Below are 72,089 nucleotides of genomic sequence, written 5' to 3' on the forward strand. Positions count from 1 at the left end.
CTGGGGCCTGTTACATATTCTCCTCCCACCCTACTTCTCCCTCCTAATGACTCTTTTCTAGTTTCCTGACCTTCTAGACATGCCAGGTTAGACACACAAATCTGAAAATTGAGAGCCAGGATCCATATGTGAGAGAATAGGCAGCATTTGTTCTTCTAGGCTTGGCCACTTCACTCAGTGTAGTATTTTCCAGTTCCAACCATTTTTTCCTACAAATTTCACGACTCTGTTTCCTTTAGAGTTGGAGAGAATTCCATTGTGTAAACGTACCATATTTCCACTATGTGTTGACGAACACGGAGGTTTATCCCATCTCCTGGCTGCAGGGAACAAAGCAGCAATGGATATTGATATGCAAATAGATCTATATGTACAGTGTGGAATTCATTCGGTATGTGTCCAGAGGTCTAGGTAGGTCATATGGCAGCTCTACTTGTAGCTTTTTAAGAAGCCTCTGCACTGGTGTACATAGTAACTGTTTGCACACTCACTGAGTAAATCAAGTTCCTCCTTCCCACACCCACACCAGTGCTCGTCATTTGTTTGCTTGGTAGCCAATCTGATTGAGGAGAGATGGAATTGCAAGGTGGTTCTACTCATATTTCTCTAATGGCTAAGGCTGTTGAACGCAGTTAGATATATTTGATTAGCCATTTTAACTTCTTCTTTTGAGTACTTTGTTCAGTTCCATACCCCACTTTTTGATTGGGTTACTTTCTTGATGTTTAGTTTTTGCACTATTTGTATTTTTTCTGGATATTAATCTTCCATTATATGTATAGCTGGCAAAGACTTTTGTCCCATTCTTTCGACTATTTCTTCACTTGATTGCTGTGGAATATTACTACAACTATATAAAGTTGTTACGTTTGTTTATGTCGAGGAATATTATATTAACTATGTAAAGATGTGTTGCATTTGTTTAACTATGTAAGGGTGTGTTACTGTTTCACCTTGCTTCCCTAAAGCACCTGATTGGTCTAATAAAAAGCTGAATAGCCAATAGCTAGACAGTAGAGGTGCGGCTGGCAGGCAGAGAGAATAAGTAGGAGGAGAAATCTAGACGAAGGAGAGAGAAGAGAATTAGGAAGAGAGACAGAGAGAGAGAGAGAGAGAGAGAGAGAGAGAGAGAGAGAGAGAGAGAGAGAGAGAGAGAGAGAGAGAGAGATGTCTGGGGTCAGTCAGCCAGACACAGCAGAAAAGGCAGGACATACAGAATGAAAGAAAGGTTAAAAAGCCCTGAAGCAAAACATAGACGAAGAGAAACAGGTTAATATAAGTTATAAGAACTAGTGGAACAAGCCTAAACTAAGGCCAAGCACTCATAATTAATAATATATCTCTGTATCATAATTTGGAAACTCATTGGTGGTCCAAGAGACACCTGCTACATTTGGAATTCAGGGCCCAAATTTCCACACAGGGACTGGGGGAAAAAAACAATATGGCTCCTTTAAGAGACTCTGCTGTACAGCTAGCATTTGAGTAGCTAGCATGTTAAGAAGAAACAAAAAGCTAAGTTAAAATGCCTGCTAGTGTGGGCATCTGCTTCCTAAAGCTAGGGCAGTTAAATGCAGCTCCCTGTTAAACACTTGAATGGGCTTGAGGCTCATCTCTCACCAACCCAAGGAGGAGAACTAACTGGGAATAACATAGCTCTTACAATCCCAGAGTCCACTCCCAGTGACATAGCTCTTCCTAATCCTTCCCAAACAGTTCCACCAACTGAGGACCAAGAATTCAAACATGTGAGCCTGTGGGAGCCATTCTCATTTGTACCACCACGTAGACTCAGTGGCACTTGCTAGTTAATGTCAGTGGTACCCTTTCTGCTGACTGGTGCTTCTGGTAGTTGGTGAGCAGGTCATTTTAGATTAAAAATGCAGAGTTAAACAGGATGAGAATTTGTAAAAGCCCAAGACATATGTTTCATACCAGCCAGATATTCTCTGACTCTTTGGCCATCTCTTCACTCAACCATGGGCAGTAGATCACCCTACCATTCCAGGTGATCTCTGGAGGTCTCCAGGGCTCTCATTCTTCCATTCTATGGTAACCTTCCAACATGGAATTTCTGCTCCTCAACAGTGAGAAACTCTTCTGTACCTAGACTTCTATCAGCCCATCTCAGTATGCACGGTTTTTAGGTGTCCTGGACAGGGTCCAGTCATGCCTTGCACAGCCTTCTACAACCTCTGGGCTCCTCCTCATTCTTGAAGAAAAAACCCGGATTCCTTCTTGTGCATGGAACTTTGTCATTTACCTTTAAAAATATTTTTTACACTTATTTTGTGTATTTAAACATTTTGTCTTCAGGTATGTCAGTATACCACGTTCGGGAAGTACTCAAGGAGGCCAAAAGACAGCAGCAGATCCCCTGGAACCGAAGTTACAGATAGCTGAGAGCCACCATGTGGGTGCTGGGAACTGAACTAGGGTCCTCTACCAGAGCAGACCATGTTCTTAAGCACTAAGCTGTCTCTTCTAACCCTGTTACTTATGTCTCTTATAGCTGGAGCTCCTTCTGGTATGGACCTTCATTCTAAATCCACGTCAAGACATTTTTCTTAGCAACTCCACTCCCAAGAGCTATTTTATTGTCAGATTAGGATTCCCTCCTTTTGTACACACACTGCAGCACCTGGACTGGTGCTGAAGGAGGGGTAGGGAAGGGCGTCTCTTCTGGCTCTATGGTTACCACTCGGCCAGTTGTGTGTGGAGATGGAGTGGCATCGCTGTGGACTCAGAGCAACCCCACTACAGAATCAGAGGTGCCTAAGACTGTGGGGGAGCAATGGCTTCCTGCCCAGCAGATGCTAAAAATGAAAGCCACCTTTGGGCTTCTCAAATACTCACATTTTAGTTTTTCTGAAATTCAGGTACATCTTTTTTTCTTTTATTTAAAGCAAGCATTTATGTTAGGTTTACTCTCTTGCCCTAAACCTGCTACTTCAGGGCTGTCCTTTCCTTATGATTTAGGGGAAATTTGTTTTTAAGTGTGACCAGGGAGTCTCATGAGTGGGATAATCCATCCACAGTGGATGGTGGAGGGACAGAGATACATCAGAGAGCTTTGCTTATTTGAGTCTGCCCAATGATTATATAATTTACATTTCAACCTTTAAATTCAGGACTATGGTGTTCATTTAAAAGCATATGGGACAGGAACTCAGAGCTCTTTTTGTACCCCTGGCCCCTGTCCAGCCCCACTGTTTGGCCTGCTCACACTTACCACTTCTGCCTCTGTAGTACTGAAACAACAAGCACAGGTTTCAGTTTTCAGGTTGGCAGCTTTTCAAATTATGCATGCTTTTGATGACCTGAGTTTGTTGGGTGTTCTTAAAGTGAACACAAAGATTCAAGCCTCTGGATTTGCAGCATCTTTATGGATTTTCTGGCTCAGGAGAATAGAGGAAAATTTGTGCACAGTGCCACTGACCACTCACTTTGCAGCCTCACTATTAAACTGGAGATTTAATATTTAATGGGGTGCTCAATTCTTACTCCCAAATGCTCCTTCGGGTCTCACACAATTCAGTGTTTTAGAAGAAAGGTTCTGGATTTGGGGACAATATAGTCTTTGCTTTACAGTCAAAGCTACAAGCGAGCGTGTGAAGGGAGTGTCCTGTCTCTTTGAAGTTCCAAGAAGATAGAAACCATCTCTGGGTCCTTCCAAGTGTTAAGTACACATGGGACAATACACCACGTCACCACAAGGGGGCGAACAAACCCCGTCCTTAAGAACACTGTGTCTGAGATGTACACTTCCAGGGGTCAGGTCCTTTCTGTGTAATGGTTAGAGGAACAGCCCCGCACATTGTGGGGGGCTGGCTGAGTCTGGTGAGAAGGGACTTTGTGAAACGGAGGATGTGTGGGTGTGGAGTTGTGGGGGCGGGAGGATGGTTGCAAAACATGAATGGAGAGAGAAGTCAGGGTTCATTCACAAAAGTAACGACGTCTATTGAATGAATGCCTACAGCCGACATAGACAATACAGATCAGAATACCATGGCAGTGGGAGGCTGTTTAAGAACCATATTCATTGAGTTGGGATTTAATGCCATTCTAGAAATTATTGCAGTGACGAGCACATAATAGATTTTTATTAATCTGTTTAGTTCAACATTTTGTCTCCTTGATGTCATAGTCACACATATAAGCATAAAGGCTTCCAAAGACTGGGACTGGATCCCTCTTTAGAGGGTGGCATGTGAGGGTTGGGTGAGCGCTGAGTGAGATTGTACCTGGTTAGTTGCTGTCTCGAGGTGACCTGACCCCTGACATCTGTTTCCCTTCGTGGTTCAGTGTGTTAACTTGCTGCCCTGTCCCTCGGCAGACAGGCTTGCTGTCTGTAATGCAGAGTCCACAGGACTGCCAGGAACAGGCTCATTCATCCCAGATCTCCTCTCCCTGTTCCGCCCATGCTCCAATGCAGCCTCGCCAGTGCCTTCATTATGGGCATCCCGTGCCCTGAACACACACCGTGCACCCATCCCTTCAGCTCTCATTTTTCCCAGTTATCTCTGGACCTGCCTTCACTTCTCTACCCGCTGTTCTCTATTACTTTCTTCTTATCAAATAAAATAAACCAGACGGCCTCTAGATTTCTACCCCTTTATCTGCATTCCATCTTCTCTTTCTTTCCCAGATAAACATCTCCTAAGTTTTGGCACCCAGATTTTAAACCATCTTTTCATGAGTTCTAGATTCTCAGTTAAACTTGGGCATAATCTGAATTTTTACTGCGTCATGCTGACCTTTCTCTGTCCCGTTGTCACCTACCACAGCATGCTGCTGCAGATTCTACGATCTTTAAACAGGTAATTGAGCAAGCCTTTCTTAGTTATTTTTCCCAAGATGTGCCAGACTATTCTTGCCTATATACTCTTCCCCCCAACGATATTCAGAATTATTTAATATGGTTCCCAAAGCTGTGTGATTTCTATAATTCTCTTTCCAAATAACATACAGCTTCATATGAGGAGCTTTTCTTTTCCTCCTCTCCATCCTTCTTCCCCTTTTGTTCCTCCCTTTGAGACAGGGTTTCACTCTGCAGCCCAGGCTACCCTGAAACTCATTATAAGCTCAGGCTGCCCTCGAACTCATGATGATCCTCTTGACCCAGTTTCCCAAGTGCTGGGATTACAGACAGGAGCCACCACAATAATCTCTGTAATGCTCTTTGGGCCGATTGTGTATTATAGGCAAATCTTGCCACCAGCTGGGTGGGTGTTTCTCTTGTTCAGGATAAAAACCAGTATTAAGTAGTTCTTAAGCTGAAGTGAAATTCTATTACAGAAAAGAAGGTCAACGGGCTATTCCCTAGGCAGAGCCTATAGCAACAAGGACTCTTCATTTGATGGAGAAGGCTCTGAAAACTCATGCCCTTTCCAGGAAAGAGACTCAGTGCAAGAGCATCACTCTGCGCATGGCTCAAGTGTGTTCCACCTGAACCACAGAACCCCTGGAGTGAAGATCTTTGCTAATGTGCTGCAGTGCAGGTATAAGGAGACTCACAGTCCTCCATTAAATCGGTTGCCACTAGGTGGCTGCTGGTCTTAACCTGTTTGTCTAGGGCTACTTGTTTTTCTGTCCTCTTATCATCAGTAGTTTAACTGTCCACTTGTCATAGGACGCCTGGCAGCCTGATGGTGCACTGGTTCCCTAATCAGTTTCAAATCCATCACTCCTAAGCATGCTGCTGTGGTATTATTGCTGTAAATGGGATCATTTCCCCTAATATACACATGCATTATATGTATGCATCAGGCTCTGTGGGTATGTAAAAAAGGTTACCGTTTTAGCTGTGGGGATATTTTTATTCAATATCTACCTGTTATCACTTCTTAGACTTTGGCTTAAATCAAGTGTAATAGCTACATATTTCTAATTTTTTAATAAGATGTGTTTATTTTGCATACAGTTTTCTGCCTGCATGACTGTCTGCACACCAGAAGAGGGCACCAGATCTCATTATAGATATTTGTGAGTCATCTTGTGATTGCTGGAAAATGAACTCAGGATCTCTGGAAGAGCCTTTTTTACAAACCATATTACTAAGCTTTTGATACCTTTTGAGACAGTTCTTCAGCTGTCCTAGATAGCAATATGTATCTTTTTGCCTCTCTTTCAAATTTGTATATCTAATATCTTTGCTTTCCCATTCTTTCTGCCTTCCGCAAAATCTCGTGGCCTTGAGACCTTCCCGTGGACTTCCTGCAGCAGGCTTTTACCTGGCCTACTTCTGATGGGCATTGCATTCTTGTTTTTTGTGGCTTGGGTGGTGCTGTGTGAACAGGAGTGTAATACTAGGCTCTGCACTGAGCCATGTCCCTGCCTGCTCCTCGGGAGGAGCTCTGTAAACATCGGTGGAATGCTGTTTTACTGCTAAACACGATGTTATTGATTTTAGACAAATTTGCCTTTTCAAAGTTTTGAATTAAAAAAAAATTGAAACATGCTTTTAAGAAATTCCACAACTCCACAGAGCTGGTCCCCCAGGCTTTCTCTTCTACAGAGTTCAGGATGAGCTGGGTAAAGGGTCTCCTTTACAAAATAGGGAACTTCCAGAAACTGTTTGAGTAGCAGCAAAGGCCCCTTCAGAGAACCCGTCCCATCAACAGTACAGACAGAATCTCTGGCCTGGGCACAGACCTAACATTCCATCTGGACCAGACCGATCGCCTGTCCACGGTGTCACCCCTAGGAAGGCAGGCTGAGCTCACTCATAGTAAGTCACTCTAAAGAGACAGGCAAAATAATTTTTCCTTTAATGAGATTCGTACTTCTCCTTTCTAATTTCTGCTCCCCAGTGCTCTTCTCACAAGCTACCATGAGGCTCAGCTGGGGGATCACCTCTCTGGGGCTTGAGTCAGAAAGGCCACTTTCTCATTCTTGTTTCTCTGTCTCTTTCTTTAGGATGCTGGTCAGAACCCAAGTATGCCTTCCCTGGTACTATGAATATCTTTCCTCCTCTAAAGGGTCTGGCCACTATGCCAGCTTAAATGGCATAGCTGTCACCTTGTCCCCTCCGCTCTCCTCTTCCGGGAACTGCTGATGGTTGCAGTTAACTGCTCCGTTTCCCTTTTAAAATCTAGTAAAACTGTCCTTGAGATTCTGTTTGAGTTTATACTTGCTTTGTTTTACAAATGAGACTAAGAACCTTGAGAGGGTACCCAAATCTCTCCTATATTATCTCTTGACCAAGATGGGAACCCCCAAATTACAGTAACTAAATGACCCATGTGCATTGCATTGGAACGGTCTTTCATAGCACCCCAGAAAAAAAGAGAAGAAGAAATGTTTGTGGCTACTGTTTAGCTATCTGCTCAGCCTGTGGAACATTCCTCATTGTCTCTGGCTGGTTTAAATAGCAAATTAGCAATTTGCCTTCTTTATGTTTGTGCATGCTCACCTATGAAACATCCTTATCTAAAGCTTTTCTTTACTGTTTTTTACTTGTTTGCTTACTTGCTTGGGGACAGTGAGTCACTATGTAGCCCAGGCTAGCCTGGAACTCCTGTTCCTCCTGCTCGTGATACCTGGTCTTGAGATGTTTGATATCATTTTCAGTTTTATCTATGGTTATGATTATGGCCAGTCATCCTTGGAATTAATTTTCTAGAAAAATCTTTTGTTTCTACCCTTTCTTTTCTTTAAAGGACAAAATTATTATAACCTGATTTTTCTGTAGCTAAATGTTTATGGTCTTTGATCCCTTTACCCGTTTTGTTGTTCTTATTTTAATTATCTATCAAATATCTTGATTATTTTTGTTTGTTAGTCTCATAATTATTTAGCTTGGTCAGCCTTGAACTTGTCATCTGTCTGAGAACAGCCTTGAACTTCTGATCTTCCTAATTCTACCTGAGATTACAAGTCTGCACCACCACTCCCTGTTTTCATGATACTAGAGATTGAATCTAAGGCTTCATGTGTGCTAGACATTCCTCTACCAAGTGAACTGCATCTGTATCCCAGACCCTCTACTTATGAAACTGTGCACATTTAGTGTGCACACCTGGGTGAGTTTGGACACCCGTGCGGCCTGTGACACATCACCACAAACAGGCGCTGAACAGATCCATCACCTCCAGATTTTCCTTGTGTTATTTTGTGATTTAGTTTTGGCATGAACATGTCACATTCACGTTCAGTTTATCTTTTAGGGTGTTCTAAAGTGCACACCACCACATTGTTAGATATTGATACTGTGCGCCCTCGTGTCTCTAGAATACATAACAGTTCTGCATAACAGTAACTTCAGGGATATTTGAAAGCAATTCCCTGAGTTCTCTGCTCCTCAGAGTTTGATTATTTTCCTCATGGGCCTGGGGCTGTGCAGATGGCCTCCTGTGAAGGGTTTTCTTGCTTTGTTCTCTGTCCTCCAACCAGATTGTTTGGCTCAACTTGCCCTGGCAGCGTGGCTTTGTTTCAGAGTTGAGTAAATTTTCACCTTTCTGCTTCTTATAGGTTTGTTACTTTTCTTCCTTTTTGCATATTTAGTTTAGTTCATATTTTTGCTTTCCTGTTTAGTTTAAAGCTGCCCCTAGAAATTTAATATTTTAGTTACTGTCAATGTTATTTAAAATGTTGTCATAATTGCATTTTGTTTCTTTTTGGTATGTTTTTAAAAGATATCTCTTTGAGTTTTCAAGTGGTTTTGATGCCTTTATCTCTTATTAATTGTTAGGTTGGGAGCACAGGCCCCAGCCCCCACGTCTGGTCTGGACTTCAAATCCCAGCAGGCCAAGTCCTGACCCCTCCCTGGGGGTGGGGTCAGGACCCCTCCCCAGGGTACTTAAGTGACTCCCCCCCCCAGGAGAAACACATGGTCTCCCTTTCTCCCTCCCGGGGTGGTGTTCCTGCGGCTTCCCATTTCCCCCTCGGGGCCACCCGAGAGCGCAGATCTCCCATTAAACCTGGATATTTCTTAATTTGGCTTGACTGGGAATTTTTGCGTTGTCAGAGAGCTCGCTGAGTAAATATTCCTAATATTACTTTGGTTCCATTATCCCTGAAAATATGGCCTGTATTATTCATGTTTTTTGTGATTTACTGAAGTTTTCATTATATTCTGATTAGTTTTCTTCTGTAACTCATTCATGTTGCTTAAAGATAGGTATCTTCTAAAGCATAGAGAGCTCATGTTTATATTTATATCAAAAATACTAGAAAAAACTATATATGTATTTGTTATATGTTTTACATGCCTACTACTGTATGAAGCTTCTTTATAAAATTAATTAATCCATTTTTATGTATGTGCTTGATGTATGTATGTGGTCAGTTGTGTCCCGTGTATGCGGAGGTCAGAGGACAACTTGCAGGAGCTGGTTGTCTCCTTCCCTCAGGTGCCATCTGGGAGTGGAGATCAAACCTAACCTGCCGAGCTATCTCTCTGACCTTGTATGATCCTACATAGTAAAACATTTTATCGTTTTCATTTTACAGATGGGTAAGTTAAGATCTGAAGAAATTTTTGTGCTAACATCACAACGACAAGTTATCATCTTTATTATTTCAGACATACTGTTCATGAACTTATGAACTTACTGGCATTCTATTTTTCTGCTTGTACTTTGATGTCATATTGGGGTCATCTGATATTTGACTTTCTCCACTATCTGAACTCTCCATAGTTGGAGACCGAACCCCTCATCTTCAGCATCTAAGATATTACCAAGAACCTAGTGAGTATTCAATAAATATTCATGGAATTGTTAAATGGCAGTTGTGTCTTCACAGCTACCAAATGGACTTACTGTCTGTATATTGAGCTGTAGTGGATGATCTCACCACTAAAACCTCTGTTAGTTTCCACGGGCAGTATATTCCCTCTCCATTTTTATTTTTTAAAGAGCTTGAACTTTTTTTCTCTACTCATGTATATGTGTTTGTCTCTGTGTGTACATGCCTCATGTGTGCAGGTGTCCACAGAGAGCAGGGGACAGGACTCCCTAGGATGTATATAACATATATTATGTATAATCATGTATATAAGTGTTTGTCACAGAGAACAGGGAACAGGACTCCCTAGAATGGAGTGACTGGTGGTTGGGTGGTTGTGAGTTGGGTACCAGAACTTAACTGTTTTCTTCTGGGAGAGCAACATTGCATATTATTAGCTGAGCCCCTCCACTGCTCACTTTTAAATGGAAAGATTTTGTTTTAGAGTTATTTTTCACAGCGTCATACAACATGACTTGTTTTTGCTTTTTAAGGGGACTAGGTGAAGAAGCAGAACTTCAACACAAGATTGTATGTGGATGCTGCTGATTCAGTAGGGAGAGGCATGTTAATTTTATTAGTAAAAGCAATCGTGCTTTAGAGGCTTGTGACCATGATGCTCCATCCTAGCTTTGAGTCTGAGTAGGGAGCACACTGCGAGACACAAGCACAGGCAAGGACTTTCTGAAAAAGAGTTCCAGTGATTTGGAAACAGACCAATAGCCAGCAAGTGGGATCTCATGAAATTAAATGTTTTAGTACATCAAGGAATATCAACCAAGTGTGAAGGCGGCCAACAGAATGGAGAGAAGTCTAAGAGAAGGTTAGTAGATAGACTGAAGTCTAAGAGAAGGTTAGTAGATAGACTGAAGTCTAAGAGAAGGTTAGTAGATAGACTGAAGGAAACCCATCCCAAACACGGGTTATGGAACTAAACAGAGAGGTCTTAAAAGCAGAACTGCAAATGGTAAATAAACATTTTAATTTAAAAATATTTATTTTATTCATATTATGTGTGTGTTTGACTTGCACGTATGTATATGCATTATGGGTGTGCCTGGTGCCTGTAGACATTAAAGGGAGGCATTGGATCCCTTGTTACCTGAGTTATAGATGGTTGTGAGCCATACCTTGGGTGCTAGTAAACAAACCTAGGGCCTCTGCAGGAGCAACACATATTTTGGTTTTGTTTTGTTTTGTTTTGTTTTGTTTTTTGAGACAAGGTTTCTCTGTAGCTTTGGAGCCTGCCCTGGAACTAGCTCTTGTAGACCAGGCTGGCTTCGAACTCACAGAGATCCACCTGCCTCTGCCTCCTGAGTGCTGGGATCAAAGACATGCACCACCACCACCCAGCAACAACACATATTTTTAATAGTTGAGCCATATTTCCAGCTTACCGCTCTGCCCCAATTAACATTTTAAAAACTGTTCAACATCATTTGCCTTCAGAGGAATGCAAACTAAAACTACTCTGAGCTTTTACTTCACCTCATTCAGAAGGGTTATCATCAAGAACAAAGATGGCAGCGACCCTGGCCAGAGTGTGATACCTTAAACACTGCTGGTGGAGATGCGAGCAGTGTGGAGGGGTCTAGAGGTTCTGCGGACAGAACTCCCATGGGACCCAGCTCTACCACCACCTGTCATACCCGAAAGACTCCAGGTCCTACCGTGGAGACACTTGGTAGTCATGTTCACTGCTACTCTATTGGCAGTATCTCAGACCTGGAGCCAGCCTAGACATTTGACAGATGATGAATGAGTAATAAAAACATGGTGCCTACGTGCAACTGAGTTTTACTCAGTGGGACGAAAAAATGAAATTTTTTTCATTAGGGAAGAAAAGCCATCAATTGACTTAGCCATATGTGAAATCTGCATGCTAAGGTACTGATCTACTGCTAAAATACACTCTCTGATGTAATAGTGGCATGGCTAGTATGTGGGTAACCAACTGCTTTCTGACTGGATTTGAGGCCTGTTATACAGTAGAGAACTTATGTCTGGTTCTATAAGCCCAGTTTTTACCCATTAGCTGGAGAGATTGTAGGCCATAGTGGGGGAACCTACCACTACTGTTTTGCTAAATGGACATGTTATCAAATTGCCTTCTAAATATTTATGTGTATATTCATAGTCTCTCAGTCTTGTTTGAAGAATCTGCTTTTTGCATTGGGAAGGAACGAATGCCAAGACTCATAATTGGTCAAAGTATTATGAATAAGTGGCTATAAATGTTCAACCCTAAATGAGATATCTATATTAACAAACCCATGGGTAAGAAGTAGGAGAAATCACAGAAGAACGGGCAGAAAGAGACAGACTGTGTTCAGGATATGACTTGATATGGTGGGCATATTCTGTACTCCTTGTAGCTATGGTTACCTACACAAGAACTGCAGGAGATCAAGCCAGCCATTAATCCCATCATGAATAGGGAGGAGCTTGAAGGGTTCTACCTGTAGATAAGGAACTATTGGCAATTGACAGTTCCCAGGCAAGGAGGAATAAATTTTCTTTGGGAGTGTGGTTACTGATGGGTTATCCATGCTCTTTCAGGCAGTGTTACTTGAACCCAGTGTGTTACACATTTTAAAAAGTGTATGGAGGCTAGAGGGGCACGTTATACATTGCACATACGTATAAAATTGGCAAAGAATTTTTAAAAATTTATAAAAGGTAAAGAAAATGAATTCCAGAACACAAACAGATTCAGCTTTAGTAGGAGCTGGTGATCATCCTCTATTACCTCAGAAAGGAAGGTTTGTTCCTTTGCTTGGGCGAATGAGCTCTAGTTAGTCTGGTGGCAAATGCGTGAAACGGTTATCAGTGAGAGCTGGGAAAGAAAAGGGATGCTAATGATTGACGGTTGACGGAGTAATTCTATATTTTAGTAATAAGTGTTAGGAACAATGCCGTGATTTCAAAGTATAAACATGAACATAATGAGGAATGCTTTGTCTATAGCCTGGACAGTTCCATTTGTCCTCCTTAGCAACAGTTGGGAGAGTTAGGAGAAGTTTCCTTTTGGGTGCTGAGAAATAACAGTCAAGACTCAGTGTGTCTCATCGAGGAGACACAGAACATGTGGATTCAAATTTTGCTTAATGTGGTGGAGCAGGGGTTGATATAGGCTATTCAGTCCATAGGGGAAAAGTACACAGAAAACAATAGACCCAAGGACACAGGTGTCTTCCGGAGCCACAAAAAAACGTTTCTGAGCTTTGAAATGCGGCTCTTGGCAAGGCAGGTAATTGATGGATTTCTCCACCATGGTATCCGGGGAACTAAAGGCCAGACCTTGGATCCTGGATGCTTTGCCGCTGGCTTCCTGGGTGGTCCATTAACCTGCTCTCCAGCTCCAGGCTGGCAGAGTTCCCTGAGTGTGGGGGAAGGAAGTGAGGGGTTCAAGGACTCACAGTCTCAAGCTAATCTGACTACATTTGATCCTTCATGAATCTGAAGAGAGAGACAGGTAAAAAATACTCAAAATATTATCCAATGAAATAACAAATAAAAAACCCAAACCTGGAGCTAGAAAAGAGAACATAGATGTCAATTTAGTCTAGGGGGAAGACACAAATGAACGAAAAGTAAACACCGATTAAAGGGTTATTTTCTTTCTTATTTTCCCTCATAAAATGTAAATAATTCTGGAAGAACTGAGGAAAATCCTTCAAGAACTGCATCACAAAGGGGAGGAAGTGAGTCAGTCATTCCAGGGTCATTCCAGCTAGCTCTTTCTGCTGGTGTAACGAATAACAAAGCCCTAGTATGCAGGTATAAAGTCTTTCTCGGCCCGAATGAAAGGAATATAGGTTCAATTCGCCAATCCTGAGGTTCAACACAATTGCTGTCCTTGCACCCAGTCTTGGGTCAGAGTTTTCTGGCAGCAGTCTCCAGGAGAAGCACCATCAGTGTTAAATAGAGAGCATAACCCCAGCCCCTGGCATCCATCCCAGCCCCCTGGCCTGGGAGTTGCACTGGTCTGGACTCCAAATCCTTAACCTGCCAGGTCCTGACCCCTCCCTGGGGGAGGTTCAGGACCACTCCCACAGGGTAGTTAAGTGGGTTCCCAGAGGATGAACAGGTAGTTCCAGGCTTGCATGTGCTCCCCGCTTTCCTGTCTCCCCGCCAAGCGCTCTGCCACCCGAGAGTGCTAAAACATGGCCATTCTATTTGGTTTAATCTGACTTAATTGGATTTCTTTGTGTCAGTGGAGCCGCCTATTTTAGGATTTTTTTTCTAACAATCAGTCCTTTGCTCACAGAATTGGAAAGTAATAGACCTTCCAGGCTTTTTGTTGAGAAAGAGAGATTTTTTTAAATTTTGAAGTCTGAAAAAGAATATCTTGTATGTAAGTGTGACTCTTATGCTAAAATAGATGGGCAAAGTTTTCTACAATGTTTTGCCAGCCAAGACAGTGACTATGTCATGTGTCCTGAATATTTATGGTGTGATTGAGTTTTATTCAATGAGCGTAAAACCTGAGGATGCGACTTTAATATGTAGCACAGGGAAGGCAGTTCTGAAACATGCAGATCAATACAATTCCTCTTCTAGCTGCTTTAACATTAAAAATGCCAAACCAGCTTGGTGACATCCACACCCACCTTTAATCCCATCACTTGAGAAGACTTGGAGCCAGCCATGATAAACTGAATATGAACAGATCACTCAAAGGAAGTTCTTTACTTCCAACCATTGTCACCTGCCAGAGTAAGACTCAGCCAAGGATAAATTTAAGAGAGGCCTGAGTCTCAGTAGTTTACCCTGAAGCAATACCTGGTTGCAGGAAGAACCACAAGCTGAGATTACCTGAGCACCACCCAAAAACAGACCATCCAAAGGAAAGGAAACCTTTGTAGATAGGATCACCTGCCAGCACACACTCACCAGGACACCCCTAGACAAATGTCAGCCAATCAGGGGTCCTAAACCTCAGAAACCCCTCACCCCCACCTTTACTACTATAAAACCCTATTCTAACTGAGCTCAGGGCTCTCCGTTTATTCCAATACGTTGGATGTGCAGAGAGACCGAGTTTGCAAACTTGATTAAAATAAAGGCTCTTTGCTTTTACATATGGGACTTGGTCTCCTTGTTGGCTTTTGGGGGACTTCACAGATTTGGGCATAACAAAGACAAGGAGGCAGGATTGCAAGTCTAGTCTACTCAGGCTAGAGTGAGTTCAGGGCCAGCCTAGACTACATAACAATTCATTATCTCACAAAATAAGACAGTTTCAACTCCGGATAAAATTTAGGATATTTGAGGAATAATGGATTTATACTTTACATGTAGATGCCTCTAAAGATGGTTCTCCCAGGAGAAGAGTCACGTTATGGTCTTTGATGAGAACAGGGTGTGCTGTTTCTCTAGGTGTTGGGGGTGGGGTGATTTTTATTTTCCTCAATCCAGAAAATCAGGTAAAAGACAAGATGACCTGAAATGAAGATGCTAAAGCAGTCTTCTTTCCTGGACAGGCGGCAGTCACGTTTCTGCAGGGAAATGCACAAGGTCAAAGTTCCGTCCACCAGAATCCCCCACTTCCTGCGTTCTGTGAGTAAGAGCATCAGGAATGATACAAGTGGCGTGACCTTTCCTGTGGATCAGCGGGCACGCAGAACGGGTCTTAGGTGTAATTATCAGGTGGTTCTGATTGGCTCTGGGAATCTGGCCTCCACCTGCCCTCTTGGAAGCCTTTGATCAGGGGGTATTCAGGACATTGGCATCTTCAATGGGCTTGTCAAAATCCCAGGAGTCATCAGTGCTGTCTCTGACTCAGCAGGAAGTCTCCTGGGTGAAGCTGGGATGGAAGGAAAGGTAGATTTTAAGCCTGTTTCCTTGAAAAACCCTTTGCGATTTGGGTTGTCTTCCATTAGGATGTATGGACTCCGAAACTGGATGTTCTACAGCAATGGAGCAATGAAGGAATATGCCGGGGTATCCCCTGCCTAAGGATGCAAATCTAAGTAATAAAAGGAGATGGATTGGCGGTTAGGCAGCCTGAGGACAAGCCTTGGCCCTGCCTGCCAAGTCCTAAGTGACCATGAGAAGTTACCTAACTTCTCTAGAATTCATGTAGCTTTTCTGCAGTAAGTTCCTTCACCATCTAAGGTTTAGGGATTCCTACGAACAGTAGCATTCAGGGTTACTTGATGGACGTTAGCTTTTTTGCACTTTTTTTACATTTATTTGATTTTATATGTATGACTGCTTTGCCTGCAGGTATGCATGTGCACAGTGTGTGTGCCTGGCACCTGTGGAAATCAGAAGAGGGCTGCTTTGGAGCCCCTGGAATTGAAGTTACAGATGGTGTGAGTCACCACTTGGGTGCTGGGAACTGAACTCTGGTCCTCTGCAAAAATAAAAGCTCTTAACTGTTGGGAAGCTCCCCCCAGCCCAGATCCTCCAATCCCAGAACTCACCCCTGAGAAAGGCCACCAGCGGCTCCTTCCTTGGAACTGCTCAAGACAGCCCCCCAGGTTATTTAAGACCAGGCCTATAGATCAGCCACGTGTTCTCTCTCCTGCCTTCCTGAGAGTCACCCTGCTTTGCGTCGCTCTGTTTATTAAATCCAGATTTATTAATTTGGTTTGATTTGGCTTATTTCATCAGCAGTGGAGGAACCCAATAACCAGAGATCGGATACTTAGCATTAACCTCTGTGCTATCTCTCCAATCCATTTATGCAACATATTTTTTAAAACAGATGCACAAAATGAAGCACAGACAGGCTAAAGGAGTAGTCCAAGGACGCACTGCTTCTGGCCAGACCTACAGCTTAGTCTACTCTGAGCACAGTCTGGAACCAGAGCCCATGTTCCTTATCACAACTGTTTCCCTCAGTTACTCTGTTCTCTTTATTTATTAATTTTATTTTCTTTAAACAATCTTTTTTTATTTTACATAATAATCCCAGTTCCCCCTCCCTCCCATCCTCTCTGTCCCCTACCTCCTCCCTACCCCAGGCCTCATCCGCTCCTGAGTTACCCTTAGATCTCCCATAGGGAGTCAACAAAATCTGTTATATCACCTTGAGGCAGTACCAAGGTCTCCTGCCCCTTATGTAGGCTGAGCAAGGTATCCCTCCACGGGGAATGGGCTCCAAAAAGCCAGTTCACGCCCTAGGAATAAGGCCTGATCCCACTGCCAGTGGCCCCACGAACTGCCCAACCCACACAACTGTCGCCCACATTCAGAGGGCCTAGTTCAGTCGCACGCAGGCTCCCAGCTCCACTCTGTTCTTAGACAAATGCATCCTCACGTTTGGAGGAGCAGCTCTGAGTTTTCATTCAGCCTTTTTGATAGTCACTGGGAATCGTGTACTTTAAATGCCCTAGAAATGCCACGTGGTTTGCTGGGCAACCTCATATATATCATTTATTTAAGCAAATGTTCTTGTAATAAATTATCACGAGGTGGGCAGCAATGAGATCAACATACAGAATGTCAGTTAATGCTGGTACTGCACACTCTCAACTTCCTCCCTCCTTCCTAGTGATGGCGCTCTCCTGATTTCTGATACTACAGCTTGGATTTTCCCTCACTGTCAACTTTGTGTAAATATAGTCTTTCAGCACAACGGATTTAGCCTCTGGCTCTGCTTTGCTTAGCATTGCTCTTCCGGACGTTTGCTATGGTGCGTAGGTTGAATTCTTTTGGCTTCATATTTGAACAACCTTTCACTGTGTATACAGCACGATATATTGCTTTTTCTTTCCTCACTTGGTGGACCTTTGGATTGTTTTCTCTTTTGAGCTGTTGTGAACCATGCTGGATTTAGGTTTCAAACCCAGGATAAATGGCTGAGGTGCCTATTTAACATATCAAAGCAGAGCTGGCCCCTAAGTTCTGCAGGCACTCTTCACCCCTACCTATTACAGAGCCCTCCACGTTAGCATACTTCAGCCCCTGCCCTAAACTTCTCCAGCCCTGGGGCTGGGCTGCCTTTCCCTATATAATCTAAACATTTTGGTTTCCTGGTCTTTTCATCTACTCCCGTTTGGGCTCCTGGTTACTTCATCTGGCTCCCCCCTCTCTCTCCTCTTCCTTTGCCTGCCACCTCCCCTCACATGGCTCAGGGCTATTTCCACTCTGGACTTTTTAAGATGTCCCATAACTAAATAAACTTTCTCTTTCACCATACTTAGGAGCAGTCATGTCCCTTCCTTTTATTTCTTCTTTTTACTTTTTCTTTTCTTTTCCTTCCTTCCTTTCTTTTTCTTTTGAGATAGAGTCTTATTATGTACCCAGGCTAACTTTGTACTCTTCCTGATCCCCTTTCCCAGTTTCCTGAATGCTCAGGTTATAACCATTCTGGGATGAGTCCATTTCTGCAGCAGAATCATGTAGGCTAAGATTTTCCCTACAATAATCATGGCCATCCATGTCTTTAGAGGGCTGCTGTGCCTACACTCCTGTTTTCAGGATAAGAGTTCCAGTCACTTTACATCTCTGTTCACACTCAGTGTTACCACCGTCGATTTCAGACATGCGGTGGGTGTGACTAGATCTCTGTGGTTTGATCTGCTTTCTCCTGACTTCTATCTAATAAGACAATAAAATTTCACTGGTGTTTGGATGTTCTCTTTCATGTGTTTTCACTACCCCTTTCCATTTTCTGTTGTCTCTAATTCTGTTGCCTAATCTCCAGGCATTCTTTATCATTCTGGATACTGTCTCTGTTTCTTCCATTTCTCCCAGGATCACCATGTGGCTAGGATGACATTTGCACAAGTGATGCTATTATAAGAGAAGGTCAGGAAGCACCCGGGGACACTTGAGGTGCTCGAGTGATAGATACAGCATTTCCTTTTCTCCACTGCTTATAGACTGTGCAGTGGTGGAAATAACAATTAGAGAACAGTTAGTAAGAACTGGTAGACAGTAAGTACTAATCGGAGAGGCACAGATGTGAGTGGGCACGTGCTTTACTATTACAGGTGGTATGACCACATAGGGCTCTAAGGACAAGTAAAGTTGGAAGTAGAGAGGAAGAGCACTTCAGAGAGGTTGAACCACATGACCAAGAAGCATAGAGGTGGGAGGAAGTAGCATTACTCCTAACTTCTGGTTAGCTCTCTGCAGGACTTTCAACTTGCCTCATGCACACTGTATACTTTATGAGGGTGGGGACCGTGACCTTCCCAATCACTTGAGCATGCCTATGTCTACCACAGTGGCTGACATATAGCCAGTGCTTGACAAATATGCTTAAATGCATTCAATCCCATTAATGTCTCTATAAACTTAGTAGTATATGATCAAAGTAGTGGTTAGAGACAATTAGATGAGCAAGCTGGTGTTCTCAGAAAGATTCCTGCAGGAAGTGGTGGTCAATTGTAATTAGAGGGATATAATAAAGAGAGTTTGGTCAGTTTAGGCTTGATGTGGTATTTGGGAAAGTATAAGGTGTCACTGAGAGTTTGCAAATAAAGGGATGTCAAGAGATGAAAACAGTGTCTTGCACAATTCAAGAGTCACTGAATGGGAAAGGACCATCAATGGGAACCACTGAAGAAGATGTTGAAATGATGCAGCCATTTATTTGCTTACTCAACAATCATCTACTGAAACCCTAATAAATATCTGAGGTCAAACTCCAGGCTCAGGAGAAGAGTAAGATGTTTACTTTGTAAATCACTCCACCGAAGAGCCTATCCACAAAGAGGGATGGTACGTCTAGCACACACAGTGAGGGATGGTATGTCTAGCACACACAGTGAGGGATGGTACGTCTAGCACTCACAGAAAGGAGAAGGATGGTACATCTGGCTCACAGACAGAGGGATGGTATGTCTAGCACACACAGAGAGGAGAGAAATGGTACGTCTAGCACACCCATAATTAGAACTCACGAGAACATTGAAAGCAGAGGCTCATATGAGGACAATGAACTGCAGGGAGGTCAAATTTGATGGGCAGGAGGAACCTAGAAGGTCAAATGGTCAAAGCCATGCTTCTGACATCCACCTCCCATCACCACCCCCATGCTCTGGCCTCTTCATTACTGTACTGCCTGGAGCCTCCTGATTATTCCTTGTTCTATTGCTGTTAGACTCTCCATTCCCTTACTAGAATGTAAGCTCCAAGGTGAAGCGTTATTTGTCCTGGTTTCTGTTATGCCTTTAACACCACATCTGGTACTACCATAGGTTTTTTTTAAATAGTTTTTTTTCAGTCATGTGTAGGTGTGTTGTTTGCATGTAGATATGCATGTGAGTGTCAGGTCTGAGGAGGCCAAAGGCATTGGATCTCCTAGAGCTGAAGTTACAGACAAGTCTGAGCTGCCTGCTGTGGGTGATGGGAACTGAACTCAGGTCCTCTAGAAGAGAAACAAGTGCTCTTAACCACCGAGTCATCTCTCCAACCCTGTACCATGCATTTTTTTAAAATAAATATTTTATAATAGATGTAGTATCCTTGGGGTTGGCTCCCATAGGAGAGGCGACATTTAGACATTTGGTGAAGTGGAAGAGAGAGACACTAGCTTAGATATGTGAAGTCTTACATGTAATGGGGAAGAAGATCTATCTGGAGGATGGTGTTATAAAGAGAGGAGATGAAAGACCTGTCTGAAAGATGTATTTACAAAAAGAAAACCTCATGAAAAGATATTATGGTGGATTAGATACAAAGAATAAATAAGAAGGCAAATGCTGGTTTCAGTATTTCTGTCTTTGAACCCTGATGGAATGGGGATTGAAGGAACAGCAGCAGAAAGGAAGTGAAGAGGACAAGTCTAGTTTACGGGGCAAGGGCTGACAAGTTTATGGCACAAGGGCTGACAAATCTCAGAAGGAGCAGCTTCTTTGTAGGGTGGGCTTAACATGTGAACAAGCAGACTGAGAGCATCAGTGCAGACAAAAAGCTAAGAAGATGCAAGCATGGGATGGAGGTCGAAGGAGAAAGAAAGCCTAGAAAGAGAAGGGAAACTGGAGGTGATGGAGTCACAAGGGAGGTGGGGGCAGACCATGAAGAGAGCATTTCTGGACAGGTGGTTGCCAGTGCGTGGTGCTACGATATTCAAAGCCAAGGAGGGTATAGGTCTTTAGGTGTGTCAAGTGGAGAGTACCTAGATAATCTATACATAATTACATATGTGATACACTCCTTGGTTTGGTATCCAAGACAACACAGAAGCATATACTTATGTGTATATTACATTTAGGAATGTGTATAATCCTTCCCTATTAGTTTCTGTCATTTCCCAGTACCTAGAAACCACAAGCAAGTTAGCCATTTCCACAATGACAGGCATTTAGGGTATGCCTGCTCTTTGCTCTTTTTAATATGCTAGAGAATATTCTTTTACTCTATACTATTAAAATAGTACATTTTAATGTGCTATAGAGTAGAAGAATCCCAATCTATATAACTCCCATTATTTCTTTGTGCTCTCTCCATGTCCTACCCCACCTCCTATCGGCCTGTGCCTGGGAAAACATCATGGCAGACCAGAGGGGAGACCAGAGTCCCATGACCCCCTTGAAGAGCCCTCTTCCAGTCATGTAAAATCTCTCATCAGGTTCTAACTCTTGAAGCTTCCATTACTTCCCAATAATATCATAAGTTAGGCAATAAGCTGTTAACACATGGGTCTCGGAGGGACATTCCACATCCAAACTGTAGCAACATAATGGCCATCAGTATAGTCTCTCTCATGAATTTATTTTGATAAAGTTGCTGATAAGCTTATGTTTGTCTGTGTGTTTGTGTATGTGTGTGTTTGTGCATGTGTGCGTGTTTGTGAGATACACAGAGAGATCCTATCTTTTGGTTGTTCAAGATTATTTTTATCAGAGGGGCTATTCATTTATACTTGAAGGTAGAATGAGGAGACCTGGGAGCTGGGAGTAGGCTCAGCCATTACATTGCCTGTCATACACACATGAGGACTGGAGATCAGATTCCCAGTACTCATATGAACAACCAGAGCTGGTGGTGTCCCTGGAGCTCCAGCAACCGAGGAAGCAGATAGGAGGATCTCTGGAGCTTGCTGACCAGAGAGTCTGACTGAATGCCAGGTTTGGTGAGAAACCCTGTCTCTCCAAGTAAGGAGGCGAGCACATTGAAGAAGACGTCCAGTTTTGACTTCTGAACTCCACATAAACATAAACCCACCTCATCCGCCATTAAAAAAAAAGGAAAGAGCTGAAAGTGTTGACGAGAGGTAGAGAAAACATATTTTTTTAAATTTTGGGTTTTCTAAAACATACCTCTTCTAAGAGGTATAAAGTAAGTGGAAAAATATGAATCTGGGGCAGAATGCCAAGAGAAGGGTGCTCGCTGGTGCTTTGGCTTCTGGGAAACATGATAACTACTCCTAGGTCAATGGTAACCGTGAGAGCATCACACTCTACTTATGATATTCCGGGAAAGAAAAAAGAAACCTACAAGTAACTGACTGTTTGTTTCTTTCAGTGTCGCCAAGGCGAGAAGGAGATTGAAGCAAGAGCTGAGCCAACAACAGAATCTGATCTTCAGGTATTTAATTACCAGCATTAATTTAGTGTTCTCATCAAGTCACATAGATAAACATTTCAGACTCACTGGGCCCCTGAACCCTCTGCCTCTGGAGATTTTCTGTTTTCACCTCCTGCTCTGGACTCCTGCACCTCCTGTCTTTCCCTGGGCTGCACAGCTGCCCCTAGAGTATACTGCTTCTCTCTAGCGGGCTGTTCCTGTTCCTCCTGGAACTGTCTGTCTTCTTGGATTGACAACACTATTGCCTTCTTCACTCTGAGGCTCTTGCCTGGTGCTCCCTGTTTCTGGGGATCTGGCCTGTTATCGTCACTTCCTTGCTTAGAGTCTCCAGCGGTGTCTGCTTGACTCTGCACACCCCCTGGCACCTGTGGCTCACCTGATTCTGAGCTGGTGCCGCCTACCTCTGGAGCCAGGTCACTCTGTGTAACTGATACCTCAGGATCATCCCCCTCACTGTGATCTTCCCCAGTGGCTCTATGATTTTTCCCTTGAGATCGGTTCTCAAGTCGTGCCAGCTCCTGGGACTTTCCTTTTGTCCCCAGTGTCTCTTCAGTTGCGGGAATGCCTTTGTTGATCAAAAATGCCTCTGCTGCATCGTCCTCACCATGTCTCGCCTCTGTTCCTGAGACGGATTCTTCCTTAATTCCAGGGAGGTTCTGATTTTCTTCTTCTAAGCTTAGCCCTTTCGTACTGGGTTCCCTCAATGGTCCTGAAAACTCTTGACACTTCTCATCCTGTGTTTGGGCTTCTGGTGTCAGAGGTCCGGTTTTTCTATCACGTTCATTTCTCTCCTCCTCCCGTTTGCCTTGAGTAGATGTTTTGCTCCCATATTGGGCAGATTGGTTCTCTGTTTCATATTTTCCTTCTTGTGCTGGAAACCTGTGAGTCTCCGATGTTCTTCTCCCACCCTTGAGGTCCTCTAAATTTGTGGTTCTGGGTAGTGTTCTGCCAGCATCCTCTCGTGGTTCTTGAGTTTCAGATATTCTAATATCATCCATAAGCTCAATGACTTTCTGTGTCTGAGATGGTTTCCCAGCAGCATCTTCCAGTGGCGAGTCAGTGTGCTCCGACAGGACTCTGTCCTCTTTTTGTGGGGATAGATCTTGTGTTACGGAATGCTTACTCTTTTCTGTAGCCTGTTCCTCACCTTCAGATGGCCTCTGTGCCTTATGGTCCCTTACCTTGGTGTCACTTTGCTTCCTGACTGCCCTACCTCCATCTTTGGGGATCACCTGTGTTGGACTGTGGCTCTGTTTGGACACCTCCCCTGGCATATTTCTCTGAAATTGGACTCCATCGTATTCTGTTGCTGACATATCTTGTGCAACTTCCTCGCCATCTTGTGTGATTTCCTGACCATCCTCTTCTGGGTGTTGCTCCTCAGGGTCATGAGGCTCAGACACCTCTTGTGGCAGGTTTTGGGTCTTAATGTCTTCCCATGGTCTCATCTTATCGTGTCCACCTGCTTCACCATCTTCATGGCTAGGCTGAGCTGACGATGCCATTTCTGGTGCAAACAGCAGCCTCTCTTGAGTTGGTCCTACCCCTACTACCTGCTGACTGCTTCTGGTGGCTGCCCGAAGGTCCACACCATCCATCTTCTCTGACTTAGACACCAGTCTTGGTTCTGAATTTAGTAATGATGTGTCAAGATAAAAGAGGTTCAATAGGCTGAAGATTGCGAGAAGAAATTCCTCAAAGCTGATGGTGCCATCTCTGTCAGTATCCAGCAGGTTCAGCTTTCTCTCCACAGCAAGAAAGATATGAGGCTGCGTGTAAACACAAAGATCAAACATGTGATCATGCGTTCTGAGTATCTTCAGGTATCCTGAAAACCTTTAATAAAATTTGTTTTAACCTTACTCCTCTTAACAGTGAAATTGCCTTAAACAGTGAGAACCCATCAATTCTGGATTTTTTTTTTTTGCCTTCTTAGCACAAAGCCCAGCAATAGCAATTGCATCACATGTGAGCTGAGTTAGAAGCATCATGGGGCCGTGACTGTGTAGCCAGGTCTGCCGCGATGAAGCAACAGTTACGTAATGAAAACCGCCTTTTCTCTGCATGACTGACTAAGCAGTTGCACAGAAGAGGCAGCTGAGACTGAGAAAATAATGTTCAAAGGCCAGTTCAAACAGAGTGCCTGCCAGCCAAGTCCAAGGCCAGTTCAAACAGAGAGCCTGATAGCCATGTCCAAGGCCAGTTCAAACAGACAGCCTGATAGCCAAATACAAGCGAGCACACCGATAGCACCACTTGCTTGGGTGACAAAGAGGCATTGAAGAAGAGAAAGCGCCTCACCTGAAGGAAGTCCCCAATCTCCCCTTCCAGGAGCTGTCTCAGCTCTCTGTGGGTCAGCCTTGCCTTGTTGTTGCCATCCTCACTGGTATACTTGTGGAATGTCTCAATGACACAGAAGATACCTCTCAGGAGCCTCGACATCTTTACAAACTTGGAAGAGGCTGCAAGAAAGAGAAAGGTCAGGGCTGGAGAGATGCTCAGTGGTTAAGAACACTGGTTCTTGCAGAGGATGGAGGACATACGTGGATTCTGTTCCCAGCACCCACATGGCAGCTCACAGCTGCCTGTATCTCCAAGATCTGCCACACACCCAGGCACACTTGCAGACAAAGCACCAATGCACATAAAGTAAGAATAAATAAATCTTTAAAATGAACAAAGCTCATCTTCCAGAATAGGCCCTTCAGGAAAAGCAAACCAAGGTCATCCTTCCTGCTCCTGCCAAACTCTGCCCGCAACGCCTACTGTATTCTGTATTGTAAATATTGTGTTTGCATTCAAAGAGTGATTTAAGTTTTACAAGAGATATTGTGGCAAGATTAGACATAACATAGGTAGGTAACAGAAGAACAGACACTTACTTTATGCTGCAATAAACAGCAGCACTCGTGTGTTTAAAGGACACTTTCAAGAACAGAGAGGAAAAGAAAGGAAAGGAGCTGAAACCTAAGTATTAACCCCCACAAACGAAACCAATGGAGGCAGAGCAATGCTCCGAACCCCATTTGAGAGTGTCCGTCCATTTTCCTCTAACCTTGACTCAGTCTAGCCTCGTCTGCTAGCAAAGAACATATAGCTCTCAGTTCATAGAGCTTTTAGAAGAAAGAGGGGTCGTGTTCCGAAAAATCAACCCTAGTGTAACACGTGTTTACCAAGGAACATAGTTCCGTAAGAACTAAGTGATAAAACTCAGTCCTGACCCTCCCTCATTAGCTCTTATTTAATTTAATCTACCCTTCATTTTAATATAGATCTAGGTCCCATGTCTTATTAAATAGAACCTATGGTATGGGCTTTGCATTTTTTTTTTTTTTGAAGACTGTGTCTGGGGATCCCAGTTTGACATCCTGAACAAGGCTGCCCTTCCTCTGAGCTACTGACACCATCTCCACAGTCTCACATACAAGCAAGCGACAGCAGAGGTCCTGGGTACACTCTAATCTATGAGACTTACCTCGTTCAGGAGTGAGAGCCAGCGGAATGTGGGGCAGCGGGCTGTGTGCTGCAGCAGGCACGGGGACCTTTTTATTGAGTCTCTAATTGCTTAGTTAGAAGGAGACTCCCTCTGGGCCTAATGACCTGATTCATCATCACCAAAGTCTGTCTCCCCTCCTCGTTCTCGCTTCGGCTCTCCCTGCTGAGGTAACTCTAGTTAAGTCTTATCAGACTCATCAAAAAAGAAGTGGAAAGATCTCTTTTCCACTTACTGATTTTTGTAGGATATAATTTTGAAGCGTTTCTTAGGGCTTCAGGGTTGGTGGGTTTCTTGTTTTCTTTCTCTTTCTGTTCTTAACCTGAGGACATAATTATGTTTCTGGTTGACAAATCATAGGGCTGACAGGGACCTCTGAAGTCATCTGATTCTTCCCTCTGCTGCAGTCTGGCCTCTGTTTGACCTAACCTTGAGAAAGGGGCATCAATCACTATTTAACATAAAGCCAGCTTAATCATGGGACGAGGCTGGAGATACTGGTTGATTCAGCTGTTTTCATGTTCTCCTCCCCATGTCCAAAGGCCAGTGAGATTAAAAACCATCTCTTGCTAGATATGCAAAACCTTGCTTACCTAAGAGGATGCTATTTTTAAAATATGATTGATAGCTACCTTTAGAGGGCATTTTTATAATTTATTAAGCTCAGACATGAACATCCAAATGATCATTTCTCTCTGTAATGGGGGAGAGGGAGCTATGGAAGCTGAGGTAGAGTCAGAGTGAGTCTACCACCCTCTTTGGGAAGAATGTTTTTATTGCCATTCAGATTTGGGTCTCTTTTAGAAATCCTTAATTCAGAAGAAAATTATTGTTCTCTTCTTAGATATTTTCAACAAGAAAGTGTGTTTTAAGACATCTTTCCCCCTTCCTTCAAAGGCCGTAAGAAGTGAATCTATCTATAGAAACAAGAATAAAAGATGGTTGGGCGGTGGTGCAGGCCTTTAATCCCAGCACTAGGAAGGCAGAGGCAGATGGATCTCTGGGAGTTCGAGGCCAGCCTGGTCTACAAGAGCTAGTTCCAGGACAGGCACCAAAGCTACAGAGAAACCTTGTCTCAAAAACAACAACAACAACAACAACAAAAAAGGGGGGCTGGAGAGATGGCTCAGAGGTTAAAAGCATTGCTTGTTCTTCCAAAAATCCTGAGTTCAATTCCCAGCAACCACATGGTGGCTCACAACCATCTGTAATGGGGTCTGGTGCCCTCTTCTGGTCTGCAGGCATACACACAGACAGAATATTGTATACTAAATAAATAAATAAATAAATAAATAAATAAATAAATAAATAGATGATGAAGTCCTTGAAAAGATGACATTGGGAAAGTAAGTGAGAAAACAGGCTGTAGGAGGAGTTGTTACTCAGCAAAACCTTTGTTCTGAGTTTCCAGACAAGAGGACAAGATCTTACAAGTTAACTAAGGGCTGGGGAAACTCCATTCTGATAGGTTGTATCTTTAAACAGTTTCATCTGATATCTTGCATCTTTAAATAATTTCCTCTGATAGTTTGTATCTTTAAACAGTTTCTCAGCACACCCCTCCCCACAAAGAAGCCGTGCTGCAGAAAGGCAGGGACAGCGTGAGGTCAGTTTAGCTTTGATTAGCTAACATTCTGTCTGTACAAACTATTTTTTGAACACTGTGTCATGCACTGGTTTATTTAATATTGAATGTGAGTGTGTCCTTGTCTTAGAGTGCAATGGTCAGTCTCGTGAGAAGTTGCTGAAGGAAACTGTCTGTGGCTCAGTTGGCAGAAAAGACTCGGAGGGAACTTAAATAACTGTCTTCCAAATAGCAGCCATTTCCATGGGTGTGGAAGAGAAAGGAATGCTCATGACATGTCAGGTGCTTTGCACGGGCTATCTTAAGCCTCATAGTACTTGCACATAGCTATTATCCTTTTAATTGATGGAGAAGTTAAGGCTCTTTACTGTTGAGCAACTTGGCTGGAGACATGTATCTAGTAAATGGAAGTGCCCAGATTCAGAATCTAAATGTCTCCAGAACATGTGTTGTGTCATATTTTGATCAAATTCTGACAATAAAATTTCCTTTGGATCAGAGGGCAGAGCTAGTTACTAGCTGACTAAAATTAGCCTCAGAGGTTTCGGAGGACTGAGGACCAAAGAGAGACGGGCAGTAGTAAGGCAGGGCTTAGAGGTCACTGGTTTCTTCTCTACTGCTTCTCTGATCATTCAAGTTCTGACCCTAATATAATATCTGACTCCCAATTTTTTATTGATAAAGATAATTAGATAAATGCAACACGTATGACTCCATCTCCCTATGCTGTGTAATGCAGAAACTTACTGCGGCTGAAAGATTGAAGATTGCATGGTTGGAACTTTCTAGAAGCCAGACTCTAGTTCTTCTCAAGAATTTTCTAATGAGTAGAGTTGTCTACACTGAGAAGTACCTCTCCTAAAGCTTGAATTTTCTTTTTCTGGTTATGTTCACAGAGAGACTGCATCATTAGGTTATGGGGGACCCTGTCATGGGAAGAGTAAGTAGTTCTTGAAAAAACACATGACACCATGTTCAGCATTCAGCAAGTTTAGTTAGCTTGGGGACAATACCAACAGCAGCCTCCTGCTGATGAGGCATCAGATTCCAAAGACCAAATCGTATCCACATTATTTACTATTGCATGACATTGTACCCTGGCCAGATGCCTTTTATTTTATTTATTTTAACACTTACATGTGTACACATGTGCTTGTATGCATAAATAAGCTTTTTGCATGCAAAAGTCAAAAAAGGGCAGTGGGTCCCCTGAAGCTACAGTTGTGAGCTGCCTAATGTGGGTGGTGGCTATGGGAACTGAGCTTTGTAAGGTCCTTCAGCCCCTGAACTACCTTTCCAGTTCTTTCACCTTTAAATGTCTATGACTTTAGATTCTAGTTCCTATTTAAAAAGGCTAAGGCTGTCTTGCCTTCTCTCTGAACACCATGAAAGAAGGCTTATACTCCCTTATACAGTCACTCTTGTCCCAGTGCTTACAGAAAACCGTGTTATTTATTAATATTCACACTCTGAGAGGTGACTTAGAGCATGCTGGCAGAGCAGAAAGGAGGCTGTTTTGTATCTTATGTTTATTTATTTAGTTATTGTATCTTGTGTTTAAAAGTCTTTAGACTGTAGTACAGTAAGCCACAGATACCTCTACTATGACCGGAAAAAAAAAAAAATAGAACCTGGTGGCCCTGTCTCGTCTTAAACAGATCTCTGGAATCATCCCTAGGTAATGTTCTTACCCCTCTAATTTTAAGTATGACTTAGAAATGAGAAGGGATGATGGAAAGGAGAGGGAGGTTAAATGGGGGAGGGGCAGAGATAAGAAGGGGGAGGAAACCTGAGAACTATTTCTCCTGAAAGGTAACCACTGGAGTCTTGAGTAAAAACATCAAGTAAAACATATATGATAGCTATGTTGGAAAGAATGGCCAATAAAATAATTTATAATTTTTAATGATTATAATAATGGAAAGTTTGGCAATAAGTGAAGTTTCAGTTTATGTTGATATTTTCCCAATCTTATTTTACTTATTCTCAATGTGATGGAAACTTATTTAAGATTGTGGTAGACTGAAGTAATATATGTTCTTAAAAATATTTTTACAATGATATTTATTCTCTCTGTTTCCTTCTTCCTGCCCTCATCTCATGTGTGTGTGGCTGGGTACAGCATACTTGTAGCAGCCAGAGTTCTCTCCTTCCATCGTACGAATTCTGGGGCTCAAAAACAGGCCATCAGACTGGGCAGCAGGCACCTTCACTCACTGAACTGCCTCACCCTTTCAACAACATATGTTTTTAATGTCCTGCCTAGGATTCTCTTAAATAAATGTCTTAACTTAAAAAAAAATCCTTTTTTATTAAATAAAATTTCGAAAAATATATAAACATTTATAAAATAAAACATTAAACTAAATAAGCCAGAACTATGGGGAAATTAGGGGAATCCTGACTGAGTGAGACGTCAGCACAGAGGTAGAGAATGGACAGGAGTGGTGAATGTCGGTGACCGCAGTGGGGAGAAGACCCAGGAGGGAGGTGCAGCTGGAGGCTGCAGAAATGAGGACAGATCATGCCAGTTGAATGCTGAACTCAGGGCTGGGAGACGAGGTGGACGTAAATGAGAACCATGGCTTGTGTAAGGGACATTTCTAAGGGGTTAATCTCCATCTCCCTTCTCTAGTTTGTTTTATTGGGGAAGGGTATGGTATATATTGGATGCATATCTGTTAGCTTTACCAAGAAGTGATATCTCGGAGTGTTTTAGAATTTCTGATCTGAGTACTGTAGTAACTTCATTCCCCTCCTCCTCCATTGTCCAGCACACACCACAGACATGTGGACACTTACTATTTAACCTTCCGGGTACAGTTATTTTCCCCTAGTAAATTAGTAACTGGTTCTTCCCAGAAGGAATTAAACATCTTTGAGAAATGTTAAATGTGACATTATTGGAGATGGGACTCTACCCAGAGAAGAGAGAATTATAGTGCTCTATTAGCATTTGTTAAACAACCCTTATACTGACTGAGAGCTAAAACACCTCATATGGAAAGACTTGAGCTCTCTAGGAATACATGCTCCATTGTGACATTTGGGTGTGTGGGGACTCTGCAGTCAGCTAGCCACACTGTTGGGGAAGGGCTGAGAGATTGCCACAGCCTCAGGGAAGATGGTAGGAAATTCACGGTTGCCTTTCCAGAAAGAATGGTTTATGTCTTTGTTCTTTTCTTAAACTCCCAGTTGGCTTCACACTTTATCTTTCATGGGCTTTCATTCCTGAATCTTGGCAAAACTCCTTAGGCTTAATTTACTGGCCTCAAAAATACTGGGACATCGCATTGCCTGTCTGCCTCCTTACTGCTGCTGTGATTGGCTGTGTCCTCTCATTTGGAATTAACATGGTGAGTACCTCTCCACTCAGCTCCATTCATACCATCACAGATAACTGTGCCAAAACCCAGCAGTGGAAGAAATACCAAGAAGATGACATCCCAGTATCAACTGATGTTCCTATTCAAGAAGTGAACAAAATGTCCTTCCATGAAGCCAGAGAACTTAACACTCACAACTGAGCTGTGTGTAAACATCCTAACACCAAACATTTACAAGTTTGCGGGTGAATAGTTTTGAACATAATTATATCGACTGTCCTTTTAATACCTAATATTGACATGTAAAAACATGAAAGTTGATTTCTTAGATTGAGTTTAATTAATATTGTAAATATTTTCAATTGCATTTTTGATTGATAGAATGAGTAAAATGCCACATTCTACTATAAAAAAGTACTTGGACATTGCAAACTTTATCCAACCCTGTCACAAATTTTGTGGAAAAAAAGGCTTTTAATGCATATTAGAAGAAACCTGTTATCCTTTTATTGATATAAGTGGGCCAGTAGGAATATTTGAATGTATGAATGTCAGTAGTAAAGACCAAGATAGAAAAACTGAAAGATATAATTCAGAAAGCAGGACAGAAGTTTAAAAACTCTAGTTACGGATTGTCAAGATGGTGCAGTGGGTAAAGACACCTGCTACCATGCTTGATTCTCTTCCTGGACCCACATGATGGAGGAAAAGAACTGAAAGCTATGAGTTGTCCTCTGACCTCCATGGATGCCACCAGGATGAGATATCCCCTCCTCCAATAAACAAATAAATAAGTGTAGGAAAATATCTGTTACTTAACATAGCAAACAATTTTTACAATTTTTATGCTTATATGGATGTCACTCACTGTGGTGATGAATAGATATGACACCCATAGACTCATGTGTTTAAGTCCCGGCTCATAGGCAGTGTGACCTTGTTGGAGTAGGGGTAGCCTTGTTGGAGGAAGTGTGCCACTGTGGGGTGGACTTTGAGGTCTCATATGCTCAAGCTACACATCGACGCATCACCAATCTTTACATTTTACTCTGTAGGTCTGCTTTTCATCTTGTTTTCTTTCTAAATTTTTTACTTTTAAAGATGCTTCAATGTGTATGCAATAGTCTGTCACATGAATAGATGTTTGATAGTGTACTTAATTACCTATTTGGGGATATTTTGATGGTTTCCAGGTTTTTATTATTATAAACCATGACAAAATACATATCTGGTGGGCAAATCTCTGTGAACATTACGTTCAGATTTACAAAGTCATCGACTCCTCCAAATTACCCCTTAACAAGTCATTCTTACCAAGAACAATATTGTTAATGAAATGGTTGATGTTTGTTATAGCTAACACATCATTTTATATTTGAATAGAAAACTGTGTACGTTGTGCAAGCACTTAATAGTGTGTATACTATTATATGTGTGTATATATGTATGTATGTATAATCAGTGTGTACAGTTAGTTTATGCTCACACTCCATAATCAGGTGATTATGAAATAACTTTGAACAAATGAGGGACTCTGTGGGGTTCAGCTTGGCATTTAATTTATCATCTGGCCTTCACTAAATTTCAACAGTGTCTAAAATTTGATTACTGTACCCACAAATAAGGAAAGGAGGATAAATTACCTGGACTCCCAGGACTCTTGTGAGAAAGGAAGCGTATCTCACACTTGACTACTGTTGTATGCCAGGCCGGCTCACTGCCTGGAGTGTAGGAAGACAAGATCAAGGGAAGTCCCCTGAAATGAGGGCACCAGAATGAAAAGCACTGGGGCTTTCTTCCTGCAGATTTCACATTTTCATGACTATTTGGCTTTCTTCATGCAGATTTAATATTTTCATGACCATTGAACTAGACAATGGGCATCCCCCTTATTTATTGATTATCTACTTTGTGCTTTGCACAGGCTATTTTTACTCTTCATAATCCCAAAGGCTAGGATTATCATAAGGATACCGAAACTGAAGAGATTATATAAAGTTACATATTTTTAAAAATTACATATTTTTTTTTATTCTCCCTCGTGTGTGTGTGTGTGCATGTGATCATGCCTGCATGCCTATGCCTCAGCATTGGTGTGGAGGTCAGAAAGCAACTTGTAGAGTTTATTCTTTCCTTTTACCATGTTAAGTTCCAAGGATCAAATCAGGCCATCAGACTTGATGGGAGTATATTTAAGATTGTTTAATAAAATGTGATCATCTCCTCTCCTTTCTCCTTCACCCTCTTTTTGATAGTCCTTACATCAAAGCATTAAAACAAACTCGAGTCCCATCACATATCTCGACCACATCTAACTTCCTTTCTCCCCTTCATAATTCACGTCCTTGTAAGACTTGTCCCCCTGTTGTGTAATCTGTACACTATGTGGAGATGTAATGCTGCGATTGGTGTCATAAACAGTCGAGTACCCCATAACTAGGCAGGAGAGAATAGGCAGGATTTCTGGGGGGAGAGAGGAAGAGGAGAAGGAATCTAGGTGTTAACAAGCCTAGGCTTGTTAAATGTTGATTTAAAAATATGGATTAATTAAGTTACAAGAGCTAGTTGAAAACAAGACTAGCTAAAGGCCAAGCTTTCATAATTAATAATTAGTTTTCATTTTATTATTTGGAAGCTGGCTGCCGTACAAAAACATCTTCCCATGTTTTTATTTACTGAAGCATGATTCTAACTAGCCTTATGGATGAAAAACTCTGAGTCAGGTATCAGGGTAAAAGTAGAAATAGCAAAGAAACAGCAGCAGCCATTAGAGACTTATTACCTCTCTCTGTACAGATTTCCAGATCTCTACGGTTAACTAGCTAGCTCTGTCCTCTGATCTGCAGGCAAGGTTTATTTGTCAGAACACAAACAAAATATCACACAACAGTTTATTTTCCTTGTATTCGCTGTCTTTCTTTCTTTTCTTTTTCTTTTTCTTTTTTTCATTTTTGATAACATTTCTCTGTGTAACAGTCCTAGTTGTCCTGGCACTAGCTCTTGTAGATCAGGCTTCGCCTCGAACTTAGAGATCCGCCTGCCTCTGCCTCCCAAATGCTGGAATTAAAGGCGTGCGCCACCAGCGCATGGCTTGATAACTCTCTTTTTGTTGCAGTCTGTTCTTTTCTAGTTTTTGTGACACCGGGTGACATGAAACTCACCTAGTTTCTACTCTCCTACTTGTGCCAGGTTTGTAAAGTTAAGAAGGCTTATCGTAATTATAAACTTTTCAAATTCCAGTCTAAAATATTAAATAGGATTTTTCTCTAGTGATAGAGTTCATATATTTCATCAGAACTTCATAGAGCCATGTTGCTTATTGTTCATCATGGGAAAAACATTCAAAATAAAAAATGTCCAAATTATTGTCTTACAGCACTCATATTAGGAAATGAAACAAGTGGAAAGCCAACTGAAGCAGAATATTGTAATCAATTTATGGATGGTAAAGATAGCATACCTTTTTGTGTGTTTGCTTTTCTTTTTTTGTTTATTTATTGTTATTTTTTTTTTTTTGAATCAGGGTCTTAGTGTGTAATTCTGACTGTTCTAGGCTGTCTTCAAACTCACAGAAATCCATCTGCTTCTGCCTCCCAAGCCCTGAGATAAAAGGCATGGGCCACCACAGTCAGTTAAAGATAATGTATCTTAGACTTTCAATGAAGAGAAACATTGTGTGTTAGGGTGGTTAGTGTAAGTCCGGGTCTCTGGCCTCCATCTTTGAAGCCCTTCCCTCCCTCCTCCCCCCTCCTTGTGCCTGCCAAGCCTTGACCCCTCCCTGGAGGAGGGTCAAGTCAGCCCGCCAAAATCTTGTCCACGCCTTCAGTCTATTTAAACTGCTCCCTCCGCCCCCCAAAGGTCCCTAATGGTCTCTTTCCTCTCACCCTGATGGTCACATTCGCCTCTTCCGGGTTCCCCCTCGGATACACCCGAGCGCAGGAATCCCATTAAACCTGGATATTTTTTAATTTGGCTTGTGATTTGGCTTGATTGGGAATTTTTGCATCGGCAGAGAGCTTGTGTTAGGAAAATTCCTAACAGTTAGATTTCAATCTCCGTCATGAATTGACTAGAGATTTCCCTTGGATACAAGAAGGGAGGAGGCATACCTTGTAGGTACCATAATTCTACCATAAGTCTTTGAAGCAAGGACAATCTATGCTATCCTAAGAATTAAGTTTGAGCATATAGCTGGCCCCAAAGATACTGAGATCCGAGGTTGAGAAGGTGATGGATACTGGATTGAAGCCAGCCAGTCATTAAGTTAAAAACTCAAGTCCTATGTTTTATCTTTCTGAAAATGTGGCACGTTTCTTAAAAAGAAATAATAAAAATTCAATTCTATAAGGTTTTGTAATTTGAGTGCTTGCCATTAACAGCCTCAGGGTTTCAAAAATGATAAATGCTTGGAATCTTTTGAACGTGTTTTAGATTACTGCATGTGACTCTCAGGTCTTTACTAGCAAGCCAATGTGCACATTATGTGTTACATAGATTATTATCTCCAGAAGATTATAGGTCCAGTAAACTTGCTGAAAGAATATCTCACAATTATCATGACTGAATGCACATATTAGCCACATGTAATTACTGTAGATGATGAAGCAAAACACGCCTGATGGTGAACGCTGATGGCTGTCGAAGTTTTGTTTGAATGGAGTAAATTTGAGGACCAAGTTTTCTCCTTAGAAAAGAATGAGCATGATCAAATGCACATAGTGAGGCTGTAAAGCGGCAGGGTCAACATCTTTCATAGTGAGAGGATTAAAGGAAATAAAGTCAGTTTTAAATGTTCTCTTAATAAATAAACCTGGGTGATAAGAAGGAGCTCTGGGATGATCTGGGGAGACAAAAAGGGGAATTTAGGATGTTCAGCTGGGGAAATAAAATCTTTGAAGCTGAAATAGATTCTCAGGACCACTACAGCCAATTAAGTCTTTCTCTTGTTTTCTGTTAGGTAACCCTAGGAGTTGGGTGTGGGAGTAATTAGAGTCGCTTTGAGAGACCCAATGGAACACGTCCAGTGCTCCAGTTAAAAAGAATTCTTTTTGAGTCTGTAGACTAAGTTAACTTGGATCTCATTATGTAGCTCAGCTGTCCTCAGGCTTCTGACTCTTCTGACCCTGCATCTCAATAGAATGTATTTTTTTCAATCCTGGGGATAATTATTTTTCTTTTTTTTTATTAAAAATTTCTGCCTCCTCCCTGCCTCCCTTCCCCCCCCTCCACTTCCCACTCTCCACTCCCCTCTCCCTCCCTCTCCAATCCAAAGAGCAGTCAGGGTTCCCTGCCCTGTGGGAAGTCCAAGGTCCTCCCCCCTCCATCCAGGTCTAGGAAGGTGAGCATCTAAACAGACTAGGTTCCCACAAAGCCAGTACATGCAGTAGGGTCAAAACCCAGTGCAATTGTCCTTGGCTTCTCAGCAGCCCTCATTGTCCTCCTGGGGATAATGTTGATGGAATATAAATCAATGGAAACCCAGAAAACCCAATGCACTTTCGCAAGACCTCAAGAAAGTGAAGTGAAGGAAGAGCCCGGAACCGCTACTTCATTCCTGCATATGTATCTCCTGGAACAGTGTTTTGCACAGATCATGAGCTCAATAAGTATTTATTGACTGAATGGTAAATGAATGAACCCTTTCAGGATTGTTTTTATGGTATCATAGAACCTCTGAATTCTGAAGCTTGAGAAACACCTTGTTTTGCTTTGTGATATTTTAACTGGTGCTACGTATAAAAATATAATGCCAAAATCATTAGATTTTTCCAGCTAAATTATTCCAGCTAAATCTTACTCTTAACAGATCTTTCTTTCAGTTCTTGACTTGCATCATAATGATTTTTTTTTCTGCAGATGTTGCTCCCCTGCATTATTTGAAGGTTGTAAGACTTTTGCTAGGTAGAATCTGATAATTATGCAACAAAAAATAAAGCAGCCAAGCAAGACCTGTTTGCACAATTGCTAAGAATAAAGATGGTAATACAGGAGCTGTTCTAGCAATGGGTCACAACTCTACCTTATATAATGTATTCCTGTCCAGGGCTGTCATAATGAAGTACCACAGAGACTTAACTAAATTTATTTTTTCTGAGTCCATAAGGCTTGAAGACCAAGACCCAGATGTAAACCAGATTGACTATGAGGGTTATAAGGAAAGGGTCTATTCATACCTTGGTTGACCTTCTTTTTGTGTTTTCATATCTCTCTACTACTGTTTGTGCCTGTGTTCAAGTTTTTGTATTGTGAGGAGAGCAATCATATCAGATTAGAACCCAAACTAAAATCCTCATTTTAATTACCTCTTTAAATATAACATCTCCAAATAAGGGCACATCTCAAGTTACTAGATGTTTAGAATTCAACATATAAACCAGAGAGAGAGAGAGAGAGAGAGAGAGAGAGAGAGAGAGAGAGAGAGAGAGAGAGAGAGAGATATGTGGAGAGCCACTCTTTATCACATTATATTAAACTCTTGTATGGCATTTTCCTCTGAGTTGAAGCTTTTCCTCCAGGAAGGAACAAGAGGTTTATGAACCTCAGAAGGTTTAAAAGAAAAAAATGCTCTCCACCACTCTTGAAAAACAGAAACATGGAAGACTCTTGAGGAGCCATGGTATAAAAGCAAGCATATTCTCCCAGTATTATAAAAAGAAGTAAGCACTTGTTGGGGAAAGAGACTGGCCAGCAGAACTAACTGCAGAGAGAAGACATTGTTGGACTGCCCATGAGCCTGCCTGCTAGCTATGTTGAGAGCCCCAGAGTCGTGGTTCGGTGAGTCTTTTTACAAGTCGGGGAAAGGATTCTTAATGGTGTAGCTGCTTTTGGGTCACCTCTTCTTTTACTAAGCTACTCCTCACCCAGATCCCTGTTAGTAACCTCCTAAAAACCCACTAGCTCATCAAGTTTGACATTGGTGCAACTCTTTCTTTGATCAGTTCCAGTTCTGGGATGAAATGATGAATTGTACCACCCCAGGAAAAGTCTGTCACACAAAAATTCTCCATCCTATTTCCCAGTAGCAGTTGAAACAATGTTACTAGAACTTCTAGTTTGAAGTTAAGCATGCAACTGCCCAATAACATCAAGGTCCTGCCCAGACAGGTACAGCACTGGGCTGTGACAAGATGGTTGGCCTCCAAGTTTGTCTGCCACTTTGCTAAGAGTAGCTAGGGAGTGGGGCTTTACCAACACACTTGTCAAAAAAGAACATCAATAAAAATTGAAGAAACAATAGTTTCTTCTGTGGAAACCAGTTTTCCTCATTTGTAAAATGCTGTAGGGGTCTGAATGGCTTCAATCTCTGTTGAACTGTAGCTTGACTGATGAGTGTCATAATCTGAACCTGGGGATTTATAAGAGGAATCTTCATGAGGATCCTAGCAAAACTGATGAATTTCTTCTGGGGCTTCTGCAAAGAACTTAAGAAGCAAAAAACATATGTGGGGAAAATGTAGTTAGAAATAGTTTGAAAGAGCAAAAGGATTTCCTTTATCTTTGTTTCTGATGAACATCTTCCAGTTGTGTGAAAGTGTGAGAGTCTGTACTCCTTACAGTCAAGGGCCTCCTTATTCAACCAGATGATACTCAGGAGCCACAGGCTTAGCTTCCTTAGCTTTTAGCATTGGCTGATGTGTTAACTATAGCTTTAGGACAATTTCCAAGAGTCTCACAATTAAAAAGAGTGATATTCTTTTTCCTTTTCTTTATTTCTTTCTTTTTAAAACTAAGATAGGCTTTCTTTGTGTATCCCTAGCTGTCCTGGAACTTACTCTGTAGACCAGGCTGGCCTCGAACTCAGATATCCTCATGCCTTTGCCTCCTGAGTGCTGGGATTAAAGGCGGGCACCACTGGATGCCTGGCTGTGATATTCTTGATAAGGTCCTTTAGAATTTTTCCCTAATAACTCAACAAAATAATACAGTTCAGCAGGTAGCACAGGGGTGTCTGCATTGTGAGATGGCAATGTGACATTTGTATTAATTACTATTTAGAATTTTCTGATTCAGGCACCTCATGAACTATGTTGCTCAAATCCCTGGGTCACTAATTGGGTCTACAGAGCTCAGAAATTTTAGGCAATGTTCCATCACTGGCTTAGACACAAAGTAGCTGCTCCACTTAAGAAGGAAATAGTAACAGACACTGGAAGTGCCATATTTGTTGTGAGCAGTGTGAGTCACTGCAGGAAGGGGTATGGAAAAAGGCAGCATCAAGAAGAAAACTCCTGGAGAGTCTATGTTGTATTGCAAATGCATGAAGGGTCCCCTTAACTTCATGCAACACTCACAGAAGGCAGGTGTTTTCAGGATTTTGAGTAGGTTCTTTCTAAACCAACATGTACAAAGTAGTAATATTCTCAAATCCAACAAAACTTGGGGCAATGGAGCAGAACTCTACATATGACAGCAGTTTTAAATTGGAGGTGTTTGAGAAACACCTTACTTCTGCTTTGTAAGACTTTCAGTGGTGCTAAGCATAAAAATATAATGCCAAATTCTAATACTTTTTGTCCAAGTCTTATTCTTAAATAATATAGGAGTCTCCTTATTTGGGAAAAATTGAAGATTCTCTCCACCTTTTTTTTCATATTTGGATATAGCTGATAGTAAAAATACCATGTGATTAGAAATATAAGCATTTCCAGATTAGACATGCAGTATGGTAAGCACATAATTAAAACAGACAAGGATAATTATTTGCCAAACATTTATTGATTTTTTTTAACAGACCAATTGTTTCAACAAGAATGTCTTTAAGGTAGTATAAAGCCTCAAATGACTGTGGGCTGATAAGTCTAGTTAAGAGACTTCTATAAATTTGCCCTCTGTTCATACATCTTCCCCTTTCCTTCTTCCATCACCTTGTGAACTCTTGATGGACCCAAACAAGAAAGATGTTTACAGGGTCTTGAGTAGGTTCCCACTAAACCAACATGTACAAAAGTAGTAATATTCTCAAACCCAACAAAACTTGGGGAAGTGGAACAGAACTCTACAAATCACAGCAGTTTTAAATTGGAGTTGTTTGAGAAACACCTTGCTTTTGCTTCATGAAATTTTAAGTGGTGCTAAGTATAAAAATATAATGCCAAAAAATAATTTCCTGTGCAAGTCTTTCTCGTAAGAGAGATTTCTTTCAGTTATGAACTGATTTCACATAATATTTTTCACATAAATCACCCCCTGCGTTATTTGAGGGTTGTCAAAATTATGCAAAAAAAATCGACAAAACTGTTTGGAGATAAAGACAAATGAGATTTAGGTCGAAGAAAATGTCAACTTAAACTTATAAAAATGAGGGTTCCCAACATGATCTACCACTAAAAATAGAGGCTCAACTATTTTGAATATCAAATTGTTACATTATTCTTGTTAGTTATGAAGGCAATAAATCAATGTGCTCCTCAAACAAAATTCCTTTAAAAAATTAAATGACTTCTTTTGAAAAGTGCGCACCACATCTGCACTAAATAACAAAGACATCTTGCAATAAAGAACTACCCCAGACAGAATGAGAGACAGGAACAGAAAGAAATGAAATGGGTATAGTTTAAGATTCTGGAAAAGACATTCTAAGATCAGAGAGTTTTCCCACAACCAGAAACACGTGAGTTATCATTTGATACCCAGTATTTCTCATTTTCTTTTGATTGAAAAAGAAACATTTCTTTGGCTGGTGCCAGGACGCTAGCAGCATCCTTTAAGGGCGGTATTGAGACCTCTGCTCTTGGATGTACTCATAGAGAGGGCTGGAACGCACGGGGACATTGGCAAACTGGCGCGTGCCGGTCTCCAAGGCTTGGCGGCGCCTCTCCTCCTCCTGCCTACGGATCCGCTCCTCTTGAAATTTCCTCTCCCGCTCTTGGCGACGTCTTCGTTCCTCTTCCTGACGACGTTCTTGTTCCTGACGACGACGAATCGTATCCCTGGCAAACTGATCTTCAGCCTGGTACTGCCCATCTCGTTTCTGCCTCCTCAACTGCAGTTCTTCACGTTCCTGGCGCTGCTACTTCTCCTCCCGGAATTCCCTGTCGCGCTCTTGGCGAAGCTGTTGCTCGCGTTCCTGGTGGCGACGCTGCTGTTCCTCAAAGCGAAGCTGTTCTTCCTCGAGTTCCTGGCGGCGCCGCTGACGCCCCTCCCTTTCATTCCGGAGCTCTGGTTCCCCGCGGAATCTCTGGTCGCGCTCCAGACGGCGCTCTTCTTCCTCACGGAATTTCCTGTCACGTACCTGGCGTCTCAGCTGCTCTTCCTGGAGTTCCTGGCGGAGCTCTTCTTCCTCACGGAGTTTTCTGTCGCGCCTGAGCTCTTCTTCCCTGCGGAACTTTCTGTCACGTTCCTGTCCGCGCTGCCGCTCTGCCTCGCGCTCCCTGCGAAGCTGCTCCTCCACCCTCAGCTTTCGGTCTTGTAGCTGCTCTTCCTCCAGTTCCTGCAGGCGCTCTTCTTCCCTGCGGAGTTTCCTCTCACGCTCCTGGCGTCTCAGCTGCTCTTCCTCCAGTTCCTGCAGGCGCTCTTCTTCCAGGCGAAGTTTTCTGTCACGCCTGAGCTCTTGTTCCCGGGGGAACTTCCTGTCCTGCAACTGCTCTTCCTCGAGCTCCTGCAGGCGCTCTTGATCCCGGCGGAGTTTCCTGTCCCGTTCCTGTCGTCTCAGCTGCTCTTCCTCGAGCTCCTGCAGGCGCTCTTCTTCCCTGCGGACTTTCCTGTCTCGTTGCTGACGGAGCTGCTCTTCCTCCCGGAGCTGCTCCTCTTCACGCCGCTGCTGGCGGCGCTCTTGTTCCTGGCGGAATCTTCTGTCCTCACGCTCAGGTCGCCTCAGCTGCTCTTCCTCGAGCTCCTGCAGGCGCTCTTGATCCCGGCGGAGTTTCCTGTCTCGCTCCTGGCGTCTCAGCTGCTCTTCCTCGAGCTCCTGCAGGCGCTCTTCTTCCCTGCGGACTTTCCTGTCTCGTTGCTGACGGAGCTGCTCTTCCTCCCGGAGCTGCTCCTCTTCACGCCGCTGCTGGCGGCGCTCTTGTTCCTGGCGGAATCTTCTGTCCTCACGCTCAGGTCGCCTCAGCTGCTCTTCCTCGAGCTCCTGCAGGCGCTCTTGATCCCGGCGGAGTTTCCTGTCTCGCTCCTGTCGTCTCAGCTGCTCTTCCTCGAGCTCCTGCAGGCGCTCTTCTTCCCTGCGGACTTTCCTGTCTCGTTGCTGACGGAGCTGCTCTTCCTCCCGGAGCTGCTCCTCTTCACGCCGCTGCTGGCGGCGCTCTTGTTCCTGGCGGAATCTTCTGTCCTCACGCTCAGGTCGCCTCAGCTGCTCTTCCTCGAGCTCCTGCAGGCGCTCTTGATCCCGGCGGAGTTTCCTGTCTCGCTCCTGGCGTCTCAGCTGCTCTTCCTCGAGCTCCTGCAGGCGCTCTTCTTCCCTGCGGACTTTCCTGTCTCGTTGCTGACGGAGCTGCTCTTCCTCCTGGAGCTGCTCCTCCTCACGCCGCTGCTGGAGGCGCTCTTGTTCCTCACGGGATTTTCTGTCGCGCTCCTGCCTAAGTTCTTGGCGGCGCAGCTCCTCCTCCTGGAACTGTCTCTCTTCTCGTCTTTGCCTCAGTTCTTCCCGCTCCTTCCGCAGTTGCCTTTCCTCCTCAAGGAACTTTCTGTCCCTCTCCTGTGGCCGTCTCCTCGAGTCTCTCAGGAGCTGCTCTTCCTCCCGGAGCCTCTCGCCTCGTCGTGCGGCTTCCCGTTGGCGCTCTCGCCGCAGCTGCTCTTCCTCTAGGAACTGCCGGTCACGCTGCTGTCGCCGCCGCCTCTCCTGCTCCAGCTCTCGCTTCTCTTCTGCTTCGTCTTGCAGAGGCCGCCGATCCTGACGTGAGCGTCTCTCATGCTCCAGAGAATCCTCCAGCTGCCGGATCTGTTCTCCATCCTCCCTGCGTTTGGAGAAGAGCCTGCGGCCACGAGCTTCACTTTCTCTCTCTGGTAGCCACTGCCACTTCAGATCCCTACGCTGACCTTCGTCCCGCAGCCTCTGCAGGTCCTCCTCTTGATACTGCCTCTCCTGCTGCAGGCGCCTCCTTTCTCTCCGTAGCCGCCCTTCCTCCTGCTGCAGCCGCTCTTCCTCCTGCTGCAGGTCCTCCTCTTGATACTGCCTCTCTTGCTGCAGGCGCCTCCTTTCCCTAAGCAGCTGCTCTTCGTCTCGCTGCAGCTGCTCTTCGTCCCGCTGCAGCTGCTCTTCCTCGCGCTGCAAGTCGTTCTCCCTGCGATCCTGCCTCTCCTGCTGCAGGCGCCTCCTTTCCTTCCGCAGCCGTTCTTCCTGCTGCTGCAGCCGCTCTTCCTCCCGTTGCAGCTGCTCTTCCTCGCGCTGCACGTCGTTCTCCTTGCGATACTGCCTCTCCTGCTGCAGGCGCCTCCTTTCCTTCTGCAGCCGTTCTTCCTCCCGCTGCAGCTGCTCTTCCTCTCGCCGCAGCTGTTCCTCCTCCTGCCGCAGCTGCTTCTCTTCCTGCTGCAGCCGCTCTTCCTCCTGGCGGTATTTCCTGTCCCGCTGCCGGCGCTGCTGAGCCTCTTCTTGCAGCAGCCGCTCCTCCCGCAGCACTTCCTCCCTCTGCGTGCGGCGCCTCTGGCTTTCTTCCTGCAGTTGCCTGCGATCGGCCTGACGACGCCTCTGGCGTTCCTCTAGGAGGCTGTCCTGGAGCTCTGCTCGCTGCTGCTCCTCCTCCCGGAAGCGCTGCTCCTCCACCTGGCGCCTCTGCTGCTGCTGCTCCAGGCGTTCCTCCTCCTCCTGGGTGCGCTGCAGTCGGAGCTCCCGGGACCGTTGCTCCTGCTCCCGGAGCTGACGCTCTTCCGGCTCCTGTCTGCGCGGCCTGGCGTAGACTTTGTTCTGACGGGCTTCGGCCTCGCTTTCGAGCTGCCTCTGCAACCTCCGGGTGAGAGTCTGGGGCTCCCGGAGTTGCGTCTGCTCCTCATCCTCCTCAGCCACCAACTCCTGCTCGCGCCTCAGCTCGGGGTCGCGCAGCTGCTGCAGCCGTCTCTCTTCCCTCTGCTCCCTGCTCCTGAGCTCTTGCCTTTGCTGTTCCTCTTCCTCGGAAAACTCTTCAGCATCAGGACCCTGGCTCCAGCTTAGCGGCTCTTTCTCCGCCAGGCGCTCCTCCAGTTCCTGCAGTTCTCGCCTCTGCTGTCGCTCCTCCAGTCTCTCCTGCCTCCTGCTCTGCTCCTCAGCGCGCTCCTCCTGCTCACGTCTTTTCTGCCAGCTTCGGCGCCCGGGTTCTTCGTCCCGTTGTACGTCCCGGGGCTCGAATCTCCTTTGGTCTTCTTGCCTGCGATCTTGTGACAGGCTTCTCTTCTCATCTAGCCCTACGGCCTGATTGATAGCGGAATAGCAAGCTTGAGCAAGCTTGAAAAGGAACAGGAGGAATTCGTTGAAATCAACACGCCCGTTGGAGTCCCGATCCAGAAGTTCTAGGATCACATCTACCGTCTCAGGGTCATGTGGTCTCTATGAAAGATTAAAGCAAAGGTTTTATAATTAATTATTTACACCTAGTAAGCTTTCACTCTCACACTTATTTATGCTGTGCTGAGATCAGGAGATAGTGTAATTAGAAAATGCTTAGTGTATGTGTTCTTGCTTTCTCATACGATATGTGGACAACTCATGTCAAAGCATACACCGTTGGAAATTTTTGTAATTGTTTGCTGATCAAAACCACAATTTTTTTCTAGATAGCTGAATAAGATGAATTTGTCCTTTGTGATCAATAAAATAAAATTTATGAAGATTTCCAAAGGACATTTTTGTTTGAAAAAGCCAATACTCCTGATTTAATTTCTATTCGGTGTTGGAAGAACTAAGATATTTACAGCGACACCATTTTAGTCGAGAAACAGGCAGATTTCAGTTACTGAAAGTTGGGAGCAGAAAAGTTCCTTCAAGTCTATTAACTTGATTAGGCACCATTAGTGGTAATGCCCTATTAATTAACACTTCATTCCCATTAACAATATCATCAAGTCTATTAAATACATGCTATTAACTTCTTTAGTACTCAGATTACAACACCAATTTAAATACCTCAGGCTTTAAAATGAATCATGATGTAATGTAGACCTGTTATGTTGAAAAATCCATTTTAATCAATATTCTTTGCTCTGGTCTTTCTCGGGAAGAAAAGTGATAGCCCCACATCCATAGATTTCCTTTTCTGGTAAGGTCTTACCTGGAGGACATCTCCAAGTTCCCTTTCAAGGAGGTTCTTCAGGTCTTTCTTGCTCAGTGATGCTCCTTCACAGCTATGTGTGGCATAATGATCGAAAACTTCAGCGATGTCAATAACGCTTCTTAGAAGTGGAGACATGTTTTCTTTCCTTCAAATTCAAGTAAACCTAGAACAGTAAGAGACGATTCGGAATCAAGCCTCTGCTGATTTTAGGGAGACTTCACTCACACTGATTTAGACAGCTCTCTAGTCTTTCCACTAGTGGTTGTGATATCAACTTTCATTATACCCCTCAATATTGTATTCTAAAGGAGGAAGAGAAACATTGAAAAATTCTAAGCCAAGGAAATCATCTTCAAAGCATATTACAGTCAACTTTTCATTGACCATCAGTGTGAACTATCCACATCCTCCCCCCTTTTTTGTTTTGACATATTTCAGAGCAGATAATGAAAAGATGAGGGTAAGAATCTAAATTCTATATGCTGCTACTCATAGCAACCCCTAAAGCTGAGCAAAAAGGGTAGGTAAAAGCCAAGGAGTATGTGAAAGAAGGGCTTGAGCATCATTAAAAGTAAATATGTATAGACAATTGTGTCTGAAAAAACCTAGCAACAAACAGAACAGTGAAAAGAAGATGTGAATTATTCCTTAAATGCATAGCCCATAGGAGACTACTTCATGTCATCAATTCTAAGATTACAGAGTGCTTCCTCATCAAAATAAAACATTGTAACATTTAGATACAGCAAGGCAGAAAAGCAGAATGCAAGTTGCCTGCATCAACTTAGATGTACTATGGGTGTTCATATCTTCTGTTACTGAAGTTATTTGAGAGATCCTGATTGATGAATCAGAGTCAATGTGTAAAACAAACCTGGAGAACTTTGAATAATCTTGGTCTTAAGGCTGACATTGGTTAAATGTAAATAAATCATTTCAATGTTGGTATTGTAAGTGGGAGGGGGACTCTGGGAACGTAGCCCAGTAGTAGAGTGGGTATTAGTATGTGTAAAATAATGTGTTTAATTTTCAGTATTGCCAAGACAAAGCAAAACACATGGCCACAGCAAAATCTTGTCCACTGACACACTGGTGTTAAAAGAATACTCGAATGGCTTTGCTGGCTGACTGCATAGTAGGTCACTTGGCTGAGTTCTTTATCATCATCTGTCTCCAACACCTCACATACCAACTCAGATGTGAACGGTATGAAGATCCCAGTGTCATAAAAAAGAGATCGGGGGTTTGCATACTCTAGGGATGATCGTTTTTTTAGAAAGGTGAGCCTCATAAGAGGCACACATGATAGTTTTTGATGTGCGTAAGTATTGGGTTCAGAGTCTTGAGAGAACTACTGCTATTCAAGTGATGGCTATAACCATAAAAAGATGGGACAAGCTGGGGAGCATGCTGGCTCGCCAGAGGCAGAGGTAGGCTACTTTCTGTGAGTTCGAGACCAGCCTACACTACATAGTCTAGGCTAGGCAGGGCTAAACAGTGAGACCTCGTCAAAAAAAGAAGAAAGGGAAGGAGGAGATGGAATAGGTGAGATTTCGCCAACACTGAAAGGCAGAGATCCCTCCGGAGCATAGAAACTACCTTCAACATGTACTACCACAGCTAGAAAGTGAAGAATCAAATAGAAGAACGCCATCCACCAGAACAGGACTTACCCACTTCACCAGAGGAAGAAGTCAAGTGCTTGCTCGCTGACACTGCTGGCAAGTGTGCTAGCTAACTGGGAGCCAGGCCTTTTATAGGGGTTGTAATTGTGCCCTGGGGAGCAACTTAGGAAGGAGACACCCACTCTGTGGGGCAACCTGATTCATTCAAATCCCAGCTCCACCTCTGTCTCCAGGAATGGCTTGTTTATCTCATTATTTGCTCACGTAGCTATTTGGACAGCGTTCACAGGACTTGCCTCCTGACTGCATACTGGCCCCACCTAACACGAAAAGGTAGACTATTTGGCAGATTTTCTAATTTTCTTTCATGGTTAAAATAAAAAAAAAAAAAACATTAAAACAAAGGCGATGAATGTTCCGAATTATTGTGACTTCATAAAAAAAAACCTCTAGTCTTTTTTTTTAAGATTTAATTTTAAGTATGTATGGTTGTGTGTGTGCACGTGCATGTACACATATGAGTACAGGTGCCTATGGAGGCCAGAAGTGTCAGATTCCCCTAGGACCGGCCATACAACATGGACACTAGGAATCAAATTTAGGAACTTTGCAAGAGCAATAAGTGCTGTTAACTGCGGAGCCAGATGTCTAACCCCTTAAACCATTTATTTTATGTAAACTACAAACTTTAGGTTGACAGTAAACAGGAACTTTGCCATAACCGGATGAAAAGCAGCTAACTGCTGTGTAGCACGCAGCAGATCATGCAGAGATGACCACAAGCCCTGCCTGGAGCACCTTGACAATGGTGAGAGGCACCGAGTTTCTCTTCTAAAAATTCAGATAGGAAATTTATTTTACATTTGTATTCCTCAGTTTATCCTACAGGTGAGAGACTGCTTCCTAAGCAAATAATTTTGGAGAGAGTCTTAAAATATGTGTTTATCAAAGTGTAGGTGAAGGAGCCTATTGTGAAATTTCATCCTTAGAGGTATTAAATCTAAATGAAATTTGCTCATTTGTTTTTCTTGCTAGCACGTTGAAGCCCCTGGAGAAAAAGAGCTAGTGTCATGCGTTATTGTAGATATAATCATCTCATTCAGCCTAAGTTACTAATGGTTATGACATCTAAACACTTGAGTTGGCTTCTCCTGGAAGCACATTAAGGTCATTCTAGCCCATTATAGCCGTCAGAGCTTTCTCAACCCCGGTGCTATTTTATTGTAAGGAACTGGATTAGCTCCCGGTTGTCAGTGACTCCCACCCTTCCATTTCATACTACGTGAAACTTTGGTTCATAATAGGTTTGTGGAGACTATTAAATGATTCAGCAGCTTCTCTGAAATTAGGCAAGTATTGGTTTTTGGAATTTTGAGGAGAATTTCATAGTTAAAATAAAAACATTAAAACAAGGGTTTCGTGCTCCTTTAGTGGTATGTGAAACCAGGAGCCTAAGTCTTGATGACTGTCTCTTACTTTCTTCCCTGCTATTCCAGACGTGGGCTGATGTCAGGAGCGGAAAATTTCTGCTTCTTCAAGACCTTCAGTTCAGAAGTCTGTGATTTCCAAATTTCCTTAAAACCGTCAGAACTGTCATTATCTATCGGGGCCAGCGAATTCATTTGATGTGGCAAATCCTTTAGAAGTAAGGCTTTTCATCCTCAGTTCTTACTGATGTTTTATACAGTCCTCTTAGTATGTACACATAACTGCCTACAAGCCGTCAAACACTTCTTTCTCTCTCCGTGAAGGATTCCCTGTAACCGAATTAAGTCTGTTTGTTCTCTCTCTCTCTCTCTCTCTCTCTCTCTGGATTTGCTAGACTAGAGAGGTCAATGGTTTTCAACTTCTTGTTAGAAAATCTCAGTTCAGATTTTTCATCCTGAATAAGTCTTAATAATGTCTTTCTTACCTAATCCTCTCTAAATCAAATACGACATAAAGGAAAACGACCTTTCTTCTTCTTGAATTTTGATTTATTTCTAAGTAACTTCAGTCTGATAACAGGGCTGACTACATACATTCTTTCATTTTAGACAAAGCCTAAAATAAAATAAAATAAAAATATCATTTCAGTGGGCTGGATTAATGGCTCACAAGTTAAGAACTCTTGTTACTCTTACAAAGGACTGCTCACAACCTTCTGTTATTTCAGCTACAGAGGATTTGATGGGCTCTTCTGGCCTCTGCAACTGCAGGCATGCAGACTCTGCATATACAAATGTGCAGGCATGCAAAACTCAAGCATGTGATTCTTAAAAGAATGCAGCAACAAACAAAATCAGACCAATTAGGTGTGGTGGAGTATCAGCAGTAGGAGGCAAGCAGATGTCTGTGAGTTCAAGGCTAGCCTGGTTTACAGAGTGAATTCCAGGCAGTCAGAGTCACCTAGTATGATCCTTTCTAACAAGGGCAACAATAATGAAAAAGCAAATTTCAGTAGTAGTCTCTAATGTGATTTTGGGGCAAAGAAACAATTTTAATTATTTTATAGTTTCAGGAAAAGATGCAGAAATGCTAGCAAATGTAGAAAATTAACTTCTAGCAAATGGATTCAGTTGATTTTTATTGAAAGAAAACTAGAAAACTATGAGAATGGCAATATCCAATCACGTTTCCTCAAAGATAATCTAGAAAATCATGAGAATGGTATTATCCAATCACGTTTCATCAAAGATAATGTTGTTTTTATAATCTGGATATTATTCATTTTGTTTTTGGTTTCTCAAGACAGGGTTTCTCTGTGTTGCCCTGGGTGTCTTGCTCTGTAGACAAGGCTGGCCTCGAACACAGAGATCTACCTGCCTCTGTGGCCTCAGTGCTGGGATTCAAGACGTGTGTCACCAAATCTTCATATTTGTATACACCAAAGTTCTCATTGCTTAAAAATAGTTAAAATTAATTCATTTACTTGTATATAGGGGCATAAATGTGATGCTCAGAGGACAATTTATGAAAGTAGGTTCTCTTCTCCCAACATGTGGGTCCCTGGGATTGGACTCAGGCTTTTGGGCTTGTTAGCAAGTACCTTCACCCACTGAATTATCTCACTGGCTCTCGTTGTCTTTGTTTTTTAAAGACTGAAAATGGAGAGGTCAAAAAACATTACCAGCTAGTATGGGAATGAACTGATACACTACTTCATCTCTGCGTGAATATTCTTTATTCCAAGAACATATCTGTAGTTCTATACTGACATTTGGGACTTGCTTCCTCTATTATAGAAGAATTAAAAGGAAGTAATTAAATGTATTTATGAGGAAATTTTTTATCACATTTATTGTGTGTGTGTGTCTGTCTGTCTGCCTGTGTGTGCATGCGCACACGCTCATGTCATGGCACAGGTGTGGAAGTGAAAGGACAACTTGTGAGAGGTGGTTCTCTCCTTCTACCATGTAGCCCCTGGAGATTAAAATCATGCCATTAGGCTTGGTGGTAAGAATCTTTTCCAGCTGATCCATCTTGCTGGCCTAGACCAGAAATAAAGTTTCTGTCCTTCATTTACTTTAGCATCATTCAACTGTAAAACCCTTCCCTGGGGATGAGGCTCTTGTTTCCAGCAAAAATGAAGCAAAGTGCTAGCTAGCTTCCCTGGTTTTTATCTCACTCAAGGGCTCGTTCCTAGCCCTTTCCTTGCTAGGAAAAGAAATGAACAGACTTGACATTTTTGTGACATTTAAGCAAGCCCAGGATCTGCTTGAGACCAGTTGTATAATTGACAATGTAAAAGTTAGATGAAGAGGAGGTTTCAGTGCCCTCACCAGTCAAGAGACTTCTCAAGGTGTTCAATCTGGGAAAACACCCAAAACAGGATGGTTTAGACGGGGTTGAAAGAAGTGAAATTCTTGGGTAAACTTCCTTAATGCTCACTTCCAGGAGGCCGTTTCCTTAGTAATTATGTGTTAAGTCTCTCAAGTTTCTCTATTATTCCCTATTATCCAGTGACTGGCACTCTGGTTCGCCAGGCAAAAGCCTCACATAGCTTAAAGCGTCACTAGAGTTCCATCCCCTCTCCCAAACCGCTGTCAATCTTTCATGGCAATGATTGTGCCATGATCTTCCAGGCAGAGACAGTTTCTCCCCACAGCAAGTATCACCAGCATCTCATAACCGTGTACTGGTTTGTATTCTCATATTCATCTCTAATTTAATGGCTGCTTGTCTTGTCTCCTCAATTAGACTTTAAGTTCCTTGAAAGTAGTGCTGCACCTTTATTTCTACTGCGTGCTTAATCCTCACTGATAGAGTTTTATTGCGTCTTGGCGGTGGCCAGCAGGTCAGAATGAGACGAGTTGCTTAGACTAGGATGGATTATCTGTCTGAGTGATGGCACGAGGATGAGGCCTCTCATAATGGGAACCAGCCCTTCTGGGGCCTCCTGTGAGTTTTACTGCTTACAGGGCAGGTGCTCCACCCTATCTTCCTTCTTCCATGTCCATCACTTCACCCCTCTGTTAAATGAGGAGCTATAAGATATGAATCCCTTCCTCAGAGGGGAGCTGAGATAATTACAGCTTGTAAAGCATTTTGTGATTCTTAGATATAAAGGAGCTAATTATTATGATCATTAATATTCTTAATTTTTATCTTCTTCAAGGTAAATTATGCTTACGTTAATTACACCCCCACCCTTTAGGTAATTATACCTCCAAGAGTCAGCAGACGCTTTCATTTCCCATCATGCCATGCAGGGTGACTGGCACGGGTGCCCAAGGATAACACTACTGCCTCTCTGTCACAGTAGCGAGCGAGCCTGCCTTTCTCAGTAAACTGATCATAGATTTCAGGTCATTTTGATTTTCCTGTTCTATAATCGTATCTTTAGCCCATTGAGTGACCCCCTCCAATTCACAGAGCAGTGGGATTTGTCAAAAAACAAATAAAATAAAACAAATAGCTTACCCTTAATAAGACAGATAGATTTAATTTTTATAATTTAATGAATACCTTTAATGAAGGAAGCAGGTATAGAGACTGTATGTTATCAATTTTATAAGAGTCCAGCTGCTGTTTGAGGAAAGACTCTAGCGCCTTCAGGTATCGTGTGACACTCTGTGTTCTATTTAGACTCAGCTTTGTATCTAATAGAACAATGATCCTTCTTGGGGCGTGAGATTGGAGAACTTGTATAGTTTGGGAGAAGTTTGCTAATGATAAAAGAGCATAGCATAAAGGAGGTGAATGTTAAGGTTTAACACTAAATAGATGTGTTGGGCTGCGGCCTTCCTAATGTGGAAAAGAGCACAGACAGATGCGGGCTAGTTTGACTATACAGGATTTCTTCTAGACCTGGACCTTGTAACTTGATGTCCATGGTTGCTGAGTTCTAATCTTCTGCTGGATACAAGTAAGGACGGAAGTAGAAGAAAGCAGGAGGCTAGATTCAGAGTGAGGTTTCCGTGTCCAATGGCTCCCCGGGGCCTTTCAAAGGAGTATGTGGTTCTCTGCCACTCCATGCCAGACTCAGTTTTCTGCTTTCACCTTCTTTTTTGTACAGGTTTCTTCTTGTTGTCTTCTTTGAAATTTCCATTTCCTGCTTTGCCCTTAAGACCATTCTAAAATTAGGTCAGAAAATAGGATAGGGATAAAGGGACTTTGGAAAGACCCATCTGATGCCTTTGTCCATTTGCCTCAAACAGGATATGACTTGACTGGGCTTCAGTGAAGAGCAAAGGCAGGCTAAGTATTGGCTCTTCCCACAGTAAGTCTCCTTTGGTCCATACCATGCAGTGAGTCCTCTGTTCCATGTCAGGCATAGCACAAGTCTAGAACACTTATCATATGATATTACACTCTACATCTTGATGATTTCGAGAGGGTAGGTAGCCTTAAGAAAGCTTTCATTCTATAAAGAAGGACATGATTTATTGGTGAGCCTGTGCAGCTGTCTCTCTATGGAGATTTGTTCTAGGATTTCAATGACATCAAAATCCAGGGATGCCCACTCAGTCCTCCTCCACAGAAGATGGTATAGTATATAGTATATAGATGATATAGTATATAGTTGGTATAGTATATAGCAGATAGATGGTATAGTATATAGTATACAGATAGCATATAGCATATGGATTATATAGTGTATAGATTGTATAGCATATAGTATATAGATGGTATAGTATATAGTATATAGATAGTATAGTATATGGATGGCATAGTATATAGTATATGGATGGTATAGTATTTAGTATATAGATGGTATGGTATATAGTTGGTATAGTATATAGCAGAGAGATGATATTGTATATAGATGACATAGTATTTAGTAAATAGATGGTATGGTATATAGTATATAGATGGTATGGTATATAGTATATAGATGGTATGGTATATAGATGGTATAGTATATAGCAGAGAGATGATATAGTATAAGTATATAGATGACAGCCAAGTCCAAGGATGTCCACTCAGTCCTGCATAGAAGATGGTACGGTAGGATTCGCATGCACACTGTGTATATCCCATATGTCTTTTCTCTAGGTTACTTTGAATACCTAATCAATACAAATGCTGTGCAAACAGTTCTTGTATTGTATAGTATACAGTGTATAATGTAACATGGTTCAGTGACTTGTACCACACTTAGAATAGAATAAAGGGCTTAATAAATACTTATGAACTGCAAAAGATTCACTGAGAGAAACCCAGGATTTTCCCTCATTATTATTCCCTAGGCAGCTCATAGCAGTATTTTTTACATTAAAATATTTAAAAATTTAAAACTGACTAGTGTAGTTATACAGTTCACATTAGCCACTGAGCTGTCTGTCAGGTGTGTGACCGGAGGCTTTTCCTTATCTGCAGATGAAGAATGGTGGAGATGCTGATTGCTGAGTATCTGGCCAAGCCCCGCCTCTCTCTGGCTACCTGTCAGTTCTGGGCAGAGGGTGAATCATTGAAAGTTTGTGTATAAGGACAGCTCCTGAGAGTATCTTCCAAAATGCAAAAGTAAAACTATGCATTGGGTGATGCAGATTGAATATCTGAAGTGAATTATAACATGTATATGTTAAAAAAGAAGAAATAATTAGAATGTTTTGCTCAGGAGAACAAATCAATTTTTCTGAAATTAGTATAGTCTTTTCTTTCAGGGTCAGCATTCTTCAAAATTAGTGTTTAGACTTTGTCTGTTAGGTTATTCAAGATGTAAAACTCTGAAGTCTTTGAATGTAAACTCTAAGACGATTCTAGATCTCCCCATTCCGTGAATTCCACAAAAGTTTGATGCCCAGCTTACCAAAACTCTGAAAGAGAGACTAATCCATGGGAAAGACATGATTTTGTGCCTTCAGAGACTGCGAGCATCGTGAAGGCCAGCTTGAGTGCCACACACCATCCAGGTTAAAGGAGGATGGAGTGCTGCTCGATGAAGACCTTTGGGAGGGCTTCAGGGACGACGTGGAATTTATGAATGGATTTTAGGCAGAGCAAAAGGTATGGAGACATTTCAGTCACTGCAAGGAAAGGGTATGGGATCAAATTGTGTTTTGAGATGAGGAGAGGTGCCCACGTGGAGACATGACCACCTTTTAACAAAGGGTTGTGCCTCTACGGCACTTTTTAATGCTTGGCTTTACAGACAAGAACTATGGTGACCACTGTCTATTTATATTGGCTGAGGAAGTTATTGAGCACAATAAATCTCAGGTCCCTTGAAAGCAGATTCTATGCCTGCTTGATGCTCTGTTCCCAGTGCCTGCCAGCTGTCACTCAGGATAATTATTGATTGAAAGTGTGAATGAATTGCACTGTGTGTCACAAACACAATTGTGTTCAACAGCATGACCAGAAAGTATCCTATAAGAGTTCAGAAGCTCCTTTTCCATAGGAAGATTAGGAGGAAAGGTAAGAGGGGAGGATTTGAAAAACAGTCTAATGAAGTGGGTGAGGAATTTTGTCTTTCTAAATCCTGCTAAGAGGACAGAATGGTGACTGATCATGGCACAGCAGATGGGAATGAAGATAGGGTGGGCAAAGACAATGGCAAGCCAATAACCTACTTCTTCCCTCAGTGATCTGGTCAGTGCTTCCCTTTAGAGATCAGCAAAAGTGTCAGAAAAGAAATTATTTTTGCCTTGGGGTTGGCTGCCTATCTGCATCACGAAAACAATTCAAAGAGCTTCACCTGGCTAGTCTAGGCTTCCTCTGCTATTATTATTCAAATGAGGACTTGAACAAGCAGATTTTGCCCAAGTAAGGAAATTGCCTGAGGCACCAGCATAGATGAATGAAGTTAAGTGGACTAGTTTTGCCCACACTACAAAGTAACTCTAAGGGAGCCTCTTGTTCCAGTGCAATCATCTGCCTCATTCATCCTGGCCCCTCTACACCCAGTGTCATTTGAGCAACTCGGTCTCACCAAGAGTAAATGTTGTCAGGATGGGAGAAGTAGCTCATAGGCAGAGTGTTTGCCTAGTATGTGTGAGGCCTCGGGTTTTTCCAGCACACAAAAAGTAGGGAGGAAAAGTAAGAGTCTCATTTAGGTCTCCCACTCGTTCTCTGGTAGACATGGTTATTCTCACTTTGCAGAAACGGAAATAGAGACTTGGAAATGCTAAGTGTTGAACCTGAGATCAGAGAAGGTAGAAAGTGGCAAAAATGGAATTTGAATGAAAAAATTTAGCATCTTTAAAACTCATATTCCTTACTGTCATTTGGTTTTATTCCCTTTAATAAGAGGAGGACCAGATTTAACCTTGACTAAGCGACTCCTTGAGGTTAGAAGGATCTCAGTTTGTAAGTAAGGTGGCTTTCTGTAGCAGTATCACCTTCGTGAAGGAGATTTCCTCAGCCTAGATGCCAGAAGTTCAAGGTTCTGTTAGGAGGCTGGGAGGAACTTATGACCGAGGAAGCATGGTAGTGATTAGACCTGACAATTAGAAATTGGAAAATTCTCCCTCTTCTGAAACCAGCCTTGGTTGGGACCAGTTTGTGCAGGTGGTGGAGGCTTAGGCTAGTGTCCCTGTTATCAGATACCAGGAGTGACTGTCGTGAGGGGAGCTTGCAGACTTGTAACAACAGCTTGATTATAATCATTAAACCTTTACAGGACTCTGAAAGCCTTGCAAGGGTTTTTACAACCTCTTTTTATTGGTTGTTCTCCCTCCAGCACAGCCTGACGGAAGTGCTGCCGCCTCCACTCCTCAGGTGTGGAAACAGGGCCACTGAGAGGTTAAGTTGCCTGCCCTAGGTCATCCAGCAGTTGAGCTGTGCTTGCCTCTTGTTGGAGTGTCTAGAAAGAACTTTCTTCTTTGAGCCAGTCTGCTGATGCAGGAACCGGAGGGACTTAGAACAGTGTAAAAAATCTGTTTTCTCCCACACTGTGAATTTCACGTATGGTATAAAGAATTTGATGTATCAAAAACAAAGGAGATGTTATTCCTCCTCCTCTTCTGGGTTCTTCTTTTTAAAAAGCATTATTTTCCCCTTTATTCTCCAAAGAGAATTAATTAATCCGAACCAATGATTCCAACTTCCAGGCATCTAGAGGTGGGCACAGATGGGGGTAGTTCTAAACCTGCTGATTACAAGGCGAAGAAGCTTCTTGGGGATGGCATTAGCTGGGCTCTATCTAGGGCTAGAGTTCTAGTTTCATAGGATCATCAGATTCTTTGATTCCAACGTTAGAGAATTTGGGAACTGAGGATTAAGTGGAGACAAGCCATTTACTCACTTACTTATTGGTTATTCTCGTGCCTGAGGCTTTTCAGAACCTGTTGTATGTAAGCTTTGTGAATTCCCAATATGGACTCTACCAGAAAACATTGCTGAAATTTGCAGTTTGCTGACTGCTTTTCTTCTTGATTTATTTTTGATGGTTGTCATCCTATAGAACGTTCCTGAGAAAATTTGGGCATGAATGCCCCATTTAGATGGGCAGTGTGCTGTACCCCTCCGCATTTCTGTGGCTTCTCACGGAGCTTCATTTTGCTCCCTGAGCTTAACCGCAGAAGGGATTGTTTCCTTCAAAGTTCAAGAAGCAGAAGCAAAATATTTTCCCTACTTTGTGTACCATTTAGGCCTGAGCCTATAACAAATACCAGAAAATGAGCCAGACATCTTCTGAACTAAACTTTAATCTTCCCCTTGCTTCATTATAGCTTCTAAAATGTGCTAAGCTGGTCTTGATTATAGAGCACATGTTAGGATGTCAGTAGAGAACTTTTTTTTTGTGTAAAGTAGTGTGGGGATATAAGAATGTATTTTCTTTGGGGACAGTTAATTTTTTAATAGATTCTGCCTGGCCATGTGGTAAATTAGGAGCCTGCGGTTCCGTGTTTCTGATCCATCTCAGAACTGGTATTCTCTGTGATCTTAGGTGAGTCAACTAAACTCTCTGGGCATGAGGTGTCTATCTATAAAATTACAATAATGACTCCTTCATTTGCAAGATTCTGTATGTGTGCATGAATGCCCCATGACAAGTAAGATCATAAACTGCGGAGTATTTTGATTTATAGGAAAACAATCAGGAAGAGAATTCAAGGTTCTACATGTCTTTTTCTTCTCTTAACATCTAAGGTCAGAGTCCATGGGAATAGATCCCACAAGAGGAAGAGATTCCAATGTGGGGAACTCACCAAGCCTCACATGGGGCGGTACTTTTCTTTAGACATCCTGTGAGTGCTGAGTTCTGCCCTTTCTTTCCTTTCTCCATCTAGCAACACTTTCTGGTATTGTGGGGGTATTTGCTGTGAGTATTTCTGGCTTCAATATTTTTTTTCTACAAGGAGTTAAACTTTGAGGAATGGACTCATTTGATGGATGCTTGCTCTTCCAGTGCCTTTCTAACTGGATGTACAAGAAACCCAGGCCGAGGTTCTCAGGCTACTTTTAATATCAGAACACCATTGGGATCTGACATCTCAGGAGCTTTGTGCTGTGGGAACCCAAAGTTCCTCAGCTTGCGGCTGTGCTTAGAATTTATGGGGCCCATTTTTTGAAGGGTGAAGTGGAGGCAGCCTTTAGAAGACTTGCCTAAGGCCACAGGATGGCTCAAAAACACAAGGGATGAGGGATGTGAGGGAGAGAGAGATTCTTTGTCCCTGACCTCACTACCAGACCATTACACCACCCAGCCTCATTTCTGCCACGGACCCGCCTGCTTTGAATTCAGGTTCTGGAGCTGTTTTGTTGTCCTCTCTCATCCAGTGTTAATCTTTGACATAATTCATTTATCTAAATCACTGTTTAGCACATGGCATCCTTGTGGTTCTCAACTGGTGTGAAGAGTTTCTCACCCCCTCTCTCCCATTTCGAAGAAGCCTGAGTAAGTGTATCCCTCTCCTTACTCTGGAGTCTGATTCTGATACCTTCATCAGAACGCTGGGATAACATCTCACAGGCTAAATGCAGAGTGACTGCCCAGGAGGGATGGAAGACTATAATTTATAGGCTGCCTTCTGTTTGTCATGCTCTGTATGAGATATAAAACTAGCATAATAAGCCTATGTATATTTTGCTGATGAGGCCTAGCTCCAGCCTAAGAAAAGCCAGATGATCTTTTGAGGGTCACACGACAGGGGAGATGGGGAGCTCTTTCTTTACAAGGCTGTGCTGCCTGGGGTTTCACTAAAGCTCTTTATAACCCCACCATTAAAATTCCATTTATTAGTGTATGTGTGCGTACTTTTGTGCCGTGGTGTGTCAACTTTTAGAGTTGGTTCTATCCTTTTACCATTTGGATCCCAGGAATTATACTTGGATCACCAGACTTGGAGGATGATTCTTCATCTACCGAGGCATCTTACTGGCCTCACACCTCTTGTTATTTAAATGATTTTAACTTATTACGTTTGTATAATAATTTGTAGCTTCAGAAGATTTTCAAGTTTTTAATTTAGTTAATTTACTGGCAAAAATCTAATAAAGAAAGAAGGTCAGCTACCAGAAAAAGTGAAATGGAGGACAATTCTATATTTAGCAGTAGGTAGTCATTGTAATCAGAAGAGGGACATGAAAAAAAGAATATTTTTATAGTAAATTATGTGATACAGATTAGTTAGCAGATGAAGGACACTAAAAAATATCACACTCATGACATCAGCTCCTTGACCTAAAGCAAAACCTAGACTATCATTACAGGCAGTGCCTACTTTGTAAGGTTCGTCTACACAATATAACTTACTATCAAAGAGTTCTTTCTTATTCTTATTTGTGTCCTTCTTCTGGTTAGCAAGGTTACCATGACTACCTACTGTTAAATATAAAGCTGTCAGCCATTTCAACTTTTTTCGACAGCTGACCTTCTCCAGTCATCATTCATTCATTCATTTTATTTTTTTAGTCACCTAACTGTAATTAAGTACTTGTGATGTGCAAAGAACCAGAAGTATAAGGAGAACTAATACATGACCCAGCCTTCGAGGAGATTAAAGTGTGGTCAGAGTCGTCTGAAACAACCCATTATTTTAATCCAGGATAAGAAAAGTTATGATGGAAGGTATTATGGGAGCACATTGAAGGGGTACTTCACCCATAAAGTGGACTTAAAGAGAGCAGCTCAGAGGTAAAGCTTATGCCGCATCCTGTGGGACAAGTTGGGTGTAGGGTGTGATGAAAGGTGAGGTTGGGAGATCCAACAAGTGGAGCTCATGAAGGACTTTGCGAGCAAAGGCAAGGACTAAAGGCTGTATCCTATAGACTATGGAGAACCAAGACAGGAATTTTTGGCAGGACATAATAATGTAGTCACATTTGTATTTTTAGAAATGTCACTGTCATTATTACTGATAATGAGTTGAAAGAAAACAAGATGGGAGACATTGAAGTCATTTAGTAAAATAGATAAGAAACGATGGGCTAAACGAAGGCATTTACAGTCGGACAAGAGAAAAATCATTTAGTTTATAAAGACTTTAAGAAGTAAAAACTCATAGGTTTAATTGGCACCTTGGATGCAGAAGGTGAGGAAGAGAAGGAAGGTCTGGGTCATCAGCTTGTGTACTTGGGGAGGTAGTTGGAACTTTACACGATGATTTAGGCCATTTCCAGTTGCTGTAATCCTGTATTCAAAGTTAGCTAGTCTATAGAGAAGGGAGGTTTATTTTGATTTATGACTCTGGAGATTGGAAAGTCCAATATTGGATGTCTGCATCTGCTAAGACTGCGATTCTGGCTCATAGCAGGAGGTAGTGGGCAAGAGGGCACATGAAAGAGAGACAAGGACCAAAGGAGGCAGCTGCTTTCTAGCAACCTGCTCTCATGGAAACCAAATAACACCTTCAGGAAGATGGAGCTCTCGTGACCCAAGCACCCCTAAAAGGGACAGAACTTATTTAAGAAGTCTCTATACTTCAAAGTCTTTATCATTTAAATGATTTTTCTCTAGCTAAGGTGTAAATACCTTAGTTCAGTTTTCCACTTCTTATCTAGATCCAGCACCATTACATAGCTAATTAAACTTCAACCTGAGATTTGGTGGAGAAGGATATGGAAGAAGAATTTTTCACTTTGAGACCTGGAGTTTAGGATGTGGGTGAGATATCTAGACAAAAAGGCACAGGAGCTAGTAGGACATATAAGGCTGGATCTCAGGAGAGAAATCTAGGCTGCTAATGTAGGTTTAGAAGCTCTAATGAGGAATTTGATATGTAAAATCTCAGCAAGTATTTGTAGACATTTTCTGTCCGGATCGCCTGATCCCAAATAAATGACTCAGAGGCTGAATACAAATTATAAATACTGAGCTGATACCTCAGGCTTACTACTAGCTAACTCTTAAAATTAAATTATCCCATATTCCTTATTTATGCTCTGCCTTGTGGCAGAACCTTTATTGGCATGGCACATTTTCTCCTGCTCCTTCTATGGTTGGCTGGTGACTTCTGACTCCACCTTCTCCCTCCCATCATCTTTAGTTTGGTTGCCCTGCCTTTACTTCTTGCCTGGCTACTGGCCAATCAGCATTTTATTAAACCAATTCAAGTGACAAATCTTTACAGTGTACAAGAGGATTGTTCCACAGCAAGGAAGGGGGCTGGAGAGGTAGCTCAGTGATCAAGAAAATTAATTGCTCTTGCAGAGGAACTGGGCTCAGTTCCCAGCACCCACATGGCAGCTAACAACTTTTGTAACTCTAGTTTCAGAGGATCTGATGCCCTCTTCTGGCCTCTGTAGGCATGTGGTACACATATATGCACTCAAAAAACATTCATAGATATAAGATAAATAAATCCAAAAACAATTTAAAATCTCAATTAAAAAATGAGATTGTCTAGGGAAGGGTATAGTGCATTGGTTGAATTAGAACCACCTGGGACAATGCCTTAGCATTCCTACAGACAAAGCCATACCACAGACACAGGCAATTGGAATTCTAGTCATGTGACCATAGAAATTGTTTTAAAACTTCCAGATTGCAAAAATGTCATCTGACACTAAGAAGAACCTGGTTGAAAAGTAGTGGGGAAAGCTTCATTCAAAGTGACAAAATAGAAAGGAACCTAAGGCCTTTCTGGGAATAGGATATGGTAGAGAAAGAGTGGGGGAGGGCTGAAGAAGAGGGGAGAGGCAGGGAGGGGAGCAGAGAAAAATGTACAGCTCAACAAAAATCAATTTAAATAAAGGGTGAATTGTAGACACAAAGGATGTGAGATCTCAGAAGATAAAAGGAGCGTGCTGTTGTCCAACACAACCTTCAGTTACTCAGGAACACAGCCTTTTGCTTGTGTAATCTTGTCTGTCTTTAGCCTGGTAGATGCCATCTGTGTCTCTGATGACCCTACATCCAAGATCAGTCTTTCTCTACACCACCAACCCACGTCCATTGTGTTTCAAAAGCTTGCCCCAGAGTTCTTCCAAGGACCATCTCATTAATTTTTACCTGATTCTGGTGATTCCCATTTAGATGCTTTTGTAAGTATCATTTCTGTGTCAAAGATGGCCCAGCTAGATGAGAAGAGGCCTGACTTTAGATACCAAAGAGCTAAACTCAGTTCTAGCCATTCCGTGTTGGCGTGCTGAATGCCTTGGAGAAGATCACTAAAGTCTGTCTGTTTACCTATCGTGTATTAATAGAAATACTGCCTTTCAAGGGATGATATAGATTTGCAGTTGAGACTATAAGAAGGCATATATGGAAAGTTAACAACAAGATGGTAGAATGGGTTTATCATGAGCCTCAGTGTTGATTAATTCTGAGAATAGACCTGATGGAGGAATATCAAGAGAGTTTATAAAGCATGAAATCTGAAAATGTTTTTTTGAAAGAAGCTTTATGAGGCAGAGTCTAGAGGAAGGAAGTTAGTTTATGTTATTTATACCCAGGGTTTTTGGGTTCTGGTCAGCAAATGGGATAATGGCCATCAATTTGGGTGAGTACCATTGAATCCGTGGGAAGCCGCCTAGAGCAGAACATGTTTCCTATTGATGCACATCTTAGAAAAAAGATTCCAGCTTCTTCAGTATGTACACTCTGGAATTTCTGCCAGTAGCTTGCTGTAAAGCCAGACTAGGGGCTGAAACACCTCCTAGGTCTGAGTCTTTCTGGCCTGAGCCACACTACAGGATTGTCAGCCACATCCACAGGACAAAGGCAACAGGACTGAGTGAACATCAGTGGAAATCTCTGAAGCAGTGAGCCCAAATAATCTTTTTTCCCCTTTAAGCCCGTTTTCTCAGGTATTTTGTTGCAGTGATGGAAAGTTGACTAATATACCATGGCACATTTTCTCCAAAAACCAAATAGCACTTATTTGAGAAGATTTCTTCTCCTCAGAAAAATGTGAATGAAGAAATGAAGAGCTTATTTTTACCATGAACCCCAGCACCAGGTTGGTCTCTTTGGACCCCATCTTCAAAGCGTCCTCTGCAGAGCTAACACCTAGGCTGAGCTCTAAAAGCCTAAGCTCTCAGTCTGTGCCAGTGCCAGACTCCAGCTTTGTGCCCATGGTCTTAAGCTCCAGACTTGCTTCTGCCAAGGTTCCAGGCCTACTATCAAGGCTGTCAGACTCAGGACCTGCCATTTCGCTTCCATGGATCCTAAATGAATACCAGTCCCTATAGTGCCAGGGTATCCAGGCTCCACATACACATCAATTCAGGTGCCACTCCAGTCTCCTTGAGGATTCCAGCAGCAGGCTTTACCCTTTAAGTAAGTATAGCTAGACTCTATAGGTAGGCAGACTGGCCTTTAGATTTCTCTGCACAATATTGTCTTGGAAGATATGTTTATTTCTTCAGGTTTCCAGACACCAGCATAAGGCCACATGGATCATACATAATAGAGAAACATGGCCCAACCAAATGAACAAAGCAAAACACCAGAAATGATGCTAAAGGAATAGAGATCTATGAGCTACGAGACAAAAATCTCAAAATACATTCCTCTTCCTCTCTGTTTTGAGTTTGTGGTTCAAGATGTGAACTCTCCACGTCCTGCTCCAGTTGCTCTGCCAGGCATCAGCCACCGCATCTCCCTGCTACGATGGACTCTTATTCATCTAGGACATGCAAGAATAAGCACATGCTGCTGTTCCCTGACCACCCTCTGGGATAGTTGTACCATCTTACCCAGTGCCAGCTTCTCCATAGCAACCAGAAATGACCTAGTCATCAGTGGCAGCTGAATCTCCTTCCCCAGAGCCCAGTGATAAAGCCCAGAGAACCAGGCCCTCAACTGTTCATGAATTTGGGAAGCCCTCTGCTTCCAGCATACTGCCAGACAGATGTCCATCAGCTGTCTTCCTAGATGGGGCACTCCCTGAGGGTCTTTTCTGCTGCCTCTGCCTCATCCACAATGTCACTGTCACTGTTGCTTCCTTCCTTTCCCTCTCTCCTTCTGCTAGCTGTCCCAACCTCTTTTTGGATCAGGAGGACCCTTGAAATAGGTGGGGCATGTACAGTGTCAGGTGCCAGGAGCCTTTGCAAACTGTGGTCCATCCATCATCTTTCCATATTCATCCCCAAGCCCAGGAGGCCAGGCTGGGCCCCAAGGACCCCAGGACCCCAACATCAAAGGCTCAGGCATGATGCATCACATTCACCCATGCCAACGAGGCTCCCCTGCAGCCAGTATGAACCTACTGACTCTGGAGCAAATGGGGGCTCTGTCTATCACTACTCCTGAGGAAGCCCAGACCAGCCACACATAGCATTTGACTCACAGCATTTGGAGGTCTGTGTATCCATGATCTTATTCTACTCCTTCAAGCCTGTGGGGAACCAAGGGAGCCTTAGATGAACTTACGTTGCTGACATGGACACAGCCACGTCAAGGACCCATTGCAAAGCCATCCCATATTGGTCAGGCTCGGAATTGGCAAAACTTCCCTCGTGTCTCAATGGGAATGTTGGAGGATGTGCAAAAGCTAGCAACTACAGCTTCCTCCTCCTGGATGACTGTAACCTAGACTGATTCCCTACAGAGACCTCCTAGGATAACTAACCCTACCCCCTGTGCTATGTAGTGACTGGCTAAGGTTCTGGTTGTTGCAATAGTTCATGCATCTCCATCAGAGTGAGCACGGCCCACCTGATCCCAGCTTTCCTGTGTTATTCGGCCCATGGAAAAGATCTTGAAAAGATCTTTCCGCAACTGTCTGATTAAAGCAAGCTGTGTTTAGAATACTCAAGGACTGGCCAGATGATGGCCTCCTCCTAAGTCAGGGTTTCAGAGAATAGCCTCTCACTGGCATTTGAGGTCCCTTTTATGAGAAAGGGCTAGGGTTGATAGAAAACAACTGTCAAGATAATTGACTGTTAGCAACTGGACAGAAGAGGGAGGGACATAGGACTGTGCTTATCTGTCTGTGGGGTAGATAAGCGCGAGAATCCGTCCTGTGGAAAGGGAGTCATCAAGGTGTCTGGGAAGACGCATTTTCATAAGGCAAAAGGGCAATCATATATCACAGGTTCAGAAGTTTAGTAAGGCAAAGGGATAGGTATATATCATGGGGTCACAAGTTCAGCAAAGGTTTGAAAACGTGGTTTGCAGGATAGATTAGGCTCAGGAAACAGAAACTTATTCCTGTAAGGTGTGGAGACTCTATAACAGATAATGTGGCTCCTGTTTTGTTTCACGGTGTTTGTCTTTACTTCATTCTTTTGTTGCCTAGGTTTCCAGGATCAAACTGTGTTGACGTGGTTAAAAGCCAGGCCCCTGTCCATCCCAGGCACTCAGCTCTACACAAGAACTTGTCCCCAAGTACTTCTCACAGATCTACTCCTACAGGCAGTGTGATAGTAGCTGTGGACTGGTGGCCCCAGACTGCTCCACCCAAGATTTCTGCCCAAAACAGGCCACTGGCCAGACCTTTCTGATGGATGTTTTATGTCCAGCAACAAAGGAATTGTTGTTGTTTAGTTGTTTTTTGTTTTTGTTTTTGTTTTTGTTTTTGTTTTTGTTTTTGTTTGAGACAGTGTTTCTCTGTGTAACAGCTCTGGCTGTCCTGGACTTGCTTTGTAGACCAGGTTGGCCTCAAACTCACAGAGATCTGCTTACCTCTGCCTCCCGAGTGCTGGAATTAAAGGCACGTGCTACCACGCCTGGCTAGCAACAAAAGTTTTGTTCTGTGGGAGGGGAAAGCTCATCCTAAAACAAAACTAAACAAAAACCGGCCATTGAGCACAAACCCACCAGGAAAGTGATACGGGAACAAAAGGAGCTCCTGGGCTAAGGAAGACAGTGCCTGACCGGAACTGTCAGCAGACTGCCAGCAGGTTTCTCAGCAGGTGCTTGTAGCCCCGGAGAGAGTGGGCAAGAAAAAAATTGCTAAACAAGAATGTTATGCTTGACCAGTGTTTCACATCGGAAGACAGAGTGGTAAAGACTTCACAAAGACTCACTTCAAACCTTTTCTACAAGAAATTAAAAAATATTTTAACATTTATTTACTTTATACACTGCAACAGTTGGAATGAATACAAATGGCAATGAGTGGAGTACTCGATGATATGAACACTGCAGAACCCCTGAGAACTGCAGAAAGTCCACCAAGAGCAATAAACTAAGACAACTGCCACGGGAAAGAAGGCATCGGTCTGTGACAGAAAAAACAGTGAAGAGGCAGGAGCTGAAGGAGTGGAAGGGCAGTTATACCATGAAACACCTGTTTCAGAAGACAATATTCCAATGAATGCTGGGGTTTAAAGTGAGAAAATGTTTAGCAATAGAAAGTGGAGTTTAAGGGAAGATTTCTGAATAATTAAAATCATAGCTTGTGGGTGACTAAGACTTAATTACAAGGGGAAAACAGCTCTTTTATCTTCCTGCCAAGAACGTGGATTCTGTGAGGATTATGCAAATTACAAGACATAGCCAGGAAGCAGGCATTACAAGAATATGGTATTAATGAAGCAGTGGCAGAGATAAAAGAAAGCATCAGTGTAATGTCTAGTCAGCCACTCTACCAGTTAGACCTCCGTGTGCAGACAATCTTTTCTGATCACCTGGAAGCACCCAGTATGTGGCCACCACATCTCCCGTGATTATTTGTGCAGATGGGGGCAAGCCACCTAACCATTTCTGCATGAGAAGAGTCTTGCTTTGTTGTTGAATTTTCTTCATGATTTCTCAAAGTATCAGGCAGAGAATTCTGCAGCTTTGTTTAGTGCTGGGAATTAGGAATTGGCTCTTCCTGAGTACCACCAGAAAGAGAGGCACCATCACTTACTTCAGATTTAGAACAACTTGTGTCAACTCCTTATCTTGTACAAAATTGTGTACTTTGAAGGTGTTAGTGTCTAACTGATGTTTATTTGATTTTTAAAAAAATGTTTATTTTATTCATTTTTCTGTATATGGATGTTTTGTCTGCATGGCTGTACACATGAGCATGAGAAACTCATGAAGCCAGAAGAGGGTAATGGAACTGGAGTTGCAGATGTTGTGAGCCATCATGGAAGATTAACTGCTGAGTCATCCCTTCAGCCCCTAGAAAATGTTTTAAATAAGCCTCATTACAGAAAAAGAATCCATAGTAGATTTAAAAAGATGCAATGAGAGGAATCAAAGCAAGACTATAAGCATCAAAGAAACAAACATTTATGAAATCACAAAAGCAGGTAACAAGAGCAGCAGCAAGAGCACGAACAAGCGTGGCTAGAAACACCAATCAGCAAGTGTAAATCCTGGTAAATGTATTGCTTTAATTTAAATGGATTAAATTCTATAATCAGCAGGGTCCCTGAATGGATAAAATATGAGCTATCAATAAGGAATGGACCCTCTTTAGGTTTGAGGATGCACACAGGCTAAAGCAAAAGGTGTACAAGGATATCCCACGCAAATAGTAACCAAAAGAGAGATACTTATTCACCTAAAATAGGTTTTACATCAAAAATTTCCACAAGAGACAAAGTAGGTCATTATTATAAGAATAAACAGATCAATAAACTAAGAAGAAATAATAATTATGTATGTATTCAATACCAAAGCATCTACATACATGTAAAGTAGCATATCATTTTTGATAACAAAAAAATTGATGAGATAAAAAATAAAGAAGGACAAAGGCAAGGTGAGCTTAACACACACTCACACACACACAGCATTCCATCAAACAGAAGCAGACTATATTCATTTTTCTTAAGTATTCATGAAACATTCTCCACCATAGATCATATATGTTCGGTCACAAGTCACCTTCGAGTTAAGAAAGTTGAAATGATATCAAATATCTTCCCCCACCTCTGCTACATGGTATGAAACTGGAAATCAATAACAGAAGCAAAACTGAAAATTCAAAAATACATGGATTTTTTTTTGAATTTTATTGAACTCTACAATTTTTCTCTGCTTCCCTCCCTGCCTCTCCCCTCCCCTTCAACAGTCTCCCATGGTCCCCACGCTCCCAGTTTACTCAGGAGATCTTGTCTTTTTCTACTTCCCATGTAGATTAGGTCTATGAAATACATGGATATTGAATCACAATCCCACACAATGAATCAAAAAGGAACCAAAAAAAATTAAAAATAGCTGTCACAAATGAAAATGGAAGCAACATAGGAAAGCTTCACCAATGCAGCAGAAACCGTTCTTAGGAAGAAATATGTAATAATGATCTCCACAGGAAAGGAAGGGAGACAGAGCTTATAAACAAAATCAATCCACACCTCATGGAACTAGGAAGTTGGAACAAATGAGTTTACAGTGAAAAGAAGGATAAAGATCAGAGCAGAAAAGAAGGAGAAACAAAAACCAGAACAAACCAAACCAAACAACATCAAACAGAAACAAGAAAAGTCAACAATATTAAAATTTGAGCTTTTTGGAAAAGACAAATGAAAATAAAAATCTAAAGATTTAGCAAAGTTGAGTTAAAAAAAGCAAAGAGTTAAATAAATAAATTTGGAAACAGAGAAGAACATCTGAAAACTCACGTTGCAGACATACAAGAACATGAGACAACTACAAATGACCAGAAGCCAACAGATGCCTGGGGCAGAAGAAAAGGGTGAATTCCCAGAAGAAACATTTACTAACTCTCAATCATGAGGAAACAAAAACCTGAATAACAAGGAAACTGAATAAAAACCTTTCCCATTGCACAAAAAAAGAATAACTGTATTTTTCACAGGTAACTTTTATCAAACAAAAAATTACATTATATATCTATTTATTAAATTAAATTATATATCTATTTAGTATGGGAATTATCTATATTAAATTACATTATATATCTCTTTAGTTTGGGAAGTGGGCATACCACACACATGTGTGGTGGTCTGAGGACAACTTAGAAGAGACACTTCTCTCATTCCAAGTCTTCCAAAAGTTGGAGAAAAGGGAAGAGATTTCAAATTCATCTTTATGAGGTCAACGTTATACTGATACTGAAGTCAAATAAGCACAGTGTAGGAAAATCAATCATAATTCAATATTTCTGATGCAAAGAGATAAAAATTCTCAACAAAATAATAGCAAATCAAATTCGACAGAGCATTAAAAAGATTACTGTTTATAATCAAGTAAGATCTCTGGGTTGTAAGGGATATTCAAGTTAATAAATGTGATTGATACCACATTAACAAAATAAAAGATCACATGATAATCTCAGTAAAATAGATGTTAAAAAAAAACTAAAAAAAATCCAGCATCCTTTTGTTTTATTTAAATCTCAACAAGCCAGGGCAGCGTTGGTACACACTTTTAATCCCAGCACTTGGCAGGTAAAGAGAAAACAGATCTCTGTGAGTTCAAGGCCAGTCTGGTCTACAGAGCTACACAGAGAAACCCTGTCTCAAAAACCAAATAAAACCAAACCACCAACAACAAAAATCTGTCAACAAATTAGACATAGAAGGCATACATCTCAGCATGGGAAAGACTGCATGCGACAGTCTCACCATGACTGGTGACAAAATCCAAATTTCTATTCGACCAGGAGTAAGACAAGGATTCCTACTCTCATATCTATCGATATTGTGTGTGTACACACACGCTACATGTGTGTGGAGGCCAGAGGACAGCTTGTGAGGGATGGTTCTCTCACGACACCTTGCGAGTTCAGGCTGTCAGACCGACTGTGTGTCTCTGCTAAGACTCCATTAAAGGAGTTAAACAGAGGTTAAGACTCCATTATAAAACCTGGAAATAAGTGAATTCAGTAAAGATACAAAATCAACATTTTAACAATTTAACATTTTTACAATCACTTTGTTTCTAGGTAGCAACAATGAAATATGGGAAATGGGGTGGTATTGGTTAAAAGGTAAAAATATTTCAGTTATGCAAGATGAATCAGTTTTGGAAATCTAATGTATAACATGGTGACTGTATTAACTGTATTGTAATTACAAAGAAAGTAGTAGGCCTTGCATGTTCTTACTTCTCAAGAAAAGGGTAACTAAGTGAGATTATACATAATATATATAACATATATATATATGCACCTAAAACTATTTTACATATATCACATATAAAGTTGATAGTGGCATAATTTAATCCTATACATACATATATAATCACACAAGTCTTAAATATTTGTCAATAGTATCTGAGTAGGACTGGAAAACAATTCTATATAGGTATATCATAGAGTGCATTACTAAATCATCCTAAAGTGTGTGTGCTTGCACTTGCATTTCCATTATAAACTAATTGAAGACAGAAACCACGTGTTGCTGTTTGCCACTCTGACCTTACTTAGCTGGGGGTGGGGCCGCTGTTCTCAGCCACAGGGCATCAGCTGCTGCTGCCAGGTGACAGGACTAAAAGTCAGGTGACACCTTACAGAGCATGGGATGGCACCTGACTCTACTGCTGGTCCAGACCCGGAGGCTGCAGCAGGATGGGCGCAGGAAATGGAATATTGAGGGAAACCATGCACTAGCTTCTCCTATTGTGAGGACTTAAGGTCCTTAAGGCCCGCATGAGCCGTGGGACCACAGAGTTACTTTTCTGTTCAAAAAAGTTTTCATTGATTCTTTGACAATTTTCTACAAGAATTTTATCATATTAACCCTCACACAATCCCAGACCCATTCCCCCTTCCTCTGCCCACACATCTTTAAGTCCCCTTTGTTTTAAACCCACAGATTCTGTTTTTATAACCTCTTTTTCTTTAATTTAATTTTGTTTTATTTAAATTAATTTTTCTTTAATTTAATGGATATGTGTGAGGGGGGTGCATTCCTAAACACATAAACACAACGGATTTGTTCCATTTAAATGTTTCTTGTATGTATGTTTTCAGGGCTGACCATGTGGTATTGGGTTGTTCTTCCCTGTTCTCAGGATTCTTTAGTTGCCTGTAGCTCTTTGTTAGTCTGGGGCCTCATAAGCTTTCCCCATTCCATGTTGAGATATATTGGTGTTGTCCTCGTTTGGGTCTTATTTAGGCAGTCAATTTAAAGAGACTTCATAGGTACAGGAGATATAGCCTCACAGCAAACTTCTGTTTCTCTGGCCCTTACAGTCTCTCCACCCCTTCTGTAATGACCCCTGAACCTTAGGTGTAGTTGTGTTGTAGAAGTTTGAGTTGGGACTGGGCTCCACAACTCTGAGTTTTGATTGGTTGTAGTTTTCTGTATTGATCACTGTCTGTTGCAAAGAGAAGTTTCCTTGATGAGGGATGAGAGCTACACATATCTGTGGGTATGAGGAGAAATGTCTAGAATGTATTTAGATAAAGCCTCCAATCTGTGCTGCCGTACAGGACTGTCCCTCTGGAGCATCAGTGATGTGTCAGAGGTCACATCCCTAAGAAAATCCTGACTCACCCTCTGCCACAGTTTTAACTGCCAATAACTCCTCAGCTATGGAGGGAATCTCCTGCCCACTTACTCACTCCACGCTGGCTTGAGTGAGTTTGTCTGGCTTGAGATTTCAAAGGTACTGTGCATGCTCTCACAACTACTGTGAGCCCTGTGGAGGCCCAAAAATGTGAGGCTGATCCCCTGACAGAGCTCATATGTGCAACTGCCCGGTTGTGTTCAGAAAAGTCTCTTTATTATGCTCACCTTAGACTATCTCTGGCTTTTACAATTTTCCCATCCACTCTTTCTTTCTCTCATACTTACATTCCAACCACAGTCACCTCCTTCCCCTAGCAGCCCCTACTCCAACATCTCCTCTCCCCCAAATCCACTCCTCCTCCTTTATCCTCAGAGAAGGGCAGGCCTCCCGGGATATCAAGCAAACATGGTATATCAAGTTATAATAAAAATAGGTACATCCCCTCATATTAAGATTGGATGAAGCAACCCAGTAGGAGGAAGAGGGTCCCAAAAGGCAGAGAGAGCCCCCCCTTGCACTATTAGTAGTACCATAGGAATCCCAAACTACAGAATATATATGTAGAGAATTAGATCAGACCCATACAAGCTCCCTGATTGTTGGTTCAGTCTCTGTGAACCCCGTGACCCCTGGTGAGTTGATTCTGTGAGCCATTTTCTTGTGGTGTCTTGACCTCTCTGACTCCTACAGTCCTTCCTGGCTCTCTTCTGCAAGATTCCCTGAGCTCTTTGTTTAGATGTAGGTCTCATCTGCCACCATCAGTTGCTACATGGAACCTCTCTGATGATGATTATGCTAGACACTGTCTGGTTACATAAGATGGCCAGTTCAGGTTCCATTTTACCTAGTTTCTAGGAGTCTTTGCTAGGGTCGCCCTTGCGGATTCTTGGGAGTTCCACTGCATTAGGTTTCTATCTTATCCCTGGAATCTTCCCCATTTCCAATTGTCTCTCCTAGTACTCCCTTTCAACCTAATCCCTTCTATTTCCTGCACCTACTCCCAGGCCACCCTCAAAATCTATTCTACGTCCCCTTCCCAGGGAGAATCATATATCTAGAGCCCTCCTTGTTACTTAGCCTTCCAGATCTGTGAGCAGCCAGTAGGGGTGAAACTCCCAGACCAGTACAGTGTAACCGCTTTATGGTCTATGACTTAAGTGTGTGGTGTCTTCAGCAATAGGGTCTCACTGCCAAATTCTGGAGGGTAACCAAAAGGAGTGGGTGGCAGTAGCCTCTACTGTTTGGGGGTTAATAGGACCTCTCTTTCCAAAGACTCCAAAAGAGGTAACCCATTCCTGGTGTTGGCCTTTAAATCTGTTAGCTGTGGTTTTTAGTAAGGGATATCCATTCATTAGTTATTGCACATCCAGGCAGTTTCTGCTTCCTGGCTGCTGTGAATAAGACAGCAGGGAACCCAGATGTGCAAATGTCTCTGTAGTAGGATCTAGAGTCCTTTGGGAATATGCCGAGCATGGTGCAGCTCC

At 42.5% G+C, this 72,089-nt stretch overlaps 2 protein-coding genes and 1 pseudogene across 2 annotated transcripts; 1 reads left to right on the forward strand and 2 right to left on the reverse strand.

Moving 5' to 3' along the window:
- Positions 1-22,283: 22,283 nt before the first annotated feature.
- On the reverse strand, positions 22,284-24,663 carry Tchhl1 (trichohyalin like 1). The gene is made up of 2 exons (XM_050129349.1): positions 24,523-24,663; positions 22,284-23,990 (listed from the first exon to the last, which is right to left on the reverse strand). The coding sequence occupies exons 1-2, from the start codon at positions 24,661-24,663 to the stop codon at positions 22,284-22,286; spliced, it is 1,848 nt and encodes a 615-aa protein (XP_049985306.1).
- A 5,760-nt stretch (positions 24,664-30,423) lies between these two features.
- Positions 30,424-30,826, forward strand: LOC126492788 (phosphatidylinositol N-acetylglucosaminyltransferase subunit P-like; annotated as a pseudogene).
- Positions 30,827-39,368: 8,542 nt separating this feature from the next.
- Positions 39,369-45,043, reverse strand: Tchh (trichohyalin). Its single transcript, XM_050129364.1, is given in 2 exon segments — positions 39,369-44,081; positions 44,803-45,043. Coding segments are annotated over 2 exon segments (3,891 nt in total). The 5' UTR covers positions 44,941-45,043; the 3' UTR covers positions 39,369-40,328.
- Positions 45,044-72,089: the final 27,046 nt, after the last annotated feature.

The sequence above is a fragment of the Alexandromys fortis genome, unplaced genomic scaffold (assembly GCF_014885135.2).
Source record: "Alexandromys fortis isolate MF-2015 unplaced genomic scaffold, M_Fortis_MF-2015_v1.1 scaffold_299, whole genome shotgun sequence".
Classification (NCBI taxonomy): Eukaryota; Metazoa; Chordata; class Mammalia; order Rodentia; family Cricetidae; genus Alexandromys; species Alexandromys fortis.

What these genes read in the sequence shown, in the direction of transcription:
- Tchhl1 (XM_050129349.1), bottom strand. Translation starts at nt 24,663, where the DNA reads ATGTCGAGGCTCCTGAGAGGTATCTTCTGTGTCATTGAGACATTCCAC. An exon ending in AGATTGGGGACTTCCTTCAG is followed by an intron (nt 23,991 to 24,522) that starts GTGAGGCGCTTT and finishes GTTTACACGCAG; the next exon opens with CCTCATATCTTTCTTGCTGT.